A 71,004-nucleotide genomic window follows, 5' to 3' on the forward strand; every position below is an offset into this window, starting at 1 on the left:
CTATTTTTCCTAATATATCCTTAACTATTTATTACTCCCTCTTCTTTCGATTCTTCAATTTATTTTTTTCATACCATAAATGAAGGACAATTTTGTAAATCAACTCATAATCTCTCTTTTCCATACAACATTAATTATCTTTCTTAATACGTGTAAAAGTGACAAAGTGACATATATTGTGGTACGGATGGAGTAAAAAATAACAATACATGCAGCGTGCTTCACTCAAGTCACTCTCATCCTATAATGTGATCTTCACCAAAAAAAAAAGTAATTTATCATTATATTTTTATAATCATTTAGTCACCAAAAGCCAAAAGGAATACATCATATATTTAATAAGGCACTTATTTAGGGTTTTGCATATTTCTTATGGGCGTGGATCGTTTGGCCTTATGTTTCTGTGTGCATTGTCACTTTTGATCACTTTTTTTTTTCTTTCTATACCTCCAACTTATGAGTATTTTGAACACTATGTTGGAATCAAATGGGAAAAAAATGTTGGGAAAGGTTTTTCTTTAAGCATGCTGGGAAAGTTATGTGAATTTTTTTCTTATATATGAAAGAAACTTTTGGAACTAAAGAAAATATATATTTTCTTTAGTTCCAAAAGTTTCTTTCATATAAGAAAAAAATTCACATATGCTTTGATATTAGGGTTAAATATATTTATAATTCATAAAAAATCATTCTTTTTTAGTTTAGTTCTTACTAAATTTTAATGGTAAATTTAGTCCTCTATAATATTGTAATTTATAAAAATAGTCTTTATTTTAAAAAAAAAATTACAAAAAATAATGTTAGTCTTCAAAATATAGTCTCTATAAAATGCAAATGTGGATTAAAAATGAATAATTTATTTTAGGGACTAAACTTGAAAGCTTGAGATTTTATAGGAGCTAAAAATATATAGTATTTAACGCTCATTATTATACACACCTATACCAATTAATTACTCATTAATTTGATCAACTCGCTTCCTCGTTATTAATTGGGTGAATATCTATTAGAGTTTAATAATATTGTTTTTGAGTCATTTATAAGTCACTAATAATATTGATATTATTATGTGTCGTTAAGCTTGAAGTGTATGTCGTTTTAGTGATTTGAATTCGAACATCTTTCATATATATATTTAGACACACCAAAATCTAATGTCTGGATCCGTCCCTGTTTCAGCCCCTTCCCATCGCAGTTGCAAGAGATCGAACTATGATCCACCTTACCAAATTCAGCGTCAATCACCACTAAATTAGTAATTTTTAGCATTAATACTATCCAAGTACAAACTAAGCAAACTTTCCAATTTCATAGAGTAGTAGTAGTACAATTCCATTTATGGCCACAAAGTGTACCTGCCTGGCCATCATTCAAATGTGAGTATGTGACACAGCCTTCGATATGGCTCGGAGGTTATGTTCCTTTTTGCTTTTTATTTTCGGGCTTCTTCTCATTCTTCTTTGGCACCTACGGTAGAGATCGGGGTATTTGGCCCCAAAAGGGATTGGCGTTTTAGATGTTTCCAATTACATGCAGGTATTGGATGCAAATTTTTACTAGCAGAATAAAATAATACAGATATTGAACACTAGAATTGGTTTGGAAGAGTTTTATATTATTGAAGGAGAGTATTATTATACACAAGAGAAAGGATTTGGAAATCATTATGAAGAGCCAAGAGGATGAAAATTGAAAACATGCAACATGAGTATGCAAAAGGAAAACTAGAAGAAAAGTAAAACATCATTGTAACTTCTGAATTACTTGGAATTACAAGGATTGAAACCTTTCACTTCACTTAATAGTTAATACAACTAAATTGATTGACACCTTACAATTTTAATGACTAATTGATGTCTTAAGTACTCAAACTAAACATCAATATACATTGTTCAATCACAGTTATTAATAACAATAACACATAAATATTAAAACATACTTTCAAACAATGCCTTCAAACAAAGTTCCCTCTTTTTAATAATGATATTCTTGCTATTTTAACTGTTTATTCATTTCTGTCATATTTGGTAGCAACTGCAATTAGAGGATATTTTCGACGACAAGTAAGGCCATTAGTTTCAGACATGTCCAAATCCTTTCCTTCTACTCCATCAGGCAATTTCCAATCAAATTGGTTAACAAGGTTTGCTAAAACCAATTCATTGATAGAAATAGCAAAAGTCACTCCAGGACAACCTCTCCTTCCTGCTCCAAATGGTATAAGTTCAAAATCCAATCCCTTATAATCTATTGAACTATTCATAAACCTTTCTGGTTTAAACTCTAGAGGTTTCTCCCAAATTGAAGAGTCTCTTGCAATTGCCCAAGCATTCACTATCACCTGTGAACCAGCTGCTATGTCATAGCCATCTAATTTGATATCTTCCATAGTTCTCCGAGGGACTAATAAGGGTACCGGGATATGCAGGCGAAGAGTTTCTTTGATCACAGCCTTTAAGTAGTTCATGTTAACCAAATCCTCCTCAGTTACATGAGTTCTGTTACCAACCACAGTTCTGACCTCATCTTGCAATTTATGCATCACAGTTTCATGTCTTAGTAGTTCTGACAATGCCCATTCCAGGACTGTGTAGGTAGTATCAGTTCCAGCAGCAAACATGTCCTACAGAAAAAGTAACACAACATTAATATTCAATAAAATGAACACCAAAACTTCAACAAAATCACGATAACATCGTAATTTTGACAGATTCAAAAGGCAACACCTTAGACTACAATGGCTAAAAAACCATTACAGATCAAGGCAAAGACAACGGTTTTATGAAGATAGGCAAAAAAAAATTAAAGAAGATGATGAATTGTATTTTGATAAGGTGAAAATCACAACATTGGTGAGGGTTAGTCTTAGTCACGTTTTGCATGTGGATATATATAATGGCGACTTCTGATATTTCGTTGTTAAATATGTTTGGATCTCAACTCCAAAAACTAAATCATAGAGTAAGGTTGCTCTCACATATTTATACACTCAGCTCAAGAACCTAAGCAATGTAGGACTTCAAACTAGCTAACTTCAACAACACAACTACATATTCAACATTCACTCTCACGCCTAGCGTGGGCCTGAGTCAAATGTCCACATTACAATCCTTAACTCAGCTCTGATACCATGTTAAATATGTTTGAATATCAAGCCCAAAAGCTAGCTCATAGTGTGATGTTGCATTCACATATTTATACATTCAATAACCCCAGAACCTAAGCAATGTGAGAATTCAAAACAAACTCCAACACCACAACTACATATTCAACATTCCTCTGGTACAATGGTGACTAAGTGATTGAGATAAGATAATGAATAGATGATTTAAAACTGTACTTCTGTATAATGATTTATGTGTCTAATGAGGCCACTAAGTAGCTCAATACTCCCTTATCAATTCAAATAAAACTTATAAATTAAATCTAATTAAAAAAGAAAACAAGTAAAGGTATATTATTAGCCACACAATTATTTTTCCTAAATAGCAAGCACTAAATCATACGTAATTTACCTAAATAGCAAGCACTAAATAATATACGTAACTTCTGTCAATAAAAAAATAATATACGTAACTTATTTGTTGAGTGATTGAAATGTTTTCCCTTTGAAATATCCCGCCAATTAATCAAAACCGTGGAACATAAGTCCATATTGCAATTCAGTAATTGGCCAACGAAAGCTTTTTCTTTAGTGCAGGCGCTGGTTACTTCCACCGTAGGCTTTCAATTGATTTTCTTAATCATGATAATTAAAAGGAAAATAACTACTAATTGGAAATGAAAAACCATGTCTAATGAAACTCCATCCATGACGTGAGTTTATTATTTCAAAGGGGTATATGGCTAATAAGCTTTGCATGCTAGAAAGCCATATGAGACCCCAATAAGTTCAAATTTCACAGCTTAACTTCGAGCAAAATGTTAACTAGTGTTCCATGACCCTTTTTAAGTATTTTAATTAAATAGTAAGTTTTGTAAAAAAATTTATAAAAATGTGTGAAGACAACACATTGAGAATTAAAATGTTTCACTTTTTAAATAAAGTAGATTATTTAAGATGAATAAATGGGAATATCAGGGTTCGAACCTGAGTCCCTACATTTTACAAGTAATGTCCCTACCAACACTTTAGCGTTTTGGGTGACAAAATGGGATAAAGGGCAAAAGTGGAAAAAAATAAAAAATAAGGGGGCAAACATGTTTGATTTTAAAATTGGGGATCAAAATATCGTGAAACATATGGAGACCAAAAATACAATCAAACCTAAAATTCATTTTACTTTTTAACACTTATATTTTCTCTCCTCTAAAATTTTATCAACTTCTCATTAAGGTGATTATTTGGTGGCTAACCCGCCCGCCAACTCGTTAGTAAACGAGGTGGGCTTGACTTTTGAGCTCAGATACTAAAGTTGGTCTGCTCCGTCCTGTTTTTGGACGGGCTTTAAGCAGACAAACTTGACTTTTGAGCTCAGATGTCTAAGTTGGTCTGTTCCGTTCCGTTTTTGGATGAGCTTTAAGTGGGAGAGTCTAAACGGGGCGGGCCGCCCACTTTGCCACCTCTATAACATAATTAATGATCGGATTTGAATCATAGGATTTATGGAATCATCATTGTGTTAGCCTTTTTTTCTTGATTAATTTCTTTTATGTGTCCAACCTTGTCACAATTGTAGCATGTAAATTCTTTTGTAGTCCAAGACTTGCTTCTTGACTTGGTGCGTGACTCTCAAATTTGTCAGGCTTATGGAAATGTCTAGTCTAACTTCTCCTTCACGACTTTGTAACTAGAGTTTCTAACTAAATAGTAGTGCCAAAACCACCTTCCTTTCATAATCTCTTTATTAAGCATGTTCTATCTGTTTCCCATTTATGAAATTTAATAAGTCATCACCTGCGTCTCCGAGTTTTTCGAGGTTCTGTGTGAAATATGAAAGTGGGCCTTTAATAAATAAAAAAACGTAACTTTTTTTTTATAAAAAAACCATCGTCGATTTAAATTGCAAATAACATAAAATTATAATCATTCTTGTAATTAACATAAAAAAGATTCATAGTCTAACAATAACAACAAAATACATTTGCTTATAAAAAAACATTCTCGCTACTTAAATCGACTCATTCTTGCTGCATTTTTTGAAGCAAATTCATCAATCAAGTCTTTATATTGTATGTCATCCAAGAGATTATTCTCAATTGCTATCAATGCTAAGCCGTTAAGTCTTTCTTGTAACATGGTAGACCGCAAGTAAGACTTCAGTAATTAAAGAATGATGAGAATTGAGAATTGGGTAACACAATTAAAATAGAAAAATTGTGATTTTACATTGCAAATTTTAGAAACTCTAACTTGTAAAATTTAGTTTTTACCTTTATTTCACCTTTAATGGAGTTTTTGAGAATAGAAGGAAGAAGGTTAACCAACGTTAATGTCGCCGGTGATGGTGGTAGGTCGACGCCTCACGCCTGGTGGTGGTGAATTAATGGAGTTTTTGAGAAAAAATATGAAGAACGCATAACAGAACGCAAAACGCAGGAAAATAAGCTTCTCTTGTCTGCTTGTTTTTTTTTCTTAGGAAAACGGGTTGGGCTGGACCTTACTACCCTTACAACATTTTCTAACATAAATAATTAATTTTTACACTCCCTAACTTACTAATACTACTACCCTATAAATTTTTTTTTGTGGCCCTCATTTTTAAAAGACCTTGTGCCACGGCACATGTCGCACATGGGCCAAGGCTGCCGCTGTAAGTCATCAATATTTTTTAAAAAAATATTATATAAACGTGTGACAGTCATACAGTCTGATCAAGGACTCAATCCATTGATCGAATCAATCAGCGGTATGGATTTTAAAACATGCATGAGACTAAGACACGAAGCCAATAGTAAGCCCCACACACTTGCTCCTATTTATTTTTCACGTTGAATATATGTGATGATACAGTACATGGGACAAAGACTCCAAGCCAATAGTAAGCTGTAAGCGCACCCACTTGTTCCTTCTTTCTTTCTTTCTTTCTTTGGAAAGTGACCCAACCCAACCAACAAGTACTTCTGCCGTTTCCCTTCTAGGACTGTGGTGGTGTTGGTACAATTAAATTTACCCCTTCCAAGTGGGACATGGCCTTAAGGTTTCTACTGATATACCACACTCTTCCTTTTGGCTTTTGGTGACTAAATGATTATAAAAATATAATGATAAATAACATTTTTTTTTTTTGGTGAAGATCACATTATAGGATGAGAGAGTGACCGAGTGAGGCACGCTGCATGTATTGTTAATTTGTTATTTCTTACTCCATACCACAATATATGTCACTTTGTCACTTTTACACATATTAAGAAAGATAATTAATGTTGTATGGAAAAGAGAGATTATGAGTTGATTTACAAAATTGTCCTTCATTTATGGTATGAAAAAAATAAATTGAAGAATCGAAAGAAGAGAGAGTAATTAATAGTTAAGGGTATAATAGGAAAAATAACATTAAATGCTTCATTGGTAATATAAAGTGACATATATATATATGGGCAGCCCTATTATGGTCCTCAAATTTTTAGGTCCACCAGTGGACCTCTTAATTTGACCTGCTATAACAGGTTTTACTATTTTATTGGTTTGTGGGTTTCACAAAAGCTGAAAATTTTTTGAAAAAACATAACTTTTAAGTGAGAGTGGATGTTACAATTATGTCCTTGTAACTAAATCTTAAATCCAATTCATCTCCATCCTTTGAAGAACCACCACCGTATGCTTCTCAACTGGAAATTTTTATTTCTTCTTTTTTAAAATTTTGCTATTGAATAATCAATTGTACTTATTAATTTAATTCTTTTTGCAATCTAGCATATTTAAATCAAACAAGGCAAATAACATGTATATTTTGATTTCATTTGTTTTTTGCCTTTAATCTCTTCCCCTTCCTCCAGCCACGAGATCTGTGGACAATTTTATTTTTCTTCTTCAACAACTTAAGAAAGCCTTTTGTTTCAAATCTTTGCTGATCCTATTGAGAAAACTATTGATTTGGATTTTATGTTAATATTTGTTCAAAAACCCCCAAATTTCTATATTTATCAAAGAATCACAAAACCAGTGATTTGGAGATTGGCCCGAAGAAGAGGTGCGAGCATGCCAAGATGAAAGACTATGGGTGGAGTAGATTTCAAGAAGTTTGCTATGTGGTTCAACTAGCTTACTCTATAATTTCTTTGTTCCATATGTTTATTTTAATGAATATCACTTGAATAGATATCTGTCAAAGTAAATAACCAAACCAAATTGAAAACATATTACTCTATGGTGTAGCCGTGTATCAGTCTAGTAGTAAATAGGGATGGCAACGGGCGCCCATGGGTGCGGATTTGACACTTACCAAACCCACACCCGAAATCATCACCCAAACCCAAAGGATGTTCGGGTGGCAAAACAACACCCACGCCCACACCCATTGGGTTCGGGTTTTTTCCACCCAAACCCGCAGCACATTTGAAAATAATTTGCAAATTTAAGAAATTAAATTCCAACATAGACTTTGAATTAAATTACAACTAAAATTTAAAGTATTCCAAGGAAATTGAGGGAGACTATGGGGGTAATTAGGTAATTATAAAATATTTCGGGTGGGTGTATGGGTTTCGGGTGTGGGTTTGACTGATACCAAACCCACACCCTTATTATCGGGTGTCACCCGAACCCAAACCCAAACCCAGTCAAATCGGGTTTCGCCCGTTGACTTGGGTTTGAGTTCGGGTGGGTCTCTCGGGTTTGGGTTTTTTTGCCATCCCTAGTAGTAAAACATAAAACATACTCCGTAGTAGTATAAAGTATTACTCTTTGGTGATAGCATTTATTTGATAGAAAAAGAATACTTGCTAATTGGACCGACAAACGAATGAGAAAAAGAATTTCGATTATTGAACTCCGAATGAATAGGTGGAATTTAATAAAATTCGAATTGGAAACGTGGCTTTAATGAAATGGTCATAGAGTTTGACAAAAATTATAAATTTTTACCGGAGATTTTGAATTTAATTAATCTGGCCGTTCAATATCACCTAATTGAACTAATAAACGATGGGAAAAAGAATTTCGATCATCGGACTCCGAAGGAATAAGTGGATTGTAATAACAGTCGAATTGAAAACGTAGTTTTAATGAAAAGGTCATGGGTTCGACAAAAATTATAGATTTTTAATGGAGATTTTGAATTTAATTAGCCCGACCGTTTAATATCACCTAATTGAACTAACAAACAAATGAGAAAAATAATTTCGATCATCGGACTCCGAATGAATAGGTGGATTGTAATAACAGTTGAATTGGAAACGTAGTTTTAATGAAAGGGTCATATAGTTCGACTAAAACTATAGATTTTTACTGGAGATTTTGAATTTCATCCATCCGGCCGTTCAATATCACCTAATTGGACTAAGAAACGAATGAGAAAAATAATTTCGATAATCGGAATCCGAATGAATAGGTGGATTGTAATAACAGTCGAAATGGAAACGTAGTTTTAATGAAAGGGTCATATAGTTCGACTAAAACTATAGATTTTTACTGGAGATTTTGAATTTAATCAGTCCGACCGTTCAATACCACCTAATTGGATTAAGAAACGAATGTGAAAAATAATTTCGATCATCGGAATCCGAATGAATAGGTGGATTATAATAACAGTCGAATTGAAAACGTAGTTTTAATGAAAGGGTCATATAGTTCGACTATCACCCCTTTTTATCATTGAGAATTACATATCAGTATATCACAAATGTTTAATTAACCCCAACTATCGTGACAAGCTTCCTGTCACATGTTTAAAGGGAAAAAAAATAAAAATTTGTACAAAAGACAAAACAAAAAAAATAAATTAAAATAACAAAAAATGCTTCATCTTCATCTTGCTCAATCAATGCTCCGCTTCTTCTCGCCAATATCCAAATCGCCGGCTTTGTGATTCTTTGATAAACATAGAAATTTGGGGGTTTAGGTTTTTAATTTGAACTCAGATTAGTAGAATAAGCCAAATCAAATGTTTTCTCAATAAGATCAGCAAATATTTGAAACAAAAACTTTCTTAAGTTGTTGAAGAAGAAAAAAAAATTGTTCTTAGATCCAGTGGCTGGATGAAGGAGAAGAGATTAAAGGAAAAAAAAAATCAAAATATACATGTTCTTGCAAAAACGACACCACAATCCTTCACTATCACTGCCCAAAACAACCAAAATCAAAACAGTAAGAGGCAGAATCGGAACAAGAAGGAGAAGAAGAAACTCGAAATCGCCGCCGCTTCACCGTTTCAGAATCATACGGTCCTTTCTTCAAAGGATGGAGATGAATTTGATTTTAGATCTAAGATTTAGTTATAAGGATATAATTGTAACATCCACTCTCACTTAAAAATATGTTTTTTTTTTTTATTATTCTGCTGCTTTTGCAGGACCCACAACCAATAAAATAGTGAAACATGCTATATCAGGTCAAATTAAGAGGTCCACCGGTTAGACCCTAGTTAGGTCTAAGTTAGCAAGGTGCACCTTTTCAATTGGACCAAAATACTCATTCTTTTAATTTTTGAAAGAATAGAGCAACAGGGGCATTTCTGTAATTTTACCCAACAGTACACGCGCCCCACCTTCTGAAACCATTAATAGACGCGGATCCAGTGTCGCGCGCGTACCGAAGGACCATGGTTACAGACCGTTGATTTCCATCAGACAGCCAAGATCTGATCTCATCAAGACTGTCTGATCAATCAGACAGCCCAGATCATCCTGATCCATCAGATTCCAGCGCCTGCGCCACACTGGATTACAACCTGGAGAGAGAAAAATTTGCTTTTTAAAAGTAGGACACGTGTCACACAATGGTTGGCTGAGCGTGATTTTTGTTCATTTAATACTTTGAACTCAATTATTTCGTTGTAAATTAATTTTTTATTTTTTTATTTTTATACCAAAATTCATAATTTTTTTTTGTCTACAAATAGAGACTTTGTTCGTTTGATTTGGACACCGAAAAAAAAACGCAATTTTTCACTACCTTAATCTCATTTTTTGTCTACTAAATACGTTACTTGTGTGTTGTAATTTAACACGCACCACTCAACCAACTCACTGAAACCATTATACCAGGAAAATAGTAGATAATATTCTGGAACTTTTGGTATATTTTATGAAATTTTTGGAGACCTGAAACTATTTTTAGTTAATTAAATGAGATAAAACGGTAATTAAAAACTAATGTTTGCTTCTGAAACCATTTTACTGGTAGAATGGTTGCACATAGTTGTATTCTGAAACCATTTTACTGGTAGAATGGTTTCAATGAGTAATTTATTAATTGTGTTTGCTTCTGAAACCATTTATCTAGTACAATGGTTTCAGAGAGTTGTAATCTGAAACCATTTTGCTGGTAAAATGGTTTCAGTAAGTTGATTATTAGTTATTTGCTTCTGAAACCATTTAGCTTGTAGAATGGTTTCAGAGATTTGTACTCTGAAACCATTTTCCTGGTAGAATGGTTTCAGTGAGTTGATGTAAGGTAGTGAAAAATGAGATTAACGTAGTGAAAAATTGGGTTTTTTTTTCTGTGTCCAAATCAAACGAACCAAGTCTCTATTTGTAGAGAAAAAAAAATTATGAATTTTGGTATAAAAAATAAAAAATAAAAAATTAATTTACGACGAAATAATCGAGTTTAAAGTATTAAATGGAAAAAAATTAACGCAGCCAACCATTGTGTGACACGTGTCCTGCCTTTTCAAAAAGCTTTCTCTCTCCGCGTTATCCTTCCACCCACGCGCGCCTGTCGGCGCGTGTGATGCACGCGCGCGGATTTTGTCCAATCACACGCTGCCACGCGTCCTGGGGGGTGGGAAAAGAAGTTGGGGGCGCGTGTATTGTTGGGTAAATTACAGAAATGCCCATGTTGCTCTATTCTTTCAAAAATTAAAAAAATGGATATTTTTGTCCAACTGAAAAGATGCACCTTGCTAACTTAGACCCAACTGGGTCTAAGTTAGCAGCCTCCATATATATATATATATATATATATATATATATATATATATATATATATATATATATATATATAGTGGTACAAATTGTTTCCCCAAAATGACATATATTGTGGTACAGAGGGAGTAATATATTTATGCATAAATAAAGATTCCGAGTCAAAAAAGAAATGCAATTGTAATTTTTTTTTTTTTTTATATCAATGCAATTATAAATTTTATTTGCATGTGGATTATTATGATAGGAATGGGGATTGTGTCCCACCCGACCGCTTAATTTGGTTCGGGGTCAGTTCTGAAATCAAGTGGTTCCAACCTAGAGACGGATCTACGTAGAGGCAGAGTGTGGCTATAGACACACCTGAATTTTCACTATTTTTTTTCATATACATATAGTATATAATGAGCATGAAAAAGAAAAAACATAAACCAGAATAACCAAAACATAACCCAGAATAACAAACACGGGATGATGAAGCAAAAACGAGAAAAATGAAAAGCAAAGAAAATGAAGAAGAAGCAAAACGATAGTAGAATAGCTAGCTCAGGAAGTTTGAAGAAGAGGAATAGCAAATGATGGCAGCTTTTGTTCTCTACAATACATCATATAATTAATAAGGCACTTATATAGGGTTTTGCATATTTCTTATGGGCTTGGATCGTTTGACCTTATGTTTCTGTGTGTAGTGTCACTTTTGATCACTTTTTTTTTTCTTTCTATACCTCCAACTTAGTAGTATTTTGAACACTATGCTGGAATCAAATGGGAAAAAATGCTGGGAAAGGTTTTTTTTTAAGCATGCTGGGAAAGTTATGTGAATTTTTTTCTTATATGAAAGAAACTTTTGGAACTAAAGAAAAAAAAAAATATATATATATATAATTCATAAAAAATCATATTTTTTTTTAGTTTAGTTCTTACTAAATTTTAATGGTAAATTTAGTCCTCTATAATATTGTAATTTATAAAAATAGTCTTTAATTTAAAAACTTTTTACAAAAAATAATGTTAGTCCTCAAAATATAGTCTCTATAAAATGCAAATGTGGATTAAAAATGAATAATTTTTTTTAGGGACTAAACTTGAAAGCTTGAGATTTTATAGGAGCTAAAAATATATTTAACGTTCATTATTATACACACCTTTACCAATTAATTACTCATTAATTTGATCAACTCGCTTCCTCATTATTAATTGGGTGAATATCTATTAGAGTTTAATAATATTGTTTTTGAGTCATTTATAAGTCACTAATAATATTGATATTATTATGTGTCGTTAAGCTTGAAGTGTATGTCGTTTTAGTGATTTGAATTCGAACATCTTTCATATATATTTAGCCATACCAAAATCTAATGTCTGGATTTATATTTATAGCGGTCCGCCCCCATTTTTTGGGTATCCAATTTATATTTATAGCGGTCCGCCCCCATTTTTTGGGCTAGCTCCGCCACTGGCTTTGTCTTTAGTACAGGCGCTGGTTACTTCCACCGTAGGGCTTTCAATTGATTTTCTTAATCATGATAATTAAAAGGAAAATAACTACTCATTGGAAATGAAAAACCATGTCTAACGAAACTCCATGACGTGAGTTTATTATTTGAAACGGGTATGGCTAATAAGCTTTGCAACTAGAAAGCCATTTACGTTCAATACATGAGACTCCATGACGTCATACAGTCCGATCAGTGACTCAATTCCTTGATTGAATCAATCACCGGTATGAATTTTAAGACATTGCATGGGACTAAGAGCAACTCCAGCGGTAAAAAATTTAGTCTGTCCGTCAAACTGTAGAACTAGAATATCTATTTTTTTTCTTATTGCACCATTGTAGATGCTCTAAGACACCGAGCCAATAGTAAGCCCACACACTTGCTCCTATTTATTTTTCACGTTGAATATATGTGATGATATATACAGTACATGGGACAAAGACTCCAAGCCAATAGTAAGCTGTAAGCGCACGCACTTGTTCCTTTTTCTTCTTTTATTTTTGGTTTCTTTCTTTCTTTTTGTTCTTCTTCTTGTTCTTCTCGTTGTTTCTTTTATTAACCACTTGCAAAGTGTTTTGGATTGGATCTAGAAGCTCAAAAGCTGAGGAAACCGCTAATTGAACTGTCAAGCAAGGCCCAATAAGGAGCAACCCGCGAAGACCACCTACGAGTCTCAATAACATAGCAAATTATTTTTAAAAAATTTCAATTTTTTATAAATGATCTATATGACATAAACTTTCAATCTAACGGTGGATTTTATAAAATTCATATTTGTTATAATATAAATCTCTACTTGTGCACCATGCACAACTTGGAGGACTTGTTCATGTTGGACAAAGCCCTGTATTCATTAAACTTACCGATGTGGGACTTCAAAGTATATCTTTGTTTTACAAATTCATATACCTCACATTGGGTGTCTATCTTTGAAACAAACTCGCTACTCTGATGATGTTAATATCTATATATATAAATCCTAAATAGTTCTCATACCACTAATCCTAACCCTAATTATATTAACCAATCATAGCTTTTAAATCATTTTTTTAAAAAAAATAAATAATAAAAAAATTAACAATTGTAATTAATTGAGCCACATGCCACATTATTTCTAATGATTTGTCATATGTCACATTTAATTTGAAGCATTCATATATCTTTTCATTTCATTTCTATTCATACATCATTATCCTTTTCATATGCCCATTTTAATTACCAAGAAATCTAATGGTTTTCGATGAAAAGTTTTTTTAAGCAATGAAAAGTTGTAAAAATTTAATTTCATATAAGCACCTATCTTTTCGGTGGACATTATAAATACTTTTTTATTTCTTTGTTTGTTTTTCAATTCTTTCCACCACCTTAGTCATCTATAACAATATATAAAGAGGATAAGGGAGTTTGGGCTGGATTTTTTTTGGTCCATTTTGCCCTTAACTTCCTTTATGGTTTTTTAATTATTCCATAATTGCCCTTAACTTCCTCTCTGTTTTTTTTATGGTTTTTTCATCTATATCTATTTTATACCCTTAACTTCCTCTCTTTTTTTTTATGGTTTTTTCATCTATATCTATTCTATACTATAATATATAAAAAGAATACATGAGTTTTGGGGTAGAATTTTCATAATACCAACATTACCCTTGCTTTTTTTTAGTAGCAACAAAAATCTTTTATTAACAAACTCACCATAACATAAGGCGTATCTTTTTTTTTGGGTACATAAGTTAGACACAGGCAGGCGCGGAACGCGCCTGCCTGGCCCGCTAGTTTGGAAATAATTGATTTTCTTCTTTACCTATGTTTTTTTTTTATCTTCCTTTCACATTCACCTCTTCATCCTTCTTATTTTTTCATGTTCTTCCTTTTTAATGTGCTTGCTCATGGTATTAGATAATAGTTCGTCATTTTAACTATTTTCATTTCCTCCCTTAATTACTTGCATTCAAGATATTTACAGCAGTAATTTTAATTCATATGCTTTGAATATCTATAAAATCTTTTGTTTTGTAGATATACTAATTTACATTGGTTGATCTAACAAATACTTTATTTTAATTTTTGTCCAGGTAGATGTTACTATCATCATGGAAGTAGGACTTGGTGTGATTATATATTTATAATGTAATACTACTATTATGCAGTTGCCTTTATATACGCTACTATTTATTTTGGGTTTCTATTACGGGAGTATATATATATATATATATATATATATATATATATATATATATATATATATATATATTAAAGAGTGTATTGTTTTTTATTTATTTATACTTTTTTATGTTTGCATTATATATATTTTGCTTTTAATTTAGAGATTGATATACTTGATCTATATGTATAAGTGTTTCTCCGAGTAATTAACACTGTTTATGCTTAATAATTGATTTGTTTGTTTGATTTTTGGTTACAAAGTTTGAAGAACTTGAAGAATTATGTTTGTACCAAAATAACAACTTATGAACTATGTATGTCATTGCCTAAAAAAAATGTATGTTCATGATTTTTTATTTATTTCAAGTTTCAACTATAGGTCATTCATTCTTCAATTATTTAAATTTTTTAGTTGACATTATATTATAAACAACAAATAACACCCGTGCATCGCACGGGTAAGGGTCTAGTTTTCCATCATACAATTTGTTTTTGTTTTAACTAAATAAGTTTTCTAATTCATAGCATACCGTTTAATATATTAGAACGTACCACGAATCGAAATAGCGTATCGATTATGTGTATCCCCTACATACTGAATTCTTTCAAGGTTGCGTACCGCGTACCCATACCACGTACCCAAATGAATTACGAATCAGCTGGTGACTATGAGACAAATATAAATTTCTCAAAGATCTAACGTCCGTTTGATATATGGAGTTTAGATATGATAAATATATCCTATTTTAATCTCTTGTTTGATGCACCATTGAGATATTATAAATTATTCCCTTTCTATCACGAGTCTTAGCTGTGTTAAAATTAGGCTTAAATACAACTTTGACTCCTCCTATTTTACAAAATACACAATTTTAGTTCCTCTATTTTGTTTTGCACAATTTTGGTTCCCCAATTTTGCAAAATGCACAATTATGGTCCTCATCTATGTTTTGCGCAATTTTAGTCCTCCTATTTTAAAATTTTTTGACATTTGTTCTCCTTCTTCGTTTAATAACCTTCAATTTTGGTGATTTGATACATTATTTAATAGACATGATACATGTTTATGTTTAGGAAGAACACAATGAAGATGAAGGAACACACACTCTTAAATTTAATTTTAATTTCTTTGTTTTATGTTTTTTTAATTATGTTTTAAATTTAAGAAATAATTAAACCAAATTTAAATAATAACTAAATAAATAAATTAAATATGACGTAACAGTCTATCATGTGTCAAAACCAAATTTAAATAATAAATAAATTAAATATGACGTGACTGTCTATCATTATTTAAAGAATGTGTTATGCCATCAAAATTGAAGGATAAAGGAAAAGGAAGACCAAACGACTGAATTTTTCAACACAGAGAAAAAATAAAAGTACCAAAGTTGAAAAAAAAAAAAGTACCAATTTGACGTGACTGTCTAACATTTTATAATGAAATTTTATATTTTTAAGTTCATTGCATAATTATGCAATAAATTTTTTTTGACGCAATTATGCAATAAATCTAAAAAATAAAATTTGTTTTTGTAAAATAGGAATACCAAGAAACTTTAAAATTATAAGACCAAAATTGCGCATATTTTCACGTGTTTGTCTTCCCTCTGTACCATTCTTTCTCTGCGACATCTCTTCTCTCCCTGCCTGCGTTCTGCTTCAAGGTATGAATCTCTCTCTCTCTCTCTCTCGTTAATTTTTTATGTTCCTATATCACTCATCTCTTAACTCCATGCCTGCGTTCTGTTCCTATTAATATGTTTCTTTGGGCTACTTTTGATATTAATTCTGCTCGTTTTTTATCATATTTTAGTGGCCTGCGATTTATGTTTATTTCTGGTTTTGAGTAGCTGGTATTAGGGTGGAATCTTTTTTTTACTCTGTAATTTTTGGTTTTTGATGTGCTTTCTATTTCCAGGCTGGGCTTTGTATTTTTTGTGATTGTTTATGGGGAGAGGGGTTATTTGAGAACATATATAACATTTTACTAAAAAAATGTGGACCATATAACTTTTATGGGACCCATATAAATTTTAACCAATAGAAGAGAGTGTGTTAAAGTGTGTTTATTAAAGAGTGTGTTGCTAGCACTCCTCTTGTAAATATTATCCGTTTATAGTGCTTCTGTCCACTCATTGGGTTTGGTCTAGTAGTGAGGGGTTTGGATTGTATGCTAGAGGTCCTAGTTCGATCCTCAGTTCCATTGTAAACAAAAAAAAAAATCCAAGAAAACTAAATTTGTCCAAGTGATCCTTTTGTCCCTCCTTCAGTGGCCTATTATTAGTGATCAAAACTAAATTTGTTCAATTATAGTCAAACATCAATATTCATTGTTCAATTATAGTTAATAACAATAACACATAAAAATTAAAATATGATTACAAACTATTTTCAGTTTTTCACATTATTTAAAAATGTCATTCTTAGCCTCTTGGCTATATTGTAACTGTTTATCTATTTCTGTCATATTTAGTAGCTACTGCAAGTAGAGGGTATTTTCTATGTAGAGTAAGGCCAAAAGTTTCAGACATGTCCAAATCCTTCCCTTCTACAGCATCAGCCAATTTCCAATCAAATTGGTAAACAAGGTTTGCTAACACCAATTCATTCACAGCAATAGCAAACACCACTCCAGGACAACCTCTTCTTCCTGCTCCAAATGGGATAAGTTCAAAGTCCAATCCTTTAAATTCAATTGAACTGTTCATAAACCTTTCTGGTTTAAACTCTACAGGTTCTTCCCAACTTGAAGGGTCTCTAGCAATAGCCCAAGCATTGATAATTACATGTGTTCCAGCTGCAATGTCATAACCATCTAGTTGGATATCTTCCATACATTTCCGAGGGGTTAATAGCGGAACTGGTAAATGAAGGCGAAGTGTCTCTTTGATCACGGCCTTCAAATAGTTCATGTTAACCAAATCCTCTTCAGTTACATGAGTTTTGTTGCCAACCACAGTTCTCACCTCATCTTGTAATTTATGCATCACAGTTTCGTGTCTTAATAGTTCTGTCATCGCCCATTCTAGTACTGTGTAGGTAGTGTCTGTACCTGCAACAAATATGTCCTACATATGCAGGGAAAAAGCACAAAATATTTTAAACAATTTATACACAAATTATATTTAAGTAATCTAAGCTAGTGGAAAAAAGAAGTGATCTAACAGATCAGTAGTTAAATTATATCTAAACATTACATTCGAAAAACTTGAAAGTTATAATCTGCAGCATATCTATAATTATCTCTGCTATTGAGAAGCATGGTATGGTAGAGTGCAACGAAGAGATAACTAAATTGAGATAAAGATTGATTTTTTGGAATTGATAGAATGATCAAGTTAGTTTAACCAAGTTGCTTATGCTAGTATATATGAATGATATTGTTACTTACTAGTATCAAAGCCTTGATTACAGTTCTATCAATTGGGAAGCCAATAGCATTAGTCTTTTGAACAGAAAGCAAAACATCCACAAAATCATTCTGATCCTCACTATCAACACTAACATCTCCATCAGACCAACGACTAATGTGCTCCTCAATAACTTGTTCCATGAACTCATCCAAATATTTGGCACATTTTTCTGCCTTGCTATAAAAACCATTAACTTTCCCCAACCAATCAAGCCAAGGTATATAGTCTCCTATACATACACTACCAAATAACTCCTCAAACTGAGACAACGCCTCCTGCAATTTCATCTCTCTTCCTTCACGGTATCTTTTTCCAAAAGCCACCCTACATATTATATCATTAGTAATTGTAGAACACAAATCATTTAAATTCAACGGTGACGCAGAAGAACAACATTCCTTAATATATTCCATCATTCTTAAAGTGTCCTCCTCTCTCACATGATGATAAGATTGAACCCTTTTGTTACTAAGAAGGTGTAACACACTGAGACTCCTTACTTGTCTCCAATACTCACCATATGCACAACTTGCCACATCTTTCGAACCATATAAAAGGATATCGAAGATTTTACGTTGTGGCCTATCAGAGAAAACTAAGTCATGAGTTTTCATTACTTTAGAAGCTGCATCAGCAGAGGAAACCACAAGTACTGGAACCTTACCAAAATAAAGAAGCATTAAAGGGCCATATTTGTGAGAAAAGTTTTGGAGTGATCGGTGAGGGAATAAGCCAAGTTGATGGAGATTACCAAGTAGAGGCAATCTTGGAGGTGACGGTGGTGAGTTTCTTGTGGTGACAGAATTGCTGAAATACCATTTGATGATGAAGAAAAGAGAAATAAGGAATAGCGGAAAGATAGTGAAGAAAAACATAGGGAATGAAGAGAAGATCTCATGTGAAAGAGAACTTTGTAGAAATGTGGACATGCCTTAAGCTTTGGTTTCTGTTCAGTGATGATAAAAACCACTCTCTTCCTTCTGATATAGCAGTTGGGGTTATGATGTTTATTGGTTCTTCTGATATCTTTCTCTCTATGTATATTATGGTGACTAGGATGATTATAATAAGATAGTAATGAGCTGTATTTTGATAAGGTGAGAATCACAGCATAGGATGAGAATGAGTCACGTTGTATGTATTGTTATTTCTTCATATATATGCACTTATAAATTTTATTTGCATGTGGATAATGATATAAGAGATTAGGAAGAAAGTTTGTTGTGTGTGTATATAGTTTGTTTTGCACATAAATTTCTGTCTGCTAGTTCTATTATAGTAACTTCAAATTAGGAATCCTTTCCCATTCCAATTATGGCCATAAGTGTACCTATCATTCAAATGTCACAATCTTGTATTCTGCCGATTTACATACTGAAAGAGGCAACCCTTTCCCATTCCACTGTCATTTTGATTTTTAGTTCTTATTTTGTTTTTCTCTTTTGTATCTGGACAACTATTGTTGAATGATATTTTCACTCCCCAGTTTTGATCTGTTTTGAGTTGCTCTATTTTATATGTAATTTGATTTTGAGCATTTGACTAGAATGTACCTATTAGTTTGTTCTTTACTTTAGAAGGAACTATCAGTAACATTATTGATTACTCTATGGTTATATTTGTTTGCTGATAATTTTGATGGAATTATTTCTGTTGGATTAACATAGATCCAAAAGACTAATTTCTTTGTAATCCTAACCATGAGCAATTGAGCATAGACATTGATATTTTTCTTGATGTGTGGTTGTGCATACATGTGTTAACTTTTTCAAAACTTTACATTTATTCATAACGACATCACACTAAGACATTTTGTTTGGTACCTCTGGATCTTTTCGACCACCTTGTTCATAATTTTATGATGAATAGAAAAAAAAGAATATAGGGTTGTATTTGTGATGAATAGCATCAATTTTGTTTTCTAAAATCTGGAACATTGTTTTGGGAAGTGCCGCCAATTGTGAATATAGGATTGTTAAGAACAGTTGCCTAACTCTAACAAGAAAAACCTATTATCCAAAAATATCCTAAATTGGCGTAAGTTTCGTTACAACCTGGAAGTGTATGCATAATTATATTGTGACTGTTATATATAATATTTTCAAGCCTATAGTATAATGATGTATGCTCTGGGATTTGAGTGATATGTTAAACCCTGTAAACATACACTTGAGAAAATTTGTGTGAGGTTGTGTGAAGAGAGAATTGTCCCTATGAAAAAGTGTTGGATGAATTGCACTGAATTTCTGATTGGTTGTTAGTAGATGAGATGTTTTTTGTATACTCACATGTTTGTTGTTAATTAATTATGCAGATAGAGAGATAGATTTTTAGAAATGTCTGATTTTATATTTGAGGTTGTTACACTCTTTTGAAAGTTTCGTTCTTTGAGGACAAACAACATACTCCCTTTGTTCCTTACTATAGGAACCTCTAACAAAAATCACGTATATTAAAAAAAAAATTGGAGTAATAATTGAATTCAATGTTGTCTTTTTAAGAACTTACATGCAAATACCTTCCATGCAAAATTTTATGCTAATTTCCTTCCAAAACTTCTATACAAATTTCATACCGATTATATTACCGCAAAGCCTGCAAAATATTACATTTACAGCTGGTCTCTCTTTATCCCTGGCTCAAAAGTGAGATCCCTTGTTATAACCTATCCATCTCGTCTCCTTCTGTCCACTCATTGGGTTGCAACTACATTATATAGCACCTAAACTCATGCACTAAGCTCCAAGAAAAATGGTCACAAACATGTATTGGCGAGATCTCTTTGGCCTAGTAAATAGTGATAATACTAGTATTTCCGAGAAAAAATAATGTCATTCTTGGCTCTTGACTATGTAACTGTTTATTCATTTCTGCCATATTTTGTAGGTACTGCAAGTAGAGGGTGTTTTCTATGACAAGCAAGGCCACCAGTCTCAGATACGTCCAAATCCTTCCCTGCTACTCCATCAGGCAATTTCCAATCAAATTGGTAAACAAGGTTTGCTAGCACCAATTCATTCACAGCAATGGCAAACAAAAATCCAGGACAACCCCTCCTTCCAGCTCCAAATGGGATAAGTTCAAAGTCTAATCCTTTAAAATCTATTGAACTGTTCATAAACCTTTCTGGTTTAAACTCTAAAGGTTCACCCCAACTTGAAGGATCTCTAGCAATAGCCCAAGCATTGATAATTACCTGTGTTCCAGCTGCAATGTCATAACCATCTAGTTTGATATCTTCCATACATTTCCGAGGAACTAATAGCGGAATTGGGACGTGGAGGCGAAGGGTTTCTTTAATCACAGCTTTCAAATAATTCAGGTTAACCAAATCTTCTTCAGTTACACGAGGTTTGTTTCCAACCACAGTTCTGACCTCATCTTGCAGTTTATGCATTACAGTTTGGTGTCTTAACAGTTCTGTCATTGCCCATTCTAGGACTGTGTATGTAGTATCTGTACCTGCAGCAAACACATCCTACGTGCAGGGGAAAAAACATGATTTAATTTACTTAAAATACGTATATTTCCACAAAATAAATGTTTATAACAGTATATTATTAAATATATAAAAGAAACAAATTTATACATAAAATACATCTAAAATCTAACGGGATTAGCTGGTTTTTTTTGGAACGCCAAAATATCATTCTTTTTATCGATGAAAGTGGAAAGATGAACATGATAGCGTCCACTAATATTTTATAATCAAAATGGGCTCCTAACATAATTTTCAGAATATATCCGGGGTCCACATTCTTAGAATTTGGTACTGGGCCTAACTCATCCTTACAAAACCGGCTTCTAAAGTGAGGATTGCCCTCACTTTATAAACACACATTCAGGCCATCTCGCAACCGATGTGGGACTTCTTAACACACATCATAGGAATCAAGTATCAGATAAATATGACCAAGTTAGTCTAACTAAGTTGCTTTTGCCACATAGAACAATAAACCTATCATCATAGGAATTAAGTATCAGTTTGAGAACACTAAATCTATTATATATTTATATGCTATAGAACAATATTATACAAAAAGGGGATGAATGATATTGTTACTTACTAGTATTAAAGCTTTTATTGAAGTTCTCTCAATTGGGAAGCCAATAGCATTAGTCTTTTGAACAGAAAGCAAAACATCCACAAAATCATTTTGATGCTCACTATCAACACTAACATCTCCATCAGACCAACGACTAATGTGCTCCTCAATAACTTGTTCCAAGAACTCATCCAAATATTTGGCACATTTTTCTGCCCTGCTATAAAAACCATTAACTTTCCCCAACCAGTCAAGCCAAGGTATATAGTCTCCTATACATACAGTGCCCAATAACTCCCCAAACTCCGACAAAACTTCCTGAAATTTGTTCCCTTTTCCTTCACGGTATCTTCTTCCTAAAGCCACCCTACAGACTATATCATTAGTAATTGTAGAACACAACTGAGTTAAATTCAACGGCGGTGCAGAAGAACAACACTCCTTAATATATTCCATCATTCTTAAAGTTTCTTCCTCTCTTACATGAGTATAAGATAAAACCATTTTGTTACTCAGAAGGTGTATCACACTGAGACTCCTAATTTGTCTCCAATACTCACCATATGCACAACTTGCCACATCTTTAGAACCATATAAAAGGATATCGAAGATTTTACAGTGTGGCCTATCAGAGAAAACCAAGTCATGAGTTTTCATTACTTTACTAGCTGCATCAGCAGAAGAAACCACAAGTACTGGAACCTTCCCAAAATAAAGAAGCATTAAAGGGCCATATTTGTGTGATAAATTTTGGAGTGACCGGTGAGGCAATAAGCCAAGTTGATGGAGATTACCAAGTAGAGGTAATCTTGGAGGTGAAGGTGGTGAGTTTCTTGTGGTGTCAGAATTATTGAAATACCATTTGATGATGAATAAAATAGAAAGGAATAGTGGAAAGATAGTGAATAAAAGCATAGGGAATGAAGTGAATATTTCGGGTGAAAAAGAACTTCGTAGAAATGTGGACATGGCCTTGAGCTTTGGTTTCTGCTCAGTGATGATAAAAACCACTCTCTTCCTTCTGATATATCAGTTGAGTTTATGCTGTTTATTGGTTCTTCTAATATCTTTCTCTCTATAAATATTACGGTGACTAGGATAATTATAATAAGATAGTAATGAGTTGTGTTTTGATAAGGTGAGAATCACAGCATAGGATGAGAATGAGTCACGTTGTATGTATTGTTATTTCTTCATATATATGCACTTATAATTTATTTATTTTTTGCATGTGGATAATGATATAAGAGATGAAGAGAAAAGTTTGTTGTGTGTGTATATAGTAACTTCAAATTAGGAATCCTTTCCCATTCCAATTATGGCCAAAGTGTACCTATCATTCAAATGTCACAATCTTGTATTCTACCCAATTACAGGCTAAGAGAGGCAACCCTTTCCCATTCCACTGTCATTTAGATTTTTAGTTCTTATTTTGTTTTTCTCTTTTGTATTCTGGACATCTATTATTGAATGACATTATCACTCCCCTATTTTGAGTTACTATATTTTATGTGATTTGATTTTGAGTATTTGACTAAAACATACCTATTAGTTTGTTGCTCACTTTTGAAGGAACTATCAGTTACATTATTGATTGCTCTCTGATTATATTTGTTTGCTGGTAATTTTCATGGAATTATTTCTGTTTGATTAACAGAGATCCAAAAGTCTAATTTCTTTGTTATCCTAACTGTGAGCATTTGAGCATAAAAATTGATATTTTTCTTGATGTGTGGTTGTCCAGACATGTGTTACTTCTTCAAAATTTGCATTTATTCTTAACAGCATTACATGAGATTTTTGGCATTATACTAAAGACATTTTGTTCGGTACCTCTGGACCTTTTTGACCACCTTGTTCACAATTTTATGATTTGCCAGCCCCTTGAACCCTTTATCCCGTCTTTGTGTTACGTAGCCACATTTCAAGTCGTCAATGACCGGATTTTAATTATCCCCTTATTCGGAGTTAGGTATGAAAATTTTATCTAGGCTTGAAAAAACTTAAGTTTGGGTTGCTCATGGGATAGCAACCTTTTATGTTTGGGGTGGTGGCTCTCATGTGTCCTTAAAAAAATGAAGGAATGAGGAGAATTGTTGCAGTTGTTAGAGTACCCTTTCCCCCCAAAAAAAAAGGGTACTAAAATTTTTATTTGTGATGAATAACAACGATTTTATTTTCTACATTGTTTTGGCAAGTGCCACCATATGTGTGAATATAGGATTGCTTAGAACAGTTGCCTAAATCTTACAAGTAGAAAAACTTACTATCCAAAAATATCCCACCTTAGCCTAAGTTTCATTATAATTAGAAAAACTTTTACTATCTAAAAATATTCCTGAATGTTCACGTAAGTGAATACAACATAAGGTAATGACGGACTTCACCATTATTACAGCTGGTCTCTCTTTATCCCTAGCTCAAAAGTGAGATCCTTTGTTATAATCTATCCATCACTTCTCCTTCTGTCCACTCATTGGGTTGCAAGTTGCAACTACATTATATGGCACCAAAACTCAAGCACTAAGTTCCAAGAAAAATGGTCCCAAACATGTACTGGTGAGATCTCTTCTTCCAAGTGATAATATTATTTCGATTATACAATTATACATTGTTCAATTATAGTAGTTATTAACAATAACACATAAAAATTAAAATATAATTTCAAACTATTTTCAGTTTTTTGCACTATTTAATAATGTCATTCTTGGCATCTTGACTATTCTCACTGTTTACTCATTTGATCATTTCTGTCATATTTTTGTAGCTACTGCAAGTAGAGGATATTTTCTATGACAAGTAATGCCACCAGTCTCAGACATGTCCAAATCCTTCCCTGCTACTCCATCAGGCAATTTCCAATCAAATTGGTAAACAAGGTTTGCTAGCACCAATTCATTCACAGCAATAGCAAATGAAACTCCAGGACAACCCCTCCTTCCTGCTCCAAATGGGATAAGTTCAAAGTCCGATCCTTTAAAATCAATTGAACTGTTAATAAACCTTTCTGGTTTAAACTCTAGAGGTTCTTCCCAACTTGTAGGGTCTCTTGCAATTGCCCAAGCATTAACGATTACATGTGTTCCGGCTGCAATGTCATAGCCATCTAGTTTGATATCTTCCATAGTTTTCCGAGGGACTAATAAGGGATCCGGGATGTGTAAACGAAGAGTTTCTTTGATCACAGCCTTCAAGAAGTTCATGTTAACCAAATCCTCCTCAGTTACATGAGTTCTGTTACCAACAACAGTTCTGACCTCATCTTGCAATTTATGCATCACAGTTTGGTGTCTTAACAGTTCTGTCAATGCCCATTCTAGGACTGTGTAAGTAGTATCGGTACCTGCAACAAACATGTCCTACACAGAAAACACACTTATACACAAAACACATGTTGTGAATTCAAAGAAACCACACCAATAATCCTTTAGTGTGTGGAGCAAACGAATAAGCAACCAAAACAATGAGATTCAATACAAAAGAGTTGCAAGAAATAGATTTTCCCTATTTCTACCCTTTTCCCAAATCTCTCCCCGTGACCAAGAGATTCAATCAATAAGTGTTTACAAGATGTTACAATGATTCCCCAACCCTAGAGATGACCCAAGAGAAACACTTTAACACTCTAGCCTTGTTGTTGGTGAAAAACAGATCTAAGTAATCCGATTTTCTTGCTTAGAACTGTTTTTCTTGCTTCAAGCATCCGATTTCAAGGCAAAATCCAACAACACATCTAAGTAATCAATAATGCCTTCGATTATTTTTATCGATAAAATCAGAAAAACAGACATGTTAGAATCCGCTATAGAACAATATTATGCAGAAAAAGGAAGACACCTAAATATAAAATATAAATGAATGATATTGTTACTTACTAGTATCAAAGCTTTTATTGAAGTTCTATCAATTGGGAAGCCAATAGCATTATTCTTTTGAATAGAAAGCAAAACATCCACAAAATCATTATCATCCTCACCGTCAACACTAACATTCCTCAACCTATGACTAATGTGCTCCTCAATAACTTGTGACGCAGTACGGAAGCGCTAGGTTAGCAAAACGCTAAACCTAATGGATAAAGACAAGCCGCAAACACAAACTTGTCAAAATAGGGTTTCGGAGTCCACCGAAAGAGTAATTTGGAATCCACCAAATTTGAGAAAAATCTCTGAATTTTTATTGAATCAAAAAGTTGCCTTCACGGCTACAATAATTTAGTTTAAATAGGAGTGAAAAATAAAATTAACAAATCTCCTAAAAGATTGTAAAAATAAAAACAACAAACCTAGCTAAATAAAAATTACAAATCTACCTAAAATATAAAAATAACTAACCTAGGTGAAATATAAAAATAAGAAATCAACCTAAAATATAATAAAACTAAATCTAACTAAAATAATAATATACAGAAGAAACCCTCCTACATCAGTCTCCTCTACCTCAAAAGAACTCGACCCCGAGTTCTCGTTTTGATAAAGAGCTTCCTTTGCAGGTTGACTCCTCCAATGAACAAGAGACCACCCTCCTGGATCCCATTGAATTAAGTGAGAGGACCTGTCTCGTGTCAACACATCCAAATAACCACCGGGGTTCCATTGCTCAAAGATAGAACACAGAATTTGAAATTTATCACAAAAGGGTATTTGACCCAACTCAGTTAACATGTTTGAGCTAGTGCCTAAACCATAAGATTTAAGGTAAAACCCGAATTGAACCCGATCTATAAGCAAATCCTTGAGTTCAAAGGGACGGCTGTGATGCGGCGGTTTTGCTGAGATGGAAGTCATCCTAGTGTCCGGAGGTTCTAGTGGCGGTGAGGTTGTTGCCGGATTTCGCACAAATACATCTGGCTTAGACGGAGCCGCCACAGGTAGGTCGACATCAAGTTGTGGATCGCCAGACTTGCACAAGACAATTTTTTTTATCCTAGTTGGATTCTCTTCACCTCCGTCTTCGGACACAACTTCCTCATCCTCAGAACTCGAGTCATCAGTAGATGGGTTGTTGCGGTTGTTGTCGCCGTTTCTGTTGTTGTTATTGTTTCTATGGCTGTTGTAGTTTCGGTTGTTGTTGGATAACGTTGTCACCTGTGTTGTCAGAGTGGTGATGGCCGCGGTTAAAGCCGTCATGGCACCGTAAAACTCTGCTTTCGTCACCGGTTGATCTCCCATCTGATCACGTTAGGAAAAGAACAGGGGAAACCTGCTCTGATACCAACTGACGCAGTACGGAAGCGCTAGGTTAGCAAAACGCTAAACCTAATGGATAAAGACAAGCCGCAAACACAAACTTGTCAAAATAGGGTTTCGGAGTCCACCGAAAGAGTAATTTGGAATCCACCAAATTTGAGAAAAATCTCTGAATTTTTATTGAATCAAAAAGTTGCCTTCACGGCTACAATAATTTAGTTTAAATAGGAGTGAAAAATAAAATTAACAAATCTCCTAAAAGATTGTAAAAATAAAAACAACAAACCTAGCTAAATAAAAATTACAAATCTACCTAAAATATAAAAATAACTAACCTAGGTGAAATATAAAAATAAGAAATCAACCTAAAATATAATAAAACTAAATCTAACTAAAATAATAATATACAGAAGAAACCCTCCTACATCAACTTGTTCCATGAACTCATCCAAATATTTGGCACATTTTTCTGCCCTGCTATACAAACCATTAACTTTCCCCAACCAGTCAAGCCAAGGTATATAGTCTCCAATAACTACAGTGCCCAATAACTCTCCAAACTCCAACAACACCTCCTGAAATTTCTTCCTTCCACCTTCACGGTATCTTTTTCCTAAAGCCACCCTACATACTATATCATTAGTAATTGTAGAACACAACTCAGTTAAATTCAATGGCAAAGCAGAAGAACAACTCTCCTTAACATATTCTATCATTCTTAAAGCTTCTTCCTCTCTCACATGACGATAAGATCGAACCCTTTTGTTACTAAGAAGGTGTAACACACTGAGACTCCTTACTTGTTTCCAATACTCACCATATGTACAGCCTGCCACATCTTTGGAACCATATAAAAGGATATCAAACATTTTACTACGTGGCCTATCAGAGAAAACCAAGTCATGAGTTTTCATTACTTTACTAGCTGTATCAGCAGAAGAAACCACAAGTACTGGAACCTTCCCAAAATAAAGAAGCATTAAAGGGCCATATTTGTGTGACAAATTTTGAAGTGACTGGTGAGGTAATAAGCCAAGTTGATGGAGATTACCAAGTAGAGGTAATCTTGGAGGTGAAGGTGGTGAGTTTTTTCGTGTGACCGAAAAATTGTTGAAATACCAATGTTTGATTATGAAGAAAAGAGAAATAAGAAATAGTGGGAAGATAGTGAAGAAAAGCATAGGGAATAATGAATATAAGGTTTCTTGTGAAAGAGAACTTTGTAGAAAGGTGGACATGGCTTAAGCTTTTTGTTTCTGTTGAGTATTATCTTCCTCTATATATATTATGGTGACTAAATGATTATAATAAGATAATGAATTGTATTTTGATAAGGTGAAAATCAAAGCATAGGATAATGATATGAGAGATCAGGAGAAAAGGTTTGTGTGTGTATATAGTTTATTTTCAACATAAATTTCTATCTAATTCTAGAAACTGTTAATTAGGAACCCTTTCTCATTTCATTTGTGGCCACAAGTGTAACTACTGGAATTTGTTTTGAATTCATGATAGGATAGGAAAATGGAGAGAGATTCCAGTGAATTTGTTTGTATTGAGTATTGTAAATACTGTCCAATAAGAGAAAGGATTCGGTTATTACTTTTCTTCTAAAATCATCTAAAGCCCTAGACACCAAATTAGAAGTTTTAGTCCTAAAGAAAAATCAATATATTTGCAGTGCAAGGTACCTAGCGTGACTATTATCGCTTCTTCCTTTTTCTTTCATAATCCTTCATTTCTGTTTTCTCCTAACTTCCAAAGTCCAAACAACTATTTCATCGTGATTATAGTCAAATTTTGTTAACGATGTACACTTTGAAGTGAATTACTTTTTGCCTTTTTGGTTCTGCGATGAGTGATCAGTTTACTTATTTCACATATCTTAAAGACTATAAATAAATGAAAGACCCAATTGTTCAATATTATATATATAGCATAAAGGAGGCATCATTTAGAAGAAGAAAAAAAAACACATTGGCTTCTTTCGAATAATCGGTTGATGATCATTGTCGCATTAGGACTGCAACTATTTCTTATATCATATGTCTTTTAATGTCTGTCCCAATGGAAGTTCTTTATATTATGGAATTGGTAATCTATTCTCCTTTATATCATTGTTGGAACTGAAGAAAAACTGTATGTCTGGTTAGCTAAATCCAAATGGAAATAGATAGCTTTTCCTGAAAAGTCTTGTGTGTTAAATTTCATGACCGAGCATGTGGTTACTTGGTGGTACCGAGCGTCATAGTTGCTTTTTCATTCTTCAGAATGTACTGCATAACATTTTTTACCAATAAATGGCTGTATAGTTTCAGGGTCTCTACAATAAGGAGTTCTAAGAGCTTGATGTTGATCAGTCTGCAGCCTTGCAACATTGCTTTTGTTGCTGATCAATTTGACACCCACGCAGATAATGGAAGGGGAATTTGAGAGCTTCTATAATTGGTGGTAATTCAATTTTACCATTCCACTTATTGTAGCACTCACTAGTTAGGTGGTCATGATTTAAATCACAATAGGCTTAAAAACATTGGTTCCTTCATATAATATCGTTCATAAAGTAACATCACAGAAAGAAAAACACCATGGTTTGGTGGTCATGGTTTAAATCACATTAGGCTTGACTACTATTATTGTGTAATTGCTGCCCTTTTCGAGTTTTTAATTTATCTATTGCAACACTTTTTTCTTTAGACTGCGGCGTAACACTTTAAATTGTTAGCAGCACAAGACCACTTCGATTCTAATCACGGTAGCAGCACAAGCTCGAAGTACTTAACCGTTAATACAGCTGGTACCGTGGTTTTGTTAAAGCTTCGAGGTGCTTTTTTTATTAAAATTACGGCAACTCATGACTTTGACTCTACCAGTTTCACCCTGAATCTAACATGCAAAATATATGTTTTCATGATATGTTGATGTTTTTCAGACATAGAAAATATAATGACAGCAGAATCATATTGAGGAAAAAGAAATTATTAGGGCTTATGTATCTTAAGTAATTTGTGTTATAAAATTATATGATTGAGAAATGTAAGTAATTACTACATCTGTTCTCTCTTTATCCCTAGTTCAAAAGTGAGATCCTTTGTTATAATCTATCCATCACTTCTCCTTCTGTTCACTCATTGGGTTGCGACTACATTATATGGCACCTAAACTCATGCACTAAGCTCCAAGAGAAATGGTCCCAAACATGTACTGACGAGATCTCTTTGGAAGTTATTATGAGTACATCAAAACTAAATTTGTTCAAAGTTCAAACATCAATAGACATTGTTCAGTTATACTGTATTAGTTATTAACAATAACAAAAAAATTAAAATACAATTTCGAACTATTTTCAGTTTTTCGTACTATTTAATAATGTCAGTCTTGGCCTCTTGACTATGTAACTGTTTATTCATTTTTGTCATATTTTTGAAGCTACTGCAAGTAGAGGGTATTTTCTATGACAAGTAATGCCACCAGTCTCAGACATGTCCAAATTCTCTCCTGCTACTCCATCAGGCAATTGCCATTCAAATTGGTAAACAAGGTTTGCTAGAACCAATTCATTCACAGCAATAGCAAACATCACTCCAGGACAACCCCTTCGTCCTGCTCCAAATGGGATAAATTCAAAGTCCAATCCCTTAAAATCTTTGGAACTATTCATAAACCTTTCTGGTTTAAACTCTAGAGGTTCTTCCCAACTTGAAGGGTCTCTTGCAATTGCCCAAGCATTCACTATTACCTGTGTCCCTGATGCAATGTCATAACCATCTAGCTTGATATCTTCCATAGATTTCCGAGGGAGTAATAAGGGAACCGGTAAATGGAGGCGAAGTGTTTCTTTGATCACAGCCTTCAAATAGTTCATGTTAACCAAATCTTCTTCAGTTACATGAGTTTTGTTGCCAACCAGAGTTCTGACCTCATCTTGCAATTTATGCATCACAGTTTGGTGTCTTAACAGTTCTGTCATTGCCCAATCTAGGACTGCGTAGGTAGTGTCTGTACCTGCAGCAAACATGTCCTACATGTACATGAGTTGTCAGCTTATTCGTAAAAGTTTGACTTTGTGATCTCTCAATGGACAAGTTCAAATTCTCTGAAAGACAGTTGCTCTACAAAAACCACAATTGATTGTAGCACAGAAGAATTTTTACAAAATGTTCCAACAAATTATATATCACAGTTAGAATGTAGCTTAAATTCTTGAAGAAGTTAACACTTATTTTCTATAACATAATTTACAGAACCTATCTTGGATCCACATTATCAGCATAATAACCTATCATCATAGAAATAAAGTATCAGTTTAATATGACCAAGTTAGTCTAACTAAGTTGCTTCTGCTATATGACAATAAATTAAGAAACATGATCAACCAGATAACACTAAATCTACCATATGCTATTATAGAATGATATTATGCAAACAAGGGAAGAGGAAGACACCTAAATATATAAAATATAAATGAATGATATAGTTACTTACTAGTATCACAGCTTTTACGGAAGTTCTATCAATTGGAAAGTCAATAGCATCAGTCTTTTGAACTGAAAGCAAAACATCTACAAAATCACTATGCTCCTCATTATCAACAGTGTCATTCCTGAATCTATGACTAATGTGCTCCTCAATGACTTGTTCTAAGAACTCATCCAAATATTTGGCACATTTTTCTGCCCTTCTATCCAAACCATTAACTTTCCCCAACCAATCAAGCCAAGGTATATAGTCTCCAATAAATACAGTGCCCAATAACTCCTCAAACTCAGACAACACCTCCTGCAATTTCACCCCTCTTCCTTCACGGTATCTTTTTCCAAAAGTCACCCTACATATTATATCATTAGTAATTGTAGACAACAACTCGGTTAAATTCAACGGTGATGCAGAAGAACAACAACTCTCCTTAATATATTCCATCATTCTTAAAGTTTCTTCTTCTCTTACATGATGATAAGATCGAACCCTTTTGCTACTCAGAAGGTGTATCACACTGAGACTCCTTATTTGTCTCCAATACTCACCATATGCACAAGTTGCCACATCTTTAGAACCATAAAAAAGGATATCAAACATTTTACTATGTGGCCTATCAGAGAAAACCAAATCATGAGTTTTCATTATTTTTCTTGCTGCATCAGCAGAGGAAACCACAAGTACTGGAAACTTCCCAAAATAAAGAAGCATTAAAGGACCATATTTGTGTGATAAATTTTGGAGTGACCTTTGAGGCAATATGCCAAGTTGATGGAGATTACCAAGTATAGGTAATCTTGGAGGTGAAGCTAGTGTGGTTTTTTGTGTGACAGAAGAATTGTTGACATACCAATATTTGATGATGAAGAAAAGAGAAATAAGAAATAGTGGGAAGATAGTGAAGAAAATCATAGGAAATAATGAATATAAGCTTTTTTGTGAAAGAGAACTTTGTAGAAAGGTGGACATGGCTTAAGAATTTTGTTTCTGTTGAGTATTATCTTCCTCTATATATATTATGGTGTGACGAAATGATTATAATAAGATAATGAATTGTATTTTGATAAGGTGAAAATCAAAGCATAGGATAATGATATGAGAGATCAGGAGAAAAGGTTTGTGTGTGTATATAGTTTGTTTTCAACATAAATTTCTATCTAATTCTATAAACTTTTAATTAGGAACCCTTTCTCATTTCATTTGTGGCCACAAGTGTACCTACTGGAATTTGTTTTGAATTCATGATAGGATAGGATAGGATAGGAAAATGGAGAGGGAATCTACTATCAAAAAATATTTTACCTTGGCTTAAGTCTCGTTACAACCTGAACATGCATGCATAATTATATTGTGACTGGTGTATAAAATATTTCAAGCCGAAAATTTGTGTGAGGTTGTATGAACAGAGAATTGAGCCTATGAAAAAGTGTTGGATGAATTGCACTGAATTTTTATTGGTTGTTATTAGACGAGATGTTTTTTGTATACTTAATGTTCACATATGTAAATACAAGATAAGATAATGGCGGACTTCACCGTTAACACATGCTGGGTGTCTTATTACATATCCATTTATTTATATAGCTCTTCTGTCCACTCATTGGGTTGCAAGTTGCAACTACATTATATGGCACAAAAAATAGTATTTGCTTTACTTATACATTGTTCAATTATAGTAGTTATTAACAATTTAATAATGTCATTCTTGGCATCTTAACTATTGTCACTGTTTATTCATTTCTGTCATATTTTGTAGCTACTGCAAGTAGAGGGTATTTTCTATGACAAGTAATGCCACCAGTCTCAGACATGTCCAAATTCTTCCCTGCTACTCCATCAGGCAATTTCCAATCAAATTGGTAAACAAGGTTTGCTAGAACCAATTCATTTACAGCAGTGGCAAATAACACTCCAGGACAACCCCTCCTTCCTGCTCCAAATGGGATAAGTTCAAAATTCAATCCTTTGAAATCTATTGAACTGTTCATAAACCTTTCTGGTTTAAACTCTAGAGGTTCTTCCCAAATTGAAGGGTCTCTTGCAATTGCCCAAGCATTCACTATTACCTGTGTTCCAGCTGCAATGTCATAGCCATCTAGTTTGATATCTTCCATAGATTTCCGAGGGATTAATAATGGAATCGGGGCGTGCAGGCGAAGAGTTTCTTTGATCACAGCTTTCAAGTAGTTCATGTTAACCAAATCGTCTTCAGTTACCTGAGTTTTTTTTCCAACCACAGTTCTGACCTCATCTTGCAATTTATGCATCACAGTTTGGTGTCTTAACAATTCTGTCATTTCCCATTCTAGGACTGTGTAGGTAGTGTCTGTACCTGCAGCAAACATGTCCTACATGCAGGGAAAAACGCTCAATTTAAATTACACTACCATACCTCGCTTATTCCACAAATTGAATGTTTCTAACAATATATTATTAAATATCTAAAAGAAACAAATTTATACACAAAATACATCTAAATAATAAAAGCGGAAAAATGGACATGTTAGAGTCTGCTATAAAATACAGTATTATGCAGAAAAGGGAAGACACCTGAATATAAACTATAAAAGATTAATATAGTTACTTACTAGTATCAAAGCTTTTATTGAAGTTCTATCAATTGGGAAGCCAATAGCATTAGTCTTCTGAACAGAAAGCAAAACATCGACAAAATCACCCTGCTCCTCATTATCAACGGTACCATTCCTCAACCTATGACTAATGTGCTCCTCAATTACTTGTTCTATAAACTCATCCAAATATTTAGCACATTTTTCTGCCCTGATATAAAAACCATTAACTTTTCCCAACCAATCAAGCCAAGGTATATAGTCTCCTATACATACAGTGCCCAATAACTCTCCAAATTCCAACAACACCTCCTGCAATTTCATCTCTCTTCCTTCACGGTATCTTTTTCCTAAAGCCACCCTACATACTATATCATTAGTAATTGTAGAACACAACTCCGTTAAATTCAACGGCAAAGCAGAAGAACAACAATGCTCCTTAATATATTCCACCATTCTTAAAGTTTCTTCCTCTCTTACACGATGATAAGATCGAACCCTTTTGTTACTCAGAAGATGTAACACACAGAGACTCTTTATTTGTCTCCAATACTCACCATATCCACAACTTGCCACATCTTTGAAACCATAAAAAAGGATATCGAAGATTTTACTTTGTGGCCTATCAGAGAAAACCAAATCATAAGTTTTCATTACTTTTCGTGCTGCATCAGCAGAGGAAACCACAAGTACTGGAACCTTCCCAAAATAAAGAAGCATTAAAGGGCCATATTTGTGTGATAAATTTTGGAGCGACCGGTGAGGCAATAAGCCAAGTTGATGGAGATTACCAAGTAGAGGTAATCTTGGAGGTGACGGTAGTGAGTTTTTTTGTGTGACAGAAGAATTGTCGACATACCAATATTTGATGATGAAGAAAAGAGAAATAAGAAATAGTGGGAAGATAGTGAAGAAAAGCATAGGGAATATTGAATGTAAGCTTTCTTGTGAAAGAAAAGTTTGAAGAAAGGTGGACATAGCTTTAAGCTTTTGTTTCTGTTGAGTGATATAATTTCCTTTATATATATTATGGTGACTAAATGATTATCATAAGATAATGAATTGTATTTTGATAAGGTGAAAATCAAAGCATAGGATGAGAATGAGTTACATTGTATTTATTGTTATTTCTTCATATATTTATGCACGTATAAATTTTATTTGCATGTGGATAATGATATGAGAGATCAGGAGAAAAGGTTTGTATTTCTATCTAATCTAGAAACTGTTAATTAGGAACCCTTTCTCATTTCATTTATGGCCACAAGTGTAACTACTGGAATTTGTTTTGAATTCATGATAGGATAGGAAAATGGAGATAGATTCCACTATATTCTGGGAGAGTTATCCATGAAGACAAGACTGTATGTATCAGTCACGGTTTATTTGTTTGTACTGAGTATTATAAATACTGTCCGATAAGAGAAAGGATTTGGTTGTTACTTTTCTTCTTGTTGGGTTTTTGTATGTTGGCTACATTTTGCAAAAACATATTTTAGTCAAGTGTTGAGACATATGTGCTGACCCCAAGTATTGTGACAAATGTTGGTACACTTTGGAACAACACCTGTCTCTGTATCTGTGCGCGCCAGCTAGCGGTTTTTAATTTCTACTCAATCTTTTGAAGATTTGATTGAAGAATTGTTTCAAGGTTTCTTACAGAGGAAGGCGCACGTGTTTAATATGTTTCAGGAGGCAGCCGAAACCCTAGTTATATTTTCTAAAGGAATTATATTTTTGGAAAATATATTTTTGTGTTTCAAAAATAGAACTATTATTTTCAAAAATATATCACTGCTGCCGCAATTCTAGAAGCCCTAATTTTGTCTTGAAGCCCAAGTCGTTCTACTACTATAAATACGAAGGCAAGCATATGGTTTCAAGTATCTAAAATCGTGTCTTACAAAGCGTGTGTTTTTAGGGATTTTAGAGTGTTAATTGTGAGCCTTTCTTGTGTCTCATTAATGCAAGCTTAGGACCTGAGTTTATTGAGTTGTAAGTGTGAACTTCTCCTAAGCTTTGAAGTACGGAGATTGTTCTAGTGTGTTGTGTGGTTTGCTCGCAAGCTTTTAAGCAAGAGTGAATCCTAGTTTCTTAGGAGTGTGTCTCCACCGTTTGTAATCGTTGAAGTTTATAACAACGCTGTCTGTGTTGTTAAGGTGGGAATTGGGACGGGGTCTCATATCTAGGAGTTCCTAGGTAAAAGTGTCATTGGGTAGTGATTAAGTGAGAAGTTGTAAACGGGTGAGTTTAGCTTCGAAGTAATACTGCTGATAGTTGACTTCATTCCTGGATTGGTATCCCCCAGAGTAGGCTTTAGGCTGAACTGGGTTAACAACTCTTGTGTGTTATTTACTTTACTGTTTGTATTGTTTTATGTTATTTGCTCTGTTTATAGACAAGTGTTGGCGCACCAGTAACAACATCTGTCTACAACAGACAAGTGTTGATACACCTTGATCAACACCTGTCCACTGTGTGCCAGGAATTTCAATTGGCATCAGAGCAGGCACCCTGTTCTGAATTTTAGGGTGAGCTCCAGGGAAATCTTTTCTGGCAAGGATGGACAAAGAAGGAGGGTTTGTTACCAGACCACCTCTTCTAGTTGGTGCTTCAAACTACGACTATTGGAAGTCCCGCATGATGGCCTTCCTAAAACAAATTGATAGCAAAACATGGAAGGCAGTTCTGAGAGGGTGGACTCCACCTGTGAAGATGGACAAAGATGGTAAACCAACTCTTGAGTTGAAATCTGCTGAAGAATGGTCCAAAGAAGAGGATGAGCTTGCTCTTGCAAACTCAAAAGCATTATATGCACTATATAATGGTGTTGACAAGCACATATTCAGACTCATCAAAAAGTGTGTCTCTGCTAAGGAAGCTTGGACAATTCTTGAGACTGTTCATGAAGGTACCTCTAAAGTGAAGCTGTCAAAGCTACAACTCCTAACAACTAAGTTTGAGAATCTAAGAATGAATGATGATGAAACTATTCAGGATTTTCACATGACCATACTTGATTTTGATAATCAATTTGATGCATTGGGTGAAAAGATACCTGAAGAAAAGCTGGTAAGAAAAATGCTTAGGTCTTTACCTAAGAAGTTTGACATGAAAGTCACAGCTATAGAAGAAGCAAAGGATATCACAGATATGAAGCTAGATGAACTGGTTGGTTCATTACAAACCTATGAGGTAGCTACAAATGAAAAGATGGATAAGAAAAACAAAAGCATTGCTTTTGTCTCAAATGCTGAGGAAGAAGATCAACAGAGTGACACAGAGTCTGAAAACAGCATCTCTGATGCAATGGTTCTTTTGGGAAAACAATTTAATAAGGTGCTAAAGAGAATGGACAAACGCTCTAAGACAGGTGCAGCTGACACTGGTCGTAACACTTACAGGAATTTCAGAAAACCTGTAACAGATGAGAAATCAGCTCCAAATAAAGGTGTTCAATGCCATGAATGTGAGGGGTATGGTCATATTAGAAGTGAATGTGGAACCTTCCTGAAGAAACAGAAGAAGGGGTTAACTGTAACTTGGTCAGATGAAGATTCTGAAGGAGAAGCTGATACTGCAAAGGCTATACATGCATTGACAAGTGTATGTACATCTGATACTGAATCATGTGAGGAAGAACTGACCTTTGATGAACTTGCTGAGTCATATAAAAAAACTGTGTCTGAAGAGTGAAGAAGTCTCAGAGTCTCTGAAGAGCAAAAAGAAACAATTGCTAAGTTGCAAACTGAGAGAACTGCCAACCTGTCAAGAATCTCTGAATTTAGTGCTAAATGGGAAGAAAGTTTAAAGATCATTGAGGAACAGAAGGCAACTATCATCAACTTAGAAGCAGACAAGATCAAACAACTAACAGAGATAGCCCATCTGAATGAAGAGGTAACTGAATTAAACTCTCATCTTGAGAATTTAAAGAAGCATGTTCTTAGGCTATTCAAAGGAAGTGATCTAGATGAAATCCTAGAAACATTGCCTACTCCTAGTAGATCCAAAACAGGCATTGGGTATGAATACAAAAATGTTAATAGGATTATGGATTACAACAAAGAAGGGAAATATATGCCTGAGATAAGTAAACAACCTTCTCCAAAAATGCATGACAGGATGTCGCCACACCTGGCTCCTAGGCAGCAGAGACAAGTGTTACCACATGTGGCACCACATCAGCAAAGATGGCAGAGACCTAGATTTATACCTAGACCCAGAAGCAGGTACCACTCATGGAGATGTCATCACTGTGGAAGAAAGGGGCACATAAGGCCCTACTGCTACAAATTGTATGGGTATCCAAGTGAAATTCCTCAAGAGTCTGATCCATCCATTACTAAAACAAGGATGGAATGGAAGCAAAAGGATGATACAACCAATGTCAAGGAGTATACAGCTGAAAGCAGTGGGAAAAGTTTGATTGCCCATACGTCTCTCAGAGCCTCATCAAAAGAAGTTTGGTACTTTGATAGTGGTTGTTCCAGACACATGACTGGTGTTGAAAAGTATTTGAAGGAGGTAAAATCCTATGCCACAAGTTTTGTGACATTTGGAGATGGAGCAAAGGGGAAAATTAAAGGTATTGGAAGACTGATTGACCATGGTCTACCAAAACTTGAAAATGTTCTCCTTGTAAAAGGACTAACTGCCAATCTAATCAGTATAAGTCAACTATGTGATCAAGGCATGAAAGTCAACTTTACAAAAAATGAATGTCTTGTCAGCAATAAAGGAGGAGACATTCTTATGAGGGGTGTTAGATCAAAGGACAACTGCTACCTGTGGATCCCTCTTGAAGAAGATAATGTATCTACATGTCTCTTAACTAAAAATGAAGAGGTTAAGCTGTGGCATCAAAAATTAGGGCACCTTAACCTGAAGAGCATGAAGAGAGTCATATCTGAAGAAGCTATTAGAGGACTACCAAGTTTACAGATACAGGAAGGCAACATCTGTGGTGAATGCCAGATTGGGAAGCAAACCAAAGTGTCGCACCAGAAGTTGCAACACTTGTCCACTTCTAGAGTTCTTGAATTACTACATATGGATCTGATGGGGCCCATACAAGTTGAAAGTCTTGGAGGTAAGAAATATGTTCTTGTTGTTGTTGATGACTTCTCTAGATATACTTGGGTCAATTTCATTAGGGAAAAATCTGAGACTTTTGAAGAATTCAAAAATCTTTGCTTACAACTTCAAAAGGAAAAAGATTGTGGTATTGTAAGAATCAGAAGTGACCATGGTAAGGAGTTTGAAAACTCTAAATTTGCTGATTTTTGTGCTGCTGAAGGAATAACTCATGAATTTTCTTCACCAATTACACCTCAACAAAATGGTGTGGTTGAAAGAAAGAACAGAACCTTACAAGAATCTGCTAGAGTGATGTTGCATGCCAAAAATGTTCCTTACAAGTTCTGGGCTGAAGCCATGAATACAGCATGTTACATTCACAATAGAGTAACATTAAGAAAAGGTACTGCTACAACACTGTATGAACTATGGAAGAATAGGAAGCCTACTGTGAAATATTTCCATGTGTTTGGGTCAAAATGTTACATTTTGGCAGATAGAGAACCTAGGAGAAAATTGGTCCCCAAAAGTGATGTGGGGATATTTTTAGGTTACTCAACCAACAGCAGAGCCTACAGAGTTTTTAACTCCAGAACAAGAACTATGATGGAATCAATCAATGTTGTTGTTGATGATAGTGATACAACAAGTGCAGATCCAGCTAAAGAGACAGATGTCATCACACCTGTCCCAACACTAGATGATGATCAAACTGAACCTGAACCTGATCAACATTCTGAATCTACTACAGAGGCTCCTAGACCAAACAAGGGACCATCTACTAGAACACAGAAGAATCATCCTCTGAAACTTGTCATTGGAAATCCAAATCAAGGAATTGCAACAAGAAGATCAAAAGAAGCAATCTCCAACTCATGCTTCATATCCAAGATTGAACCAAAGAATGTTAAAGAAGCTTTGACTGATGAATATTGGATCAATGCTATGCAGGAGGAACTAACCCAGTTCAAAAGAAGTGAGGTATGGGATCTAGTACCTAGACCAGATGGTATAAATGTTATTGGTACAAAGTGGGTCTACAAGAACAAAACTGATGAAAATGGTGACATTACTAGAAATAAAGACAGACTTGTAGCACAAGGATACACCCAGATAGAAGGAGTAGATTTTGATGAGACTTTTGCTCCAGTTGCTCGCTTGGAGTCCATAAGATTGCTCTTAGCTGTGGCATGCATCTTAAAATTCAAGTTATATCAAATGGATGTAAAGAGTGCATTCCTAAATGGCTATCTAAATGAAGAAGTATATGTTGAACAACCAAAAGGGTTTGTAGATCCAAGTTTTCCTAACCATGTCTACAAACTAAAGAAAGCTCTCTATGGATTGAAACAAGCCACTAGAGCATGGTATGAAAGATTGACTGAATTCTTTGTCAGCCATGGATACAAGAAAGGTGGCAATGATAAAACCCTGTTTGTAAGAGAGGAGAAAGGGAAGCTAATGATAGCTCAGATATATGTGGATGATATTGTATTTGGAGGAATGTCGCGACAAATGGTGGAACATTTTGTGCATCAAATGCAATCTGAATTTGAAATGAGTCTTGTAGGTGAACTAACTTATTTTTTAGGTCTTCAAGTCAAACAAATGGAAGACACCATATTTATCTCTCAGGAAAAATATGCAAGAAACATTGTGAAGAAATTTGGAATGGAAGGTGGTAGTCACAAAAGGACACCTGCACCTACACATTTGAAGCTTACCAAAGATGATAAAGGGATTGATGTGGATCAAAGTCTCTACAGAAGTATGATTGGAAGCTTGTTATATCTCACAGCTAGCAGACCGGATATCATGTTTGCAGTAGGTGTTTGTGCTAGATATCAATCTGAGCCCAAGATGAGCCATCTGACTCAAGTAAAGAGAATCTTCAAATATGTCAATGGAACATGTGGCTATGGAATTTTATACTCTCATGGTAATGATTCTACACTAGTTGGCTATTGTGATGCAGATTGGGCAGGAAGTGCTGATGATAGAAAAAGCACCTCTGGTGCATGTTTCTTCTTGGGAAGCAATCTAGTATCTTGGTTTAGTAAGAAACAGAATAGTGTGTCTCTATCCACAGCTGAGGCAGAATATATGGCAGCTGGTAGTAGCTGCTCTCAATTGTTATGGATGAGACAAATGTTGAAGGAGTATAGTGTTGAGCAAGATGTCATGACACTTTACTGTGATAATCTGAGTGCTATAAATATTTCTAAAAATCCTATTCAGCATAGTAGGACTAAGCACATTGATATACGTCATCATTTTATAAGAGAGCTTGTGGAAGAAAAAATTGTTACACTTGAGCACATTGCATCTGAAGAGCAATTAGCAGACATTTTTACAAAGGCTTTGGACGCAAGTCAATTTGAAAAATTAAGGGGCAAATTAGGAATTTGCCTATTTGAAAATCAATAGCAGTTATTGCAAGGAGAGTGTACAACTGACGCAGAACGGAAGCGCTAGGTTAGCAAAACGCTAAACCTAATGGATAAAGACAAGCCGCAAACACAACTTGTCAAAATAGGGTTTCGGAGTCCACCGAAAGAGCAATTTGGAATCCACCAAATTTGAGAAAAATCTCTGAATTTTATTCAATAAAAAAACTGCCCCTCAAGGCTACAATGGTTTGGTTTAAATAGTAAGGGAAATAATAAAAATAGCAAATCTAGAATAATAAAAATAGCAAATCTAGAATAATAAAAATAGCAAATCTAGAATAATAAAAATAACAAATCTAGAATAATAAAAATAACAAATCTAAATAAACCCTCCTACATCAGTCTCCTCCACCTCGAAAGAACTCGACCCCGAGTTCTCATCTTGATAAAGGACTTCATCTGCATGGTACTCATACATATCTGCCACATTGAAAGTGTTAGAAATGTTCATTGATGCTGGAAGGGCCACTACATAAGCATTGTCATTGATCTTGCGAGTCACTTGGAACGGGCCATATTTGCGAGGCTGCAGCTTGCTGTAGGTACCAACTGGAAATCTTTCTTTTCGCAGAAACACCATCACTTCATCTCCCACATTGAACACTTTGACTCTTCGGCGTTTATCTGCTGCAATTTTGTTTTTCAATCCAGTAGCTTCCAATTTGGACTTGACAGAATCTTTCACAGCTATAATCTCTTCAGCCATATTTTCAGCAGCCACACTAAATCCAGGAGCCTTAGGCAACTTAATCAAATCAACCACGTGCCTAGGAACAGAGGTGTAAACAAGTGAGAAAGGTGTTTTTCCAGTAGCAGAATGCACAGTGCTGTTATAAGCAAACTCAACTTGAGACACTTTATCAAAATCAGGAAGAGCTAAGACAGGGGCGGTACACAACTTTTCTTTAATCAAGGCAAAACTCTGCTCCTGCTCAAAACCCCAATTGTATTTTCCTTTCTTCAAACATTCAGTGATTGGTGCAGTGATAGTGCTGAAATCTCTGATAAATCTTCTGTAGAAAGTAGCCAACCCATGAAAACTACGTACTTCCGTAACTGATGTAGGTGCAGGCCAGTCTCTGATAGCCCTCACTTTCTCTTCATCCACCTGAATCCCATCTTCTCCAACTACAAACCCCAAGAAAAGTAATTTGTTGGTACTGAACGTGCACTTTTTCAGGTTAATGTACAGCTGATTCTCTTGTAACACTTGCAAAACTAGTCTCACATGTTCCAGGTGTTCTTCCTTGATCTTGCTATAAATCAGAATATCATCAAAATAAACCACTACAAAAGAACCAATAAAAGGACGCAAAACCTGATTCATCAACCGCATGAAGGTGCTAGGGGCGTTAGACAACCCAAAAGGCATCACCAACCACTCATAAAGTCCATCCTTACTCTTAAAAGCTGTCTTCCATTCATCTCCAGGTCTAATTCTTATCTGATGGTACCCACTTCGTAGATCTATCTTTGAGAACACCTTGGATCCTGCCAATTCATCAAGCATGTCTTCTAAACGGGGAATTGGAAAACGATACTTGATAGTGATCTTGTTGATGGCCCTGCTATCAACACACATCCTCCACTGATTTCCTTTCTTAGGCACCAAAAGGACTGGGACGGCACAAGGACTCATGCTTTCACGGATAAATCCCTTCCTTAGTAAATCCTCAATTTGCTCCCTTAAAATCTCATTCTCCTTAGGACTCATGCGATAATGAGGAAGGTTTGGTAGGCTTGAACCTGGAATCAAATCAATCTGGTGCTGAATATTCCTCATGGGCGGTAAGTCATTTGGCAGCTCATCTGCAATCAACTCGTTGAAATCCCTTAGAATTTCTAAGATTTCCCCTGGAATTGGAGCCTCTTCTTTCACAGTACTCATCACCCCTTTGAAAACAACTGGACAAAAACAATTAGCTTCTCTGACAGCCTTATCAAGTTCCCTCTCATCCTGAGTCATCACTAGGAAACTAGATTTCTTGTCTTTCGGATTCTTATCAAAATGTAAAATAGGGGCCATAGCAATTTTATGAGTGCCCCAAGTAAACATCATCACATTATCCCGTCCCCGGTAAGTAATATCATTATCAAACTGCCAAGGCCTACCAAGTAAAATATGACAAACATCCATATCAACAACATCACAAAGTACCTCTTCTTTATAATGTTTGCCAATGGAGATGGGAACTCTGCAGGACAGCGTCACTCGTACCTGGGATCCCTTGCTGACCCAGCCAAGGGCATATGGCTTCTCATGAGGCTCTGCGGGCAACTTAAAATAATTCACCAATTTTTGTGACACTAAGTTCTCTGTGCTCCCATTATCTATTATGAGATCACATACCTTATTCTTGACAGAACAATGAGTCTTGAATAAGTTTTTGCGCTGACCTTCTTCTTTAGTTGCTAGTAACATCCGCTGCAACACAAAATTCACCCTTTCATCAGATTCTTCTTCAGCAAATTCTACCTCTGCATATTCATCCTCATCAGGCTGCTCTGTCTCATCATCATCGTCCCTTTCTCTCACCACAGCTGCAACTCTCCTTGATGGACATACATTGGATCGGTGACCTTTCCCATTACATCTAAAACAAGTATCAATAGTGGGTTTGGCATATGGATTGTTTTGTTTTTGGGCTGGGGCTGTGCCTTGTGGTGTACTGCTAGAACTACCAGTTGCCTTATTACCAGGAGTAGAATCCCTGGCTGCTGCACTTTTCTCTTTGTCACCTGATGATTCAGTATTATTCTGGGGAGAATACTTTCTGAAGGAGGAGAAATTTCTGGGCGATTTCTCCATCAATTCTGCCTTCAAAGCTAGGTTGGACGCTTCAGCAACGGTCCAAACGGTTTGCAAACCCATCTTCTCCTGCAAGGATCCTTTCAATCCACTGATATAACGAGCCACTTTCTGATTTTCTGATTCGCCCAATTCATTACGTTCAGAAAAACGCAGAAATTCAGCGGTATACTCTGTCACTGATCGCTTGCCTTGAACACATTCAATATACATTTTATACAGAATTTGTTCATAATCTTCAGGTAAAAATCTCTCAAGCATCAATTGTTTCATCTTCCGCCAAGTTCGAATGGGATTCTTTCTCTGCCTCTTCCTCTCAACAACGAGTCTGTCCCACCAGACAGCGGCGGTACTTTTCAGCCTGATTGCCACCATCTTAACCTGTTTGTGCTCAGGGACGTCCATGACGTCGAAAAATCTGTCAACATCAATCTGCCAATCTAAAAATTCCTCTACTCCCATCGTTCCGTAAAACAATGGAATATCTGCTTTCACGCGGTAATCATGGTGATTGCCACGATTGTTTCTTTCTTCAGTCACGACCTCCTCCTCTTCTGAATTCGAATCATCCATCGTATGATTGTTTCCACGACCTCCTCCCCTGTTCAGATTGATTCTGTTGTTGTTAACGTTGTTGGATAACGTCGTCATCTGTGTTGTCAGAGCGGTGATGGCCGCGGTTAAACCCGCTATGGCACCATCAAACTCTGTTTTCGTCACCGGTTGATCTCCCATCTGATCACTTCACGAAAGAACAGGGGAAACCTGCTCTGATGCCAACTGACGCAGAACGGAAGCGCTAGGTTAGCAAAACGCCAAACCTAATGGATAAAGACAAGCCGCAAACACCAACTTGTCAAAATAGGGTTTCGGAGTCCACCGAAAGAGTAATTTGGAATCCACCAAATTTGAGAAAAATCTCTGAATTTTATTAAATCAAAAGGTTGCCCCTCAAGGCTACAATGGTTTGGTTTAAATAGTAAGGGAAATAATAAAAATAGCAAATCTAGAATAATAAAAATAGCAAATCTAGAATAATAAAAATAGCAAATCTAGAATAATAAAGATAACAAATCTAGAATAATAAAAATAACAAATCTAAATAAACCCTCCTACATCAACAACAGTTACTTTATTCTCCCTCCTACACTCTCTGCACGTTTATATAGGGAAATCATTACAACATTTATTTTAGGCTTAACTACATATTTGGTCCCTTACGTTTATTTTAGGTTTCAATTTGGTCTCTTACGTTTAAAAAGTATCAATTTGGTCCCTTACGTTTATTTTAGGTTTCAAGTTAGTCCTTTCCGTTAGTTTTGTCACTTTCAACGTTTGAACAGTACACGTGTCACTGTGTCCAAGTGCCACGTGTCAGTCCACATATACAAATTGACTGCCACATGTGACAAAATTGACGGAAAGGACTAACTTGAAACCTAAAATAAACGTAAGGGACCAAATTGATACTTTTTAAACGTAAGGGACCAAATTGAAACCTAAAATAAACGTAAGGGACCAAATGTGTAGTTAAGCCTTTATTTTATTTCCAAAACACGCAACCAACTGCTCAACTTCCTGTGCTCGTTCCAAACACAAACAAAACTGCATCCTCTCTCGCTCAAAATCTCTCCAACTTCCTCATCAACATTGTTCTAATCTCTCCTTTTCTCAGAAAATCTCACTTCCAAATCATGTCTGACTCTGCAAAGTCCTCACCAATCGAGACCAATGTTGTTCCACCGCTACAACAAGTGGTGATCAATGCTGTTCCCCTCAACACCATACCTTCCACAAGTCCAACGATGAGAAGAAAATCAACTGCAAAGAAGGATAAATCATCACGAACAAGTACAAATCCTTCATCTCCTGCTTCAATTAAAGGTCAAAGCGTAAAAGCAAGAAAGCGAAAGGTGAATCGAGTAAGGCGTTTACAATGTCTGAGCTTCACACTGATCCACTTCCTTTAAGTGGTGCTGCAACGCATGTCGCTAATCCTATAGTTGAGAATGTTGATACATCTGGTAAAACTTCTGTTAATTTAGGTCTTAATATACCAAAATCTGATAAAACCCTAGGTGTAGAGACCCCTGCTATATCTGGAAATTTGGGGAAAAGTGTTCCTAACTCCCCTATTGTTGTTGATACTAATATTGGTGCTACTACTGAGACCAATGATGTTGTTGCTGCTGAGTCTCTTAATAAAACAGGTCCTGAGACTCATGTTGCGCCAAATGTTGCAACACATGGCGCTGCGCCAAATGTGGTGCCAGATGTTACCATATCTTTGGCACAGGAAAACCTGGTGGACTATTCTGAGTCTGATGAGAGTCCCCAACCTAAGGGTGCTGATAAAGAAACTGTTCCTGATAAGGTTGTAAATGAAAATCCTGAGGTTATAATTGTTAATGAAACAACTGTGAGTGAAAAGTCTATTCCTGCAAATTCTGAAGCTAGTGTGGCTAGGAGGACTAGAAGTAGGGCTGGTAAAGGTGTAGAGACTGCTAACACACCTGTCCAAACACCCAAACCTTCTAGGGCTGGAAAAGATGCTGGTAAAAAGCCGCTTTATGGACCTCCAAAACCTGTTAGTAAGGTGGTTCCTAGAACTGAGACTAGGAAAAGGAAAGCTCCACCAACCAGTGACTCTGACTTTGAACCAGAGACAGATGTTGCTGCATCTGGCAGCACATCTAGAAAGAGTATAGGAAGGAAGAAAGTTCCTCAATCTGTTCCCTATGCTCCCTTGGATAATGTATCATTTCATCTGGAGAATGGGTCTGCTAGATGGAAATTTGTGTATCATAGGAGGCTGGCTCTGGAAAGGAATTTAAAAGATGATATTCTTGAATGTCCAAGTGTTGTTGAAGCCCTTGAGTATGCAGGTTTGATGAAAACTGTGGTTGGTTTGGACAAGTGCTATGACAGGCTTGTCAAAGAATTTTTGATTAATGTGGCTGACAACTGTAATGATCCAGCAAGTCCTGAATATAGGCAGGTATTTGTTCGTGGGAAATGCGTTAAGTTCTCACCAACTGTGATTAACCAATATTTGCAAAGAAGTTCTGATGAGGTGGCTGCTCTAAAAGTCACAGATAATGAGGTCTGCAAGGTCCTCACAGGTGGCAGGATTAAGGTATGGCCAAGCAAGGCAAAATTGGCTGCAACTTCTCTCTCTCCATTTTATGCTGTTTTGAATAGGATAGCTGCACACAATTGGGTCCCTACAACCCATTCAGGTGATGTAGCCAGAGGATTGGGAAAGTTCATTTATGCTGTGGGTACAAAAGCAAAATTTGATTATGGGTCATATTTCTTTCAAGAAACCTTAAGCCATGCCCTGACATATGCTGTTGAGAAGCCAGTTGCTCTTCCTACTCTGTTATGTAATATCATCCTTGAGCAACACCCAGATATTCTGAGAAGCACTGATGTTCCTTGTAAAAGGAAAGGGGTGTTGGTTATTGAGCAGAGGCTGCTGGATGGGACAAATGTTGTAGCAGGTGTTGGCACATCTGTCCAGGCTGGTGTACTCTCTAGGAAGCAGATGATTGCGATCTGACTGAAGCAAGCAGAGCTCTTGAGGCCAGGAAACTGAAAATAGATCGTGTGATTGAGGCCCTCAAGGCTGAGGAAGCTGCTGAAAATGCTGAGGGTGAGCCTGATGGACAAGAAGGTGAGGAAACTAGTGGCTCTGATGATGACACTGAGGATTTGGAGGAGGACTCTGATGAAAGTTCTTCTATATGATCTCTGATGTTCTCTTATTTGTTTTTCTGATGTACTTTTGGTATTCCTTTTTGTTCCTTTTATGGGCAAGGCCCTGGATTTCTAGCACATGTGTGTGCTTTATGGTCTGTAATAATTGCACTCTGATATTCTCCTGTCTGGTACTCTATGTTTTCCTATGCATGGTGTTTGTCTCAATTGTGGCTAAAAAGGGGGAGTAGTGTGTGTGTGTGACAAGTGTATGGACAGATGTTCTCACATCTGGTGACTGTTTCTGTGCTAATGTTCGTATGCTAGTACTGAGGGGGAGTGTGAGTAATATGCATGTGTTGAGGGGGAGTAGTGAATATTCTTTCTCTATCTGATGTTCGTGTGCATGAATTCAGGGGGAGCGTGAGTGATATTATCTCTTGATCGCCTGAATGTATTTGATGACAAATGTTGTGCCAAGTGTTATGGCACCTGACTATTGAGTCCACTATCCACTATGACTGAGAATTTATTTCTCTCAGATGATTATGGGAATTTATTTTTCCCTGTTGTTCTTATGATGAATGGATGCGTGTTACACTATTAGGAGTTTACTTCTCCTATTTCTTTGCATCTACTATGGGAGTTTATTTCTCCCTTGTGTTGTTCCATGAGGCTAGTTGTTTTTTTATTCCGCTGTTGCATTGCCTCTGATGCTACTTAATTCTCTTGGAAGTAGTTTTATCATGTGTTACTTTCTTTCCTAGTTGTGTGTTCATGTTGACTCGAAGGAAATGTAATACTGTATCTCTCTATATACTGGTCTAATATTGTTTTAGCCAAAATTTGCCAAAGTGGGAGATTGTTGGGTTTTTGTATGTTGGCTACATTTTGCAAAAACATATTTTAGTCAAGTGTTGAGACATATGTGCTGACCCCAAATGTTGTGACAAATGTTGGTACACTTTAGAACAACACCTGTCTCTGTATCTGTGCGCGCCAGCTAGCGGTTTTTAATTTCTACTCAATCTTTTGAAGATTTGATTGAAGAATTGTTTCAAGGTTTCTTACAGAGGAAGGCGCACGTGTTTAATATGTTTCAGGAGGCAGCCGAAACCCTAGTTATATTTTCTAAAGGAATTATATTTTTGGAAAATATATTTTTGTGTTTCAAAAATAGAACTATTATTTTCAAAAATATATCACTGCTGCCGCAATTCTAGAAGCCCTAATTTTGTCTTGAAGCCCAAGTCGTTCTACTACTATAAATACGAAGGCAAGCATATGGTTTCAAGTATCTAAAATCGTGTCTTACAAAGCGTGTGTTTTTAGGGATTTTAGAGTGTTAATTGTGAGCCTTTCTTGTGTCTCATTAATGCAAGCTTAGGACCTGAGTTTATTGAGTTGTAAGTGTGAACTTCTCCTAAGCTTTGAAGTACGGAGATTGTTCTAGTGTGTTGTGTGGTTTGCTCGCAAGCTTTTAAGCAAGAGTGAATCCTAGTTTCTTAGGAGTGTGTCTCCACCGTTTGTAATCGTTGAAGTTTATAACAACGCTGTCTGTGTTGTTAAGGTGGGAATTGGGACGGGGTCTCATATCTAGGAGTTCCTAGGTAAAAGTGTCATTGGGTAGTGATTAAGTGAGAAGTTGTAAACGGGTGAGTTTAGCTTCGAAGTAATACTGCTGATAGTGAACTTCATTCCTGGATTGGTATCCCCCAGAGTAGGCTTTAGGCTGAACTGGGTTAACAACTCTTGTGTGTTATTTACTTTACTGTTTGTATTGTTTTATGTTATTTGCTCTGTTTATAGACAAGTGTTGGCGCACCGGTAACAACATCTGTCTACAACAGACAAGTGTTGATACACCTTGATCAACACCTGTCCACTGTGTGCCAGGAATTTCACTTCTGAAATACTTTCTCCGTTCTGCCATGAGTGATTGATTTACTTATTTCACATATATTAAAGACTATATAAATAAAAGGAAAGACTATAAATAACACATCCTTGCAAAACTGACTTGTAAGGTGAGGTTGTCTCTTAATTATAAACCCATGTTCGATCATCTCACATTCGATGTTGTCACGACCCAATCTCGGATCATGACCGGCGCACAAGCTAACACTAACTCGTCATATCATCAGCCCGTGCAAGCCTAATACACTAGCTATAATCTATACACTATAACAAAGACACTTATTTAAAATATACAGTTACTGAAATTATAGCTCGACAGGGAGGGTCCCTGGTCCTACGTATCCCTAAACAATTAGGGAATCAGAGCCACGTAGTTCTCTAAGTGTTGGTTAACTATCAGCAAAATATATAAAGCTATTTCATTTCATTATGCACACTAAAACGATTGTACTTTGAAAACTTATACCAAAAATACTATTTTACAACATCAAGGGAAACAATATTTGATAAAATCTTTAACAGGAACCACTTGTTAAGCATATACGAAGTTCTACACGCACACCTACACTTAAAACTAATAATAAGTTCGTCATATCTAATATCACTTATCTTTCCCCACTATGTTGACATAAACCACATTGTCTCTTCATTGTGGTGAACGGTACTAACTACATTATCTCTTCGTTGTGGCGAACGGATACCACCTTATCTCTTCGTAGTGGCGAACGGATATACCACATTATCTCTTCGTTGTGGCGAACGGCTATACCACCTTATCTCTTCGTGGTGGCGAACGGATATACCACATTATGTCTTCGTTGTGGCGAACAGCTATACCACCTTATCTCTTCGTGGTGGCGAACGGCTATACCACCTTATCTCTTCGTGGTGGCGAACGGCTATACCACGTTATCTCTTCGTGGTGGCGAACGGCTATACCACATTCTCTCTTCGTTGTGGCGAACGGCTATACCACCTTATCTCTTCGTGGTGGCGAACGGTACCTTTATATTTCTAATAAAACATTAAAATATAATTTACTGGTACTTTACTCAATGTGAATCTATTCTTATTTAACTTATCATATTTAACATGAAAAATCCTAACACACTTGTAAATAATGTATAAGTGGCACCATATCGAAATCATTTTCCTAATGTGTCCTATAAATCCAAACAATAGCAATCTTCTTCACATAAAGTATATCACTTCAACCGTGTTCCAAGTCATTTCATTTCACATGCATATGCTTCATTGAAATACTTTCTAGATCAATAGATTATTGATCTCAACGTATTTATATTCACAATATGTCATTCTTTTCTAGCCACACCGGTTCATTCTTATCTTTCCTTTAACTATAAATTAAAAGGAAACTATGCTCAGCTAAAATAAAGCCTCTAAGCATCATTAATACCACTAAACCAAACTATGGTTAGTTACTTGGCAATTCCTATTAATTCAAAATATGAGTACGCATAATACTAAACAAAAGAGTGTAAACTAGCATAATTTCATGTCTACATCACCTAAGCTCATAAGAATACAAGTTGAGACAAAACCATATGGATGATCACCTCTGTTAGTAACGTCTAAAAGAGTTGTTATACTTGTAGCAAAGTTACCAAAATGTTTAAACAGTCCATTCAAACTATTTTACTACAATCTAATTACTCTTTAATGTCTTATAACAGTCCCCAATGAAATGTTAACATGAGATTCTAACTAGTTCATATTCTATCATGACAAAACATGGTTCTAACATACTTTAATTCTTACAATAAAGTCTATTAGTTTTAAAAAGTGCCAATAGTTCCAAAACAGTCCCAAAACCATTCCAATATTGAATATTCTAGAATCTCAGCTAGATTGTAATTAAATCATAACAGAATATGAATCTAACATACTCTAATTTCTACATTGAAGTCTCCAATCATAATTTATCAATAGTTGGGGTAGAATTTCTTAACATTCCAACACATGCCACTTCTCATACTTAGGTTTACTTTAAAACTCTAGTTTCTACCAAAATTAAAGCCTAATAAAAGAATTCACCTTAGTTATTTGAAGATGAAGATGGCGATGGAGCTCTTTAAATCTTGTGGGTTTCAAACCCTCTTTCCTTTCACTAACCCAACTGTTGAAGCTTTTGCCTTTAATTCCTTTCAATGGACTCTCTAATTAACTCATTGGAAGAAGCTTATTTTCTCCATGAATATATTACATTAGTGTTAGAGAGGAATTGGAAAGATTTTGAAATCATGATATGGAGAGAGTGTGGGTTCGGGAGAGTTCCTGAGAAAATAGAGAGAAATTGAATGAATAAAAATAATATCCTGATTTGGGTTATGTTTATCCATTATAACATGTTCATTCATCCCAATTACCTCTCTTTGACTTTAATAGGAGACAAGCAAATGAGGTAGCTCATGCTTTGGCAAGGGTAACCACATCTCTAACTAGCTCCAATATCTTTACTGATATACCGACATGTATAAGTCAATTGATTATGAATGAAATGCTATAAGCATCTTTTTCTCAAAAAAAAAATTACTATAGTATAAATGATTTGTAACTAAAATTTTTAATTGGTAGTAAAAAGTAAAAAGAGCACTAGTCACTAATATCTATTTAGCTAGAATGTTACAACAACTGGGTTTTAATTAAATTAAATTAGTAACTTAATTTAACTTTAGGCCAATGATAATTATTATTAACTACAATAAGATTTTGAGTTATTACATATGTGGGGCTTCTTAACACGCTCCCTCACGCTCAATACTATTGGGCTTGATTCATGGATAAAAATGGTATGTGGCCCAACAGATCTTGGAGAGGCTTCGATACCATCTTAAAATTGCGAGTTGGTCATAACTATCCTTACAAAACCGGTTTGTAAGGTAAGGATTGCCTCTTACTTATAAACTCATCTTCAAGTCATCTCATCCGATGTGGGGCTTCTTAACAAGGAGAACTAGAGGTTTTGTGGTATTTTGAGATGGCTATATAGTTGCGTGATTAGTGTATCACCGTCTGATTGCAATAAAAGGACGGTGAATTGATCATGGGCGGTTATCGGGCGTGTCACTAGAACACGATAGTGTTTGTGCTTAAGTTTCGTTACATGAAAGTGTATGCATAATTATATTGTGATTGTGCTATATAATATTTTCAAACCTATAGTAGAATGATGTATGTTCTAGGATTTGAGTGATATGTTAAACCCCGTAGATATTTCAGTGAATTTGAGTGAGGTTCAGAGGTTGTGTGAAGAGAGAATTGTGCATATGAAAGTGTTGGATAAATTGCATTGAATTTATGATTGGCTGTTAGTAGATGACTTGTTTTTTGTATACATGTTTGTTGTTAATTGATTATGGAGATAGATTTTTAGGAATGTCTAGTTTTGTGTTTCAGGTTGAGTTACACTCTTTTGAAAATTTTGTTCCTTGAGGGGACAAACGACACACTCCCTTTGTTTCTTATTATTAACGAAAATCGCAGATATTAAGAAAAGTTGTTGGAATAATAAATTTGTCTAAAGTGCATGTGATTATTAGTACTAAATTACTCTTTGTGTATAAATCAATTCAAACTTTTCTTGAAATTTACGTGTGAATACCTTCCATGCAAAATTGTATGCTAATTTACTTGTGTAAATTCTATACAAATTTCATAGTGATTATATTACTGCAAAATTGCCTGCAAAGTATTTGAAGATTGTAAGAAAATTTCCTCTATTTTTTTTGTGGTCAAATTTCCCCTATCATGTATTAAAAATCTACAAATTAAATAAGGTAATGGTGGACTTCACCATTAACACATGTGGGATGATATGTTATAATCTGTCCATTAGTTTATACAGACCTTATGTCCACTCATTGGGTTGCAAGTTGCAAGTTGCAAGTCCATTAGATTGCACTAAGCTCCAAGAAAAATGGTCACAAACTAAATTTGCTCAAATTTCAAACATCAATATACATTGTTCAATTATAATTATTAACAATAACGCATAAAAATTAAAATATAACTTCACACTATTTAATAATGTCATTCTTGGGCTGGTGAATATTGTAACTGTTTATTAATTTTTCAGATATTTGGTAGCTACAGCAAGGAGAGGGTATTTTCTATGACAGGTTAGTCCAACAGTCTCAGACATATCCAAATCCTTCCCTGCTATTCCATCAGGCAATTTCCAATCAAATTGGTAAACAAGGTTTGCTAGCACCAATTCATTCACAGCAATCGCAAAGAACACTCCAGGACAACCCCTTCTTCCTGATCCAAATGGGATAAGTTCAAAATTCAATCCTTTGTAATCTATTGAACTATTCATAAACCTTTCTGGTTTAAACTCTAAAGGTTCTTCCCAACTTGAAGGATCTCTTCCAATAGCCCATGCATTGATAATTACTTGTGTTCCAGCTGCAATGTCATAGCCATTTAGTTTGACATCTTCCATTGATTTCCGAGGGACCAATAACGTTATCGGTACGTGGAGGCGAAGGGTTTCTTTAATCACAGCTTTCAAGTAGTTCATGTTAACCAAATCCTCTTCAGTTACATGAGTTCTGTTGCCAACCACAGTTCTCACTTCATCTTGCAATTTACGCATCACAGTTTCGTGTCTGAACAGTTCTGCCATCGCCCATTCTAGGACTGTGTAAGTAGTGTCAGTACCTCCAACAAACATGTCCTACATGCAAGGGGAAAAACCACAATTAAATTTACACCATAATATTAGCTTCTTCAAAACCTCAGTACACGTTAGTTGTCTGACAGGTGTCGTACTAGTGTCATACGATGTTGGACGCCGACACGCGTGTCGGACACCACCACACGCCTAATCATAGAGGTGTTTGTGCTTCATAAAGAGCAATATTACAAATATGCAACAACAACAAAAAGGAAGAAATATAAATGAAAATGATATTGTTGCATGCTTACCAGTATCAAAGCCTTGATTGCAGTTCTATCAATTGGAAAGCCACTAGCATTAGTCTTTTGAACAGAAAGCAAAACATCCACAAAATCACTCTGCTCCTCATTATCAACATTACCATTCCTCAACCTATGACTAATGTGCTCTTCAATTACTTGTTCTATAAACTCATCCAAATATTTGGCGCATTTTTCTGCCCTGCTATACAAACCATTAACTTTCCCCAACCAATCAAGCCAAGGTATATAGTCTCCAATACATACAGTACCCAATAACTCTCCAAACTCCAACAACACCTCCTGAAATTTCATCCCTCTAATTCCTTCACGGTATATTTTTCCTAAAGCCACCCTACATATTATATCATTAGTAACTGTAGAACACAACTCAGTTAAATTCAACGGCGATGCACAAGAACAACTCTTCTTAATATATTCCATCATTCTTGCAGTTTCTTCCTCTCTCACATGACGATAAGATCGAACCCTTTTGTTATCGATGGAGACAAGACTGTATGTATCAGTCACTATTTAGTTGTTTGTATTGCAGATTTTAAATTATAAATACTGTCCAATAAGGGTAATGATTTGGTTTTGGTTTTTTCTACACTATCCTTATAAATAACAACCAATAGAACAAATCATATGCATGTGGATGTGATAAAAATTGTTTAAAAGTTAATCGTAGGTACTACATGTAAATTTACTTGCGTGATTTATTCTCATTAGTTGTTTCGACAAATACCTTCAAATTATCAAAGAGTAGTGCAAGCCTCGTAGTCACCAAATTAGAATCAAATTTTGTTAACTGTTCACACTTTACAGTGAATTTCGTTCTGCAATGAATAACTGGTTTACTTATTTTGCATATATTGTGAATTCTGAACCTCTTGTTCCATCCAACAATTATAATTCTAACAACCTAATTAATTAGTGTAAAGCATAATCAATCAAGCAAAGAACAATAAATGGTAAAGAGGAACAAAACACACAAGACATTTGTTACCTAGTTCGGTCCAACAATGACCTACATATGGTGAAGAGAGCAGCTCTCCCATTCACTATTCCAAATTGTTTTTAAAAGATCAAATGAGTTACAAAAATTTAGTTCAACAGGTTCACAATGAACAAACTTAATCTCTACCAATTTCTCAATCTCTTCTTGAATAAGAGATTCAACAAAATGTACCAAGAAAATGTTCATAATTGCTCTCCAAAGCAATACTCATTTTCTCTATTTTTCCCTCTTCACTCAGGAACAAAGATGAACAATGAATCTCACTCTCGAAGTGTTTCTCATGTGTTTTTCAACCTTAGATCTACCCCAAAGAGCACTCAATCAAAATCAATACTGAACTGGATTGGATTGATGATGACGATCGTAGCTGAACGGTTACAGTGAACGACAGTACTGCTACTCTACTAGGTAGGTGTACTTGTAAAGCTTTTAATACTCAAGTAAGTGACATTTTTAAGAGAACCAGGTTTTCCTAGAGATATAGATTGTACTTTCTTTTTTTTTTCTGATGAGCATATATAGATTGTACTTTTCACCAAGGACTAAGGGTCTTATATAGGTGAGTTGTATGGACTGTGGTACTCAGATGGTTATATAGTTGCGTGATTAGTGTATCGCCGTCTGATTGCAATAAGAGGACAGTGATGTTATCATGGGCGATTATCGGGTGTGTCACTAGAACACGATAGTGTTTGTGCTTTTGGGTTGAATATCTACATAGATTAGGCATACAATAGAACTAAAAGGAGAGACAAAAAGAAGAGAAATTTCAATAGACAATAGTATTGCACAATATTATTTCTATGATATGGTGTCCATATTGGAACCTAAAAAAGTTCCATCAGAGTTGAGAGCATGAGTATGCAAAGGAAAACTAGATGGGAAAAAAAGAAATAAAACTTTATTGTAACTTGTATTGAATTACAAAGATTATAACCTTATAAAACTACACAATCACTTAATACAAAACTTAAGATATTATTTGAGTCATGTATTATTTCCCTTTAGTTGTTTATTCATTTTTTCTCATATTTGGTAGCTACTGCAAGGAGAGGATATTTTCTATGACAGGTTAGACCAACAGTTTCGGACATGTCCAAATTCTCCATTGCTATTCCATCAGGCAATTTCCAGTCAAATTGGTAAACAAGGTTTGCTAACACCAATTCATTCACAGAAATAGCAAACAACACTCCAGGACAACCCCTTCTTCCTGCTCCAAATGGGATAAGTTCAAAGTCCAATCCTTTAAAATCTATTGAACTGGTCATAAACCTTTCTGGTTTAAACTCTAAAGGTTGTTCCCAACTTGAAGGATCTTTAGCAATAGTCCAAGCATTGATAATTACTTGTGTTCCAGCTGCAATGTCATAACCATCTAGTTTGATATCTTCCATACATTTACGAAGCATTAATAAGGGAATCGGAACGTGCAGGCGAAGAGTTTCTTTGATCACTGCTTTCTAGTAGGTCATGTTAACCAAATCCTCTTCAGTTACATGAGTTTTGTTACCAACCACGGTTCTCACCTCATTTTGCAATTTATGCAACACAATTTGGTGTCTTAATAATTCTATCATTGCCCATTCTAGGACTGTGTAGGTAGTGCCTGTACCTGCAGCAAACATGTCCTACAAGAAGGGAAAATCCTCAATTTTATTTACACTACCAAACCTCAGTTATTCCACAGTTTATTAAATATATAAAAGGCTTAATTACAGTTTTGATCCATTTATTTTCATTCACTCACGAAATTAGTCCCTCCAGATTTTTGTACTTAAAAATACTGATTCAACATATTTTAAATGACAAGGTATGCAACCTAATGATATTGAATGATCAAAAGTCATGATATTACAATAAAACTAATTAAAAAAATTGGTTTCAATTTCAGAAATTATTCATTATTGCAATTTAATTAATGAAATGTAAATAATTAATTCATTTGGGTGATTCTACATCACATGTCATGTTATTTAAAATATGATGGAGGAACCAATTTTGTGAGTGAATAAAAATGGGAGGACAAAAACCGTAAGTAAGCCTATATAAAACAAACAAATTTATAGAATAGTTGGTCTGGCCCTGAACCTACGTGCCTATGACTTTGTTTCTCAAGAAATCCGCACAGCGGAAGATCCTGAATTTGAGACTTTCTACACCAAAAATATTATCTTAAATACACTTTTGACCCCCAAGTTTTTAAATCATGCGATTTTGGCCCCCTGGCAAAGGTGGGGTAACTCTATATAGTCCCTACTATATATATATATATATATATATAAAAGGGAAGACTTACTAGTATCAAAGCCTTGATCACAGTTCTATCAATTGGGAAGCCAATAGCATTAGTCTTTTGAACAGAAAGCAAAACATCCACAAAATCACTATGCTCCTCATTATCAACAGTGTCATTCCTTAACCTATAACTAATGTGCTCCTCGATTACTTGTTCTAAGAACTCATCCAAATATTTGGCACATTTTTCTGCCCTTCTATTAAAACCATTAACTCTCCCCAACAAATCAAGCCAAGGTATATAGTCTCCTATACATACAGTGCCCAATAACTCCTCAAACTCAGACAACACCTCATGAAATTTCATCCCTCTCCCTTCACCATATCTTTTTCCTAAAGCCACCCTACATACTACATCATTAGTAATTGTAGAACACAACTCAGTTAAATTCAACGGCAATGCAGAAGAACAGCACTCCTTAATATATTCCATCATTCTTAAAGTTTCTTCCTCTCTTACACGACGATAAGATCGAACCCTTTTGTTACTCAGAAGGTGTAACACACTGAGACTCCTTACTTTTCTCCAATACTCACCATATGCACAACTTGCCACATCTTTCGAACCATATAAAAGGAAATCGAAGATATTACGTTGTGGCCTATCAGAGAAAACCAAGTCATGAGTTTTCAATACTTTACTAGCTGCATCAGCAGAAGAAACAACAAGTACCGGAACCTTACCAAAATAAAGAAGCATTAAAGGGCCATATTTGTGAGATAAATTTTGGAGTGATTGGTGAGGGAATAATCCAAGTTGATGGAGATTACCAAGTAGAGGAAATCTTGGAGGTGAAGGTGGTGAGTTTTTTGTGGTGACAGAAGAGTTTTTGGAATAATGCCAATATTTGATAAAGAAAAGAGAAATAAGGAATAGTGGAAAGATAGTGAAGAAAAGCATAGGGAGTAATGAATAGATGTTTTCATGTGAAAGAGAACTTTGTAAAAAGGTGGACATGGCCTTGAAGCTTTGGTTTCTGTTGAGTTTTAAAAACTACTTTCTTCTTATGATATATCTCTTGGGATTATGATGTTTATTGGTTCTTCTGTTATCTTCCTCTCTATATATTCTGGTGGTGCTAGAGATGATTATATATAATAAGATGGTAATAAATTGTATTTTGATAAGGTGAAAATCAGAGTATAGGATGAGAGTATGTATTGTTGCATGTATTGTTATTTCTTCATATATTTATGCAATTTGCATGTTGATTATGTAGGAGAGATCAGGAGAAAAGTTTTCTGTGTGCATATAGGTTGTTTTCAACATAAATTTCTATGTAGTTCTAGAAACTGGAAATTAGGAACCTTTTTCCATTCCATTTATGACCAAGTGTACCCATCATTCAAAAATTTCCACAGCCTTGTATCCATTATACATGCAGAGAGAGGCAAACTGTGATCTTCACATTTAACTAATTGGATGCAATGTTCTATAAGTAGAATGAAATAATACATGTATAATAATAATTGACTAATAGTCTTGTTTTGGACTGGGCCTATGGCCCATTATCGTACTATGTACCGGGTCACCCCAACGCCTAACGTTAGGCAGACCATAGGGTAGACATGCCCTAAAGGCACAGTAGAGCAAGGCCTGCAAACCTGTCAGTTCTATATGATTAAAGGCCTTCAACAATCTTCCTACACTTGCCCACCAGTTGTCTAGTAGAAGGTTCCAGGGCCTAGAAATCCTAATTCTCTTACTATAAAGCCTAACTTGTGGTCTAAGCAAAGGTATGCATTATTTTAACCCAGTACATCTCACTTTCGACACTTAACTGACTTTATCGCCAATTATCGTCGGAGTGTTTGCAGGTACACCCCCTCCTTTGGAGCCTCCAACCAACAGGCTGCCTACCTCTGAAACCTCCGATCAACGGTTAGCGGTTCAGCTACTCACAGTCGCTTCCAACCACAGATCTGATGCTCCTCCTAAGCACTATCACTGACGGTTCTTTTTACCACCTTCGTCGATGGTCCCGCCCAACCACTGTAGTAAGCCAACACCGTTGTGAACACAGTTATGGTAAGAAAAAGTCTAATACCTATCATTATAAATATTAAACACTAGAATTTGCTTCCAAGTCATGACAGGATAGGAAAATGGAGAAAGATTCCAACTTTTTTGGCAGAGGGTTATTGAAGTAGACAAGATTGTATATATCAGTCACAAGTTTTAGTCCCAAAAAGAAAAATAAATATACGTGTAATGCAAGGTAGCGTCACTATTATTGCTTCCTCTTATTTTTCTTTTATAATCCTTTATTCCTATCCTCTCCTATTCCTAACATCCAAACAGCTGCCTTATATAATGAGTGACAAAAAATTTATTTATTTCACATATATTAAAGAAAAATTATAAATAAAACGAAAGGTGATGAGGTTCGTGCCTGTATATGTATTTGTATCCAACAATGTAACTTACTAACTTAGGTATCAAAGAATTTGTTAGATCTTGTGTTGGAGTCTGATGCAAATACATAAACAAGAAGAAATATGAAGAAGAACATGATAATAGTTGCACATAAATTCCAAAGCGTGTATCACACTAAGCTTTAGAATTTGATTCATCCAAGTATGAAATTGGTGTCTTTCTTCTGCCTATAAAGTGTCTCTATTTATAGAGAAAGGTTTTCAACAATGTAAATTTGAAACAATACAATGATTCACTCTAACAGACACATTGTTTCAAACTAACCATTACAACCTTTCAAGTATATTTTGGAAATTCTCCAATAGAATGCACCTTAATTGGTAATTTTTTATAATTAATATCTATCTAATATAAACTACAAATTTGGCAACCTTTCCAATTACAGAGTCTTGTACAAAATTGCATGCAGAAAGTGGCAAACTTGAACACAATCACTTAATACAAAACATAACACATCTTTATTTGGCTTATGTTTTCCTATGGTTTGTTTATTCATTTTTTCTCATATTTGGTAGCTATTGCAAGGAGGGGGTATTTTCTATGACAAGTAAAGCTAACAACTTCAGACATGTCCAAATTCTCCCCTGCTACTCCATCAGGCAATTTCCAATCAAATTGGTAAACAAGGTTTGCTAGCACCAATTCATTTACAGCAGTGGCAAATAACACTCCAGGACAACCCCTCCTTCCTGCTCCAAATGGGATAAGTTCAAAGTCCAGTCCTTTAAAATCTATTGAACTGTTCATAAACCTTTCTGGTTTAAACTCTAGAGGTTCTTCCCAACTTGAAGGGTCTCTTGCAATTGCCCAAGCATTCACTATTACCTGTGTTCCAGCTGCAATGTCATAGCCATTTAGTTTGACGTCTTCCATTGATTTCCGAGGGACTAGTAACGGAATCGGGACATGTAGGCGAAGAGTTTCTTTGATCACAGCTTTCAAGTAATTCATGTTAACCAAATCCTCTTCAGTTACATGAGTTTTGTTGCCAACCACAATTCTGACCTCATCTTGCAATTTATGCATCACAGTTTGGTGTCTTAATAGTTCTGTCATTGCCCATTCTAGGACTGTGTATGTGGTATCAGTTCCAGCAGCAAACATGTCCTACAGAGAAAGTAATTTTTTATGTCAAGTAGTCTAATGGCTAGAATTATATCTATAAGGTGAATAAGTAGAGTGTCTGAAGTTCGAACCCTGACCCCTACATATGTTAATGTTTCAACCAATTGAGTTAAGCTTACATCGACAAGTACAATTTAGTTTACGCCATGTAGCTACCAAACCTTACTAATTTCACTAAACCTTATGGTTAAAAGTTGGTACTATAGTAATAAAAAGATGAATTGAATGAATTGATTTTGGTTAAAAGTGAATTGAACGTAAATCAACAATAGAAGCAAGATCAATTCTACTCTAAACATACATATCTATTTTACCAAACTAGAATCACTTTTATAGAATTATTTACACAAAATATATTTGTAAATAACCAAGTGATTGTGCTCAATTGGACAATGAGTTTCAGTTAAGGACGCGTCGATCTAAAGAACTCAAGTTCGAGTCATTGATCAGGCTTTACTTGCCACTTGGCCGAACTCTGGATTCAGACAACAAAATATATCTGTCAAGTAATATAACTAATGAAAAAAAATTCATATTCTTACCAGTAACAAACCCTTAATTGCAGTTCTATCAATTGAGAAGCCAGCAGCATTACTCTTTTGAACTGAAAGCAAAATATCCACAAAATCATTGCTTTCCTCACCAACATGTCCATCAGATCTTTTACCACTAATGTGCTGCTCAATTACTTCCTCAAAAAATTCATCCAAATGTTTAGCCACTTTTTCTGCCTTGCTATAAAAACCATTAACCTTTCCCAACCAATTAAGCCAAGGTATATAATCTCCTATAAAGAAAGTACCTAATAACTCTCCAAACTCCAACATAAGCTCAGGAAACACTCCACCTTCTTCACTATATCTCTTTCCTAGAGCCACCCTACATGTTATATCATTAGTAATTGTAGAACACAACTCAGATAAATCCACAGAAGAGTTCTTCTATTGAATACTTTGCATCATTTTTGCAGTTTCTTCTTCTCTTACACGACGATAAGATTGAACTCTTTTGTTACTCAGAAGATGTAACACACTGAGACTCCTTACTTGTCTCCAATACTCACCATATGCACAACTTGCCACATCTTTCGAACCATACAACATGATATCAAAGATTTTACGTTGTGGCCTATCAGAGAAAACCAAGTCATGAGTTTTCATTACCTTACTTGCTGCATCAGCAGAAGAAACTATAATCACTGGTACCTTCCCAAGATAAAGAAGCATTAAAGGGCCATATTTGTGAGCTAAAGTTTGGAGTGATCGGTGAGGGAATAAGCCAATTTGATGCAGATTACCAAGTAGAGGTAATCTTGGAGGTGAAGGTGGGGAGTTTCTTGTGGTGACAGAATTGTTGAAATACCATTTGATGATGAAGAAAAGTGAAAGGAATAGTGGAAAGATAGTGAAGAAAAGCATAGGGAATGAATAGAAGTTTTTCTGTGAAATATAACTTAGCAGAAAGGTTGACATGGACTTAGCGTAGGATGTTGATATGGTGGAGTAGGTGTGTTTGTTGTTTTGGGGTGTGATCTTTAATTTGTTGGCTACTTTTTGTCTACCCTCTTGGTTAGACTTTTCAATATACTTTCAATTATAGAAAAAATTAATTTTATTCAGAGAATAGGATGACAGTGAGAGAGGTGCTCTGCAAAGGGATAAAGATGGGAGATCCAGTAATTTTGAGTTCCCTATTTTAGTTTCTTTTTTTTTTTTTAAACAGCCTATTTTAGTTTCATAAACAATACAATAATAGCATACACACAGCCAACAACACCTTGTCAGTTGTCAGAAGATAATGGATATATTTGGCTTTTCAGCACAGTTCCTACAGTATCAAACATCTCTGCATAGCAACACTTCTTTCATGCATAGTTGAATTAAAAAATAATATAAACTTTAAAAATAAATTTAAAACTATATTTACAAAACTGTTGTGAGTATATTGTGGGATTTAGTGAGACTTTTTAGAGTTTTTAATGGATTGTATGGATATTTAAAACTTGTAGTTGAGTTGTTTAAATAATTAAGAAATATAACAGTATAAAAAATTAAGTGTAATCCATTTAAAGAACTCAAATGGATATAGACATTTTTCCATAGCTTATAGCTTAGACATTTTTCCAGTGATAGTTTTTTTTTTTCTAAATAAGATTAGTGCACAAATCTCTACTACTACTTTGATCAAATCAGACAAATATTAAGCTTCATTAGGCATCAAGTTGCTGAAAAAATGGAGAAATGAAGGACGTGAGAACTTGAAACAAAACATGTGAGCTTCTAATACAAGAATATGAATGAATAAACCAAAAAAAAAAATTACAACTATTGATTACACAGACTATGCTATTGCTAGGAACACATCCTACTATTGATTTTTGTATACAAGCATCTTCGTATCACCAGCATGGTGATATAAAAATAAGAGTATGAGCGATGAGAACAGCGTATAAAAGGTGGTCAAATTCTAATGAAGTGAAGTTCGGCAATTCCATTTCCATTGGAGTAGCAACAAATCCTAAAGCAAAATATGACTGTACAGATTTTTCCATTTGATCTTTCACCGAATTCTACATGATTCGATGACCTCGCTAACAGTTTTATGAGTCTCTGGTGAAATCATGTCCAAAGACAGATGAAATTCCTGCAAATAAAGACACAGTTGTGAATTAAAGTGATATTGATGGAATGAACAAAAAAATTAAAAGGAAAAGTAAAAAGAGGGCCTCATGCATAGATTTTAAATCACATTATGCCCCCAATTGTGACTTCCAGACACATTACAAATGATTCAAACTATGTCAGTTCAAGCCTAGAAATGTGATGGTTTGACAAGTCAAAACTCAAAAGCATGCTGGCAACTCAGTGTTGGCAAATATTTTCATCAGTGTGGTATCACTATTAACAATAACTGAGCTACATACCACAAATCTGTCCAACACAGGTACAAGACTTGCTAAGTTGTGATCTGGAAGATTGTCAGCAATTGCCGCACGGATGCTCTTACTGTAGATCAAAAGGATAAATTAGATCCCGTAATATATGCAACAAAACCAATTTAAACAAAAGGAATTGACGATCAATAAGAAGTTAACCTTTCTGTGGAAAGAAATGCTAGAAGCAATGCGGAGTAAGCTTCCACAATCATTTTCTCAGCTTCCTTTTCACCTTGTAGAACAGCTGCCTCATCAGTCTGCATGATGAAACACGAGATTAGTTAAGGCATATCAATTGCAATCTAATTTCAAATATTTTCACCCCACATCAAGTCTTGAGTGTTGTCAGACCAACTTTAAATGTTTCTACTATTGATAATAATTAAATAAGTATAATGATTACAAAACATGAGGTGTACAATAACAATTCAATATCTTAGAAGTTTGAAGCCCATTCCCAGTTGTTTTCCACAAGCATCCAATTGCATCTCCGTGTCTGAGTGTAATCAAGTCAATCAGGATCCGGACTTCCTTTTCTCCTTACCCTTTGTTTGTTCATTTAAATTATTTCAAATCAAACTAGTAATCCTATACTCCTTGCTACTCACAAGCTTCCCCCAACGCATCAAAAGATAGGAATAAAAAATGTGTATAACCAAACAATGTGTGAAACAAGAATTCTAAGGAAAAATTGGAACACGCTACCCACCAGTTCAAATTTTTTATCTTCCCCAGCTCCCACCTCACTTTCACCCTTGTTAGCCAAGAAAATAGAACATAATAATTGAATAACATCCCGTCGAACCTCCTGGTCCAAGCCTTCTGAAGAAGGTAGTAGAACACTGGCTGCTGCAAGCCGTGATCTGCAAAAAAGGAGTGACAAATCTTGAATGTGTATAAATAATACAATATAAATATAATGTGATAGACATATTTAATAATGCCAAAATTATTGATGTTGAGCACATTGTCAACTGTACAGATTAAAAAAAAGGTTACATATCTCCAGCCATAGATGTTTCCATACTATAGCCATACACGAGTGTAACAGGGAATTCTCCCTTTGTTTCTGTTATTTACGTAGTAACACAGTACAACAATTATGTTCTTCTTTACTGGTTGAGATCCTATCACTCACACACACACACACACACACACACACACACACACACACACACACACACACACACACACACACACACAGAACCATGTAGGTATCTAAATCATTTTTTCCTGTTCATTTGTTCAAATTTAAAACTAATGTATACCCAAGACAAAAAAACACATTAATATCTTGTTTATATAACATCATTAGTTCATAATCAACTTCCAGTCCAGAATTTGATCAAATTACCTGTTACGACCATCCTTCTCAACCAGATTCACAAGCAAGCCCAAAATAGCAACGAGAAAATCCAACTCATTATCAGTAAGATGCCTATCACATAGATGGTCCTTTTCAGTTCTCAAAGAATTTTCTTTTATCTGAGCAAAGGATGATGATGAACTGAAAGAAGGGAAATGACCAGCAATTAACATGGACATAGCCTCCAGTCCTCCATTGGCAGCAATTAGTTGACAGCCAATAGGGTTGTCATTAGTCAAATTCATCAGCACCTACAATAAGACAGCACCAGTTAGACTACATCAGTGCATATATGATAGGCATCAAATAGTAAAAAGGGTATATGATAGAGGATGTAAGAAGGCAAGGGAAGGAACTAACTGAAGATGTTACTAAAGTTCCTACGAGAATAAATGAGTCGGAATTAGGTAGGTGGTTAATTACTCATTCAGAGTCAGTTAGAGGGATGAGGTGCTCTTGATTTCACCTTGGGGGGAATACTTGTATTCCTCTTGTTACACTGATGAGAGATTCACTAAAAACAATAATTTCTTGTTCTTTCTCTTTTAATACCACTTGAGGATCATACTTGTATTCCCTTGATTTACACTGACCAGAGATTCACTGAATTACGGTTTAGTGTGTTCCTAATCCCTATACCTAACTATTTCATTCATTTCTTGTTCATTCCCTTCAAATACTAGTCGAATCTATCAACATATCATGACTTTTGCACAAGAAAAAAATCTGATAGGAGCTATTGTGGAAAAATAATTAAAAAGGAGGAACGAAAAGAGACCTGTATACACTAGTTTTGCAGATAGGTGTGTCAGTATACATGACCAAAACAAGAATTACATGCGCCAGATATTTCTCTAAAGTTTTAGTATAATGCATAACACTGACATAGAAAACTCGAGGTTGTCAACTACACATGAAACATGGATAACTACATAGATCTGACAGATAACTACATATGATCTGACATGAAACATGGATAACTACATATGATCTGACATGCATAAATGACACAGAACAAACACTAAATCCAGTAAAATACCTTAACAGCAGTAAGGAGGCAATCAGTTAGAAGGCTGGAATCTTCTTCATAAGTTATGTCTGAACTAGAACAATTGACGTTCCCATCACTTGATTCTTCTTGACTCATTTTGGTTTGCGATTGACGTTCATTTTCAAATTCTCTATTTGCAACCTTATGTTTTTTAGGACTAGATTTTTTTTGTTTCCCCGATAGTAGGTCCCACTTAGAGGGTGCAATGTCATCCTCATCAAATGCATAGGGATCTTGGCTATCTTCCAAGATTACAACTGGGGTACGTTCTGTAAACTGAACATTCTTCCTGGAACTATTTAGGGTCATGGAATTTTTACAGTACGAACTCTTTGATAAACCACTGTCTTCCTCATCAAATGCAAATGGATCTTGGCTATCTTCCAAGATTACAACCGGGGCACCTTTCGTAAACTGAACATTCTTCCTTGAACTATTTTGAGTCATGGATTTTTTACAGTATGAACTCTTTGATAAACCACTGTCATCCTCATCAAATGCAAAGGGGTCTGGACTATCATCCAAGACTATAACCGAGGAACCTTCAGTAAAGTGGACATTCTTCCTGGAACTATTTTGGGTCGTGGACTTTTTACTGTTTGAACTCTTTGATAAACCACTGCAAGACCCGGATGTGGATGAATTGATCCTCATCTTTAGTGAGTATGTATCAGTAGTTGATGTGCTGGGAGTTTCAGAAACAGAGAGTGATCTTTCTAACCGAGCACATGTCAACAGTTGGGTTTTATGAGAAACATTAGAATTCTTAATAGAAGATGCCCTCTCCACACCATAGTAATTCCCATTGGAACTAATGGATACAGGTTTATTCTCTGCAAATTCAAATGAAAGAGCATTCAAAAATCCGAAGACAAACTTATTTATGCGTTAGAAAGCATATCCAAACCCAAATGATTTGCCATGACTAATTTAACTTTTAGAAGCTAGAAAACAACAGCTTAGCATAACCGAAATAATACAGAATATAAGTATAGAACACAATCAAATACAAGGCATATAGTGATGGTCATTCTATAAATCACCACACCCTGAATAAACAATCTGTGATCCTAATCCTAATGGCATTGCTCACTTCTTTTGGACTAAAACGGTGTATCCCCAACAGAGACAATGAAATCAAATCAAGGGTTAAGATATGACATCTTTCAGGATAAACGGGCAAAATAACTTGTGAAGCTCAATATCAAAAGTAAAGAATACATCTCATTGCATTGCATTAAACTGAGTTTTGCTGATAAAAACAATGGAGATTAGCGGCTTACATTACAAGAATAAAAAATAAAAGATAAGTTCTGCAGCTGCACAGAACCTCTGGCCCAAACCTATTCCCTTTTCACATCTTAATTCATCCCCTACCACGCACTATTTATCCTTCCCTCTTATATTCTCATTCCCCCAACCAAATTACCACCCCCCCACTATTCCTTGCCAGTTCAGTATTCACCCTGGAGTAAAAATAAATTAACATGAATCATCCCTTTTACTTACAACTCTACACTCCTCACCCATGAGTGTTTATCCTTTCACATCACATCCTCTTCCAAGTACGTTTACTGCAGTAATAAGCTCTATCACCCAATCGGCACATTTTTTCACATGTAGTGAAAAGACAGAAATAATAATAAGTGTACCCTCCTCAAAATGGAAAACAATTGAAGCAATCGTTCATGTCTAGAAGAAAAGGATAAGTAAGAGTGTAAAGATTTGCAATGATTGGGAACATTTCCGCATAGAACACCAGCACGTGTAACTATGTTCAGAAAACAAGAGATTCACGACCAGATTATAAAAAGCTGGTACCTTTATATCTGAGCTGATCCCATTCAGAATCATCACTGACCATAGAGATAGGATCATTAAGCTTGTTAACAATGGACACAGCAGAGGCACTCCGACGCAAACATAGATCTAGGAAATAGAAGTTTTTGGCACAGATCAGAAAGGAAACAAAAGCTATGATCCAGCAGAAATGTCAACTAGTAAAATAAAATAATGGATTTCTGAAAATAAAATTACTAAATAAGGAAAAGGCAGGCAGCGAGAGGTTACCCCTTTGTCTGATAATTACCTGAGAGCATCTTTATGACAATTATAATAAGCTCCGTAAAAGACAATGGGGTTGCCTTGGGACTCAATTTTCCTTTCATTCCAAGCAAATGAGTCTATAATGAGAAAGTATACAAATAAGATTGATAAATTAACAAGTTCACCAAGCTACAAATGCATAAAAAATTTCAGGATGCATTATGCAATACTGATGGAAAGTAACACATGCAAAATCCAAGGCACCAAGAGTTAAATCAGTAAAAGAACAATCATTTTAATAGGGGTAAAGAACAAGTGTCAACCTGATTGTCTTTGCTTAGGAAAGTAGCATTTTCCATTATCTTCAGGCACTTCAGAAGCAAGGTTAGGCTCTTTAAACGTTTGTCATTTTTCAAATCTTCGGTAGACAGAGAACTACAATCCTTCCAATTCTGAAAGACAAATCCGTGGATTTCAGATAATTATTTATTTAAGGATGCAAATATAAAAGAAGTGGTGTATTGACAAAGTACAGTATCACATCTCAGAGCAAGAAATATCCACCAGATAATGCTCTCCCTGTTATAGACTGTACCAATTCATGTCTACTGCAATTTGCAAATATAGTAAACCATATATATTATATTGAATTTGAACTAACATACAAGGGCACACCTTCAAATCTGAATGACAATTCATGGTGACATCAAAGACTGCATCAAGTCCTCCATGCTCCCTTAGTTTTTCCTTAAAATTCCCACCAGTCTTCCTTACAGCACCGGATGTTTCTGTAAACGAGTAGTTTCCCCATAATACAAATCCAAAAAATATATAAAAGAAAATCCATAAAAGATTCAATGCAGAAGTTCCGTAGAATAATATGTACAGTCAGCTAGACCACGGAAGACTTAAAGTATATATGTGTTAGTTTCTGATCAACTACAAGTATCATATATTTTTAATTTGAATTATAATTTGCATGGGGAGAAAGTGTACAACAGAAAATATAATTTACGTGTGAAAAATGAAGGATTTAGATTAATTTATGTGTGGAGAAATACATATAAAGAAATATAACCCTCTAGAAGTTAAGTATAAACATGCCAGATTCCATCAAATTAAGCTTCACTATACATGAAATTTATTAATTTTCAATATCAGGATGGCTCATTCAGAAGCTGGGAAGAAAAAAAAGTAATAAGAATGATTACAAAATCTCATTACTAATGAGTTCTAAACCGTTAACGGCGTTATACTTGAGCAGATTTGGTTATTTATGTTATTTTTGCAAAATAAAAACAACATTAGCATTAGAAGAATTGGATAAGATGGAAAAGAACATCTTCAGCAATAATGCAAAAAAAAAAAAAAAAAAGTAGAGTTAAATGTTCTTTACTATACCATCAAGAGAAATGGCAGATAAACAAGCCTTCTCCATAGTCA

The 71,004-nt window shown here is 35.1% G+C and overlaps 9 protein-coding genes, 2 long non-coding RNA genes and 1 pseudogene across 11 annotated transcripts in view; 1 reads left to right on the forward strand and 11 right to left on the reverse strand.

Annotated features, from left to right (window-relative positions):
• Nucleotides 1-2,005: 2,005 nt before the first annotated feature.
• On the reverse strand, nt 2,006-2,620 carry LOC123914674 (cytochrome P450 736A117-like). The gene has a single exon (XM_045965862.1). The coding sequence runs from the start codon at nt 2,618-2,620 to the stop codon at nt 2,006-2,008; it is 615 nt and encodes a 204-aa protein (XP_045821818.1).
• A 13,651-nt stretch (nt 2,621-16,271) lies between these two features.
• On the forward strand, nt 16,272-23,692 carry LOC123915721. Its single transcript, XR_006811957.1, has 2 exons — nt 16,272-16,357; nt 20,993-23,692. It is a non-coding gene; the product is annotated as an uncharacterized LOC123915721 (long non-coding RNA).
• Nucleotides 17,004-19,873, reverse strand: LOC123915716 (cytochrome P450 736A117-like). The gene is made up of 2 exons (XM_045966927.1): nt 18,085-19,873; nt 17,004-17,761 (listed from the first exon to the last, which is right to left on the reverse strand). Exons 1-2 carry the CDS (start codon nt 19,033-19,035, stop codon nt 17,144-17,146), a joined length of 1,569 nt encoding a protein of 522 aa, XP_045822883.1. The 5' UTR covers nt 19,036-19,873; the 3' UTR covers nt 17,004-17,143.
• Nucleotides 23,693-24,896: 1,204 nt separating the features above from the next.
• LOC123915718 (cytochrome P450 736A117-like) lies at nt 24,897-28,947 on the reverse strand. Its single transcript, XM_045966929.1, has 3 exons — nt 27,772-28,947; nt 26,028-26,176; nt 24,897-25,511 (listed from the first exon to the last, which is right to left on the reverse strand). Exons 1-3 carry the CDS (start codon nt 28,577-28,579, stop codon nt 24,906-24,908), a joined length of 1,563 nt encoding a protein of 520 aa, XP_045822885.1. The 5' UTR covers nt 28,580-28,947; the 3' UTR covers nt 24,897-24,905.
• Nucleotides 28,948-30,576: 1,629 nt separating this feature from the next.
• LOC123915717 (cytochrome P450 736A117-like) lies at nt 30,577-33,188 on the reverse strand. The gene is made up of 2 exons (XM_045966928.1): nt 31,827-33,188; nt 30,577-31,362 (listed from the first exon to the last, which is right to left on the reverse strand). The coding sequence occupies exons 1-2, from the start codon at nt 32,784-32,786 to the stop codon at nt 30,757-30,759; spliced, it is 1,566 nt and encodes a 521-aa protein (XP_045822884.1). The 5' UTR covers nt 32,787-33,188; the 3' UTR covers nt 30,577-30,756.
• Nucleotides 33,189-33,340: 152 nt separating this feature from the next.
• Nucleotides 33,341-36,254, reverse strand: LOC123915715 (cytochrome P450 736A117-like). Its single transcript, XM_045966926.1, has 2 exons — nt 34,406-36,254; nt 33,341-34,165 (listed from the first exon to the last, which is right to left on the reverse strand). The coding sequence occupies exons 1-2, from the start codon at nt 35,363-35,365 to the stop codon at nt 33,548-33,550; spliced, it is 1,578 nt and encodes a 525-aa protein (XP_045822882.1). The 5' UTR covers nt 35,366-36,254; the 3' UTR covers nt 33,341-33,547.
• Nucleotides 36,255-50,623: 14,369 nt separating this feature from the next.
• Nucleotides 50,624-52,652, reverse strand: LOC123915723. Its single transcript, XR_006811958.1, has 2 exons — nt 52,397-52,652; nt 50,624-51,355 (listed from the first exon to the last, which is right to left on the reverse strand). It is a non-coding gene; the product is annotated as an uncharacterized LOC123915723 (long non-coding RNA).
• Nucleotides 52,653-54,222: 1,570 nt separating this feature from the next.
• On the reverse strand, nt 54,223-56,489 carry LOC123914675 (cytochrome P450 736A117-like). The gene is made up of 3 exons (XM_045965863.1): nt 56,317-56,489; nt 55,292-55,796; nt 54,223-55,040 (listed from the first exon to the last, which is right to left on the reverse strand). Exons 1-3 carry the CDS (start codon nt 56,487-56,489, stop codon nt 54,426-54,428), a joined length of 1,293 nt encoding a protein of 430 aa, XP_045821819.1. The 3' UTR covers nt 54,223-54,425.
• An 830-nt stretch (nt 56,490-57,319) lies between these two features.
• On the reverse strand, nt 57,320-59,316 carry LOC123914676 (annotated as a pseudogene).
• A 2,042-nt stretch (nt 59,317-61,358) lies between these two features.
• Nucleotides 61,359-62,990, reverse strand: LOC123915719 (cytochrome P450 736A117-like). The gene is made up of 2 exons (XM_045966930.1): nt 62,706-62,990; nt 61,359-62,145 (listed from the first exon to the last, which is right to left on the reverse strand). Exons 1-2 carry the CDS (start codon nt 62,988-62,990, stop codon nt 61,531-61,533), a joined length of 900 nt encoding a protein of 299 aa, XP_045822886.1. The 3' UTR covers nt 61,359-61,530.
• A 114-nt stretch (nt 62,991-63,104) lies between these two features.
• LOC123915720 (cytochrome P450 736A117-like) lies at nt 63,105-63,635 on the reverse strand. Its single transcript, XM_045966931.1, has one exon. The coding sequence runs from the start codon at nt 63,633-63,635 to the stop codon at nt 63,105-63,107; it is 531 nt and encodes a 176-aa protein (XP_045822887.1).
• Nucleotides 63,636-64,388: 753 nt separating this feature from the next.
• LOC123915714 (wings apart-like protein 2) overlaps nt 64,389-71,004 on the reverse strand; it is a 9,902-nt gene continuing 3,286 nt past the window's right edge. The window contains exons 3-13 of the mRNA XM_045966924.1: nt 70,963-71,004; nt 70,237-70,349; nt 69,885-70,013; nt 69,605-69,698; nt 69,337-69,444; nt 67,504-68,348; nt 66,453-66,715; nt 65,808-65,961; nt 65,258-65,355; nt 65,087-65,168; nt 64,389-64,806 (exon numbers count right to left, since the gene is read on the reverse strand). The exon at nt 70,963-71,004 is cut by the window's right edge and continues 298 nt beyond it. Coding sequence (XP_045822880.1) covers nt 64,723-64,806; nt 65,087-65,168; nt 65,258-65,355; nt 65,808-65,961; nt 66,453-66,715; nt 67,504-68,348; nt 69,337-69,444; nt 69,605-69,698; nt 69,885-70,013; nt 70,237-70,349; nt 70,963-71,004 — 2,012 coding nt within the window. The 3' untranslated portion in view covers nt 64,389-64,722. The remainder of the gene's footprint in view (nt 64,807-65,086; nt 65,169-65,257; nt 65,356-65,807; nt 65,962-66,452; nt 66,716-67,503; nt 68,349-69,336; nt 69,445-69,604; nt 69,699-69,884; nt 70,014-70,236; nt 70,350-70,962) is intronic.

This window comes from Trifolium pratense, linkage group LG3 (genome assembly GCF_020283565.1).
Source record: "Trifolium pratense cultivar HEN17-A07 linkage group LG3, ARS_RC_1.1, whole genome shotgun sequence".
NCBI lineage: Eukaryota > Viridiplantae > Streptophyta > Magnoliopsida > Fabales > Fabaceae > Trifolium > Trifolium pratense.

Bases quoted from the DNA above. Each gene is read 5' to 3' on its own strand.
- LOC123914674 (XM_045965862.1), bottom strand. From the start codon at position 2,620: ATGTTTGCTGCTGGAACTGATACTACCTACACAGTCCTGGAATGGGCA.
- LOC123915716 (XM_045966927.1), bottom strand. From the start codon at position 19,035: ATGTCCACATTTCTACAAAGTTCTCTTTCACATGAGATCTTCTCTTCA. The intron at 17,762-18,084 runs GTAAGTAACAAT...CTGCATATGTAG, and splicing joins TAATCAAGGCTTTGATACTA to GACATATTTGTTGCAGGTAC.
- LOC123915718 (XM_045966929.1), bottom strand. From the start codon at position 28,579: ATGTCCACCTTTCTACAAAGTTCTCTTTCACAAGAAACCTTATATTCA. The intron at 26,177-27,771 runs TTGATGTAGGAG...CTGCGTCACAAG, and splicing joins GGATGAGTTCATGGAACAAG to TTATTGAGGAGCACATTAGT. The intron at 25,512-26,027 runs GTAAGTAACAAT...TTTTCTGTGTAG, and splicing joins CAATAAAAGCTTTGATACTA to GACATGTTTGTTGCAGGTAC.
- LOC123915717 (XM_045966928.1), bottom strand. From the start codon at position 32,786: ATGTCCACCTTTCTACAAAGTTCTCTTTCACAAAAAAGCTTATATTCA. The intron at 31,363-31,826 runs GTAAGTAACTAT...ATGTACATGTAG, and splicing joins CCGTAAAAGCTGTGATACTA to GACATGTTTGCTGCAGGTAC.
- LOC123915715 (XM_045966926.1), bottom strand. From the start codon at position 35,365: ATGTCCACCTTTCTTCAAACTTTTCTTTCACAAGAAAGCTTACATTCA. The intron at 34,166-34,405 runs GTAAGTAACTAT...CCCTGCATGTAG, and splicing joins CAATAAAAGCTTTGATACTA to GACATGTTTGCTGCAGGTAC.
- LOC123914675 (XM_045965863.1), bottom strand. From the start codon at position 56,489: ATGAACATTTTCTTGGTACATTTTGTTGAATCTCTTATTCAAGAAGAG. The intron at 55,797-56,316 runs GTAGGTCATTGT...TGATACATACAG, and splicing joins AGCTGCTCTCTTCACCATAT to TCTTGTCTCCATCGATAACA. The intron at 55,041-55,291 runs GTAAGCATGCAA...CCTTGCATGTAG, and splicing joins CAATCAAGGCTTTGATACTG to GACATGTTTGTTGGAGGTAC.
- LOC123915719 (XM_045966930.1), bottom strand. From the start codon at position 62,990: ATGTTGGAGTTTGGAGAGTTATTAGGTACTTTCTTTATAGGAGATTAT. The intron at 62,146-62,705 runs GTAAGAATATGA...CTTTCTCTGTAG, and splicing joins CAATTAAGGGTTTGTTACTG to GACATGTTTGCTGCTGGAAC.
- LOC123915720 (XM_045966931.1), bottom strand. From the start codon at position 63,635: ATGTCAACCTTTCTGCTAAGTTATATTTCACAGAAAAACTTCTATTCA.